Here is a 71,727-nt window from a genome sequence, read left to right on the forward strand (position 1 = left end):
TTCAAGACCTCTCAACAAGATTTGAATCATGTCGCTGGAAACAAAAACCGTCAAACATCGTAGCGCAAGTTAAAAATTCATATCCACTGTAAGGGGTAGCAATTAAAGGATGGGGAGACCCTAGAACTTCAACTCAGTTACTTGAGCTTCTGAAATAACTTCGGCGCAACCTGCATTGCAGAAAACAATGCTCATCATCTGAGCGAGAACAAAATTTTCATTTAGCATAACAAAATAAAATGAGACTTACGCATTTGTCAACACAAGATATGTAGTCAAAGTACTGCCCTGTGCAATGCTTGTCTCCACCGTTGTCACCTTCAACCCTCTTAACACATGCCTACAATAAATAAAAAAGTTCATATATTTCAGTACGATTACGAAATTATGTCTGTTCAAAGCCATATGTGAAAAGCCCCTCTTTTTGTACCCGCTGAAGAACACATGAATATCAAAACGAAGACCTCCAATGGTCAGCAGTCCATTTCCTTTTCAAATTTTGAAGAAGGAAACACAAATGGAAGAAAAAGTTCAAAAACTTAACTTGTAACTCAAAATTACTACAGGCACCCCGAGAGTCGAAAGCTCTTCAATTATGGGAGGAGGGAAAAGGGTGCAAAAAGGGTAGAAATCAAGACCCTAGTAAGACATTTTTTGACAACATAGTTTCTAAGGTTGAACAATAACGGGTGCGCAATAGAAATAACTGCCTAGTCATCTACACTTTGTAAGCAAAGATTACAAAAGTTTATTAAATCTAGTATGATCGTTAAAGTCGCTCGAGATTTTCCAACGTTGGCAATCATTTTGCTGATTATAAATCCACATATTCAATGCATAACTGTGGTAATGGAAACGGCATTACAATGTTCACAGAGCTTCATACAGCGCAATAAGTTCCCAAATAATTCAATTTCAATAGCAAGTCCTAATGTCAACAGGTTCAAGTGATACAAATTTTGATTGGGACTTCATTATCTATGTAAGACTTGATCCCTTGAGTAAAGTTCGAAACAAAAAAACACCCATAACCCACACCCCTTCAGAAATAACAAAAATCCTTCAGTAGTATATGTTCTATAACTTTTGCCTTTTCTTACTTGAACTAATTTCATATGCATAATCAGAATGAAACAGTTTTGCAGTCCCTTCCCGAACACGCTTACTCATTAGTGGACGAAAAGATATAGCAGCTTATGAAGATCCTCATAGTACGAATGATGTAAACTCATCGCTCTGTCTTTTATTTTTAGTTTTAATATCCTTCCATTGAATATAAATTTCAATCTCTATTGCGTACGATATATATATCTTATTGTCTCACTCTTTTTGCAATTCACACATCGTCTTTAAATGAACCCCATATACCCTTTTGAATCTGCTCGTTTATATAACGCATAAATTTCTTCTTAATAGATTGGCTTCTTAAGATTAAAAAAGATAACCTAACAAACTCATTAAATATGTCAAAAGAGTTTGTTTAATCACTTTATGACGATTCGGATCTTTGATCATCTGATAGCCTACTTTCATGCTATAACCTTTGCGCTGTCACTCTTTGTAATGTTAGACTGATACATATAACAACTTACTATTACTAACTTTAAATTTGGTATTTATATATCATTTCCAAATTGCTTCCACAAATGGAAAAACATAGAACACTTACACATTCTAACTTGTCAGACCACATGCAAACATATGTTTGAAGCCTTTCTAGTTTGTAATCCCCATCGTTAAAGAGAAGAAAGCATGGATACGGATAAAACCCAATGGTACAAGTACAACATAATACAAACAAGTAGATACGACTATCTTGGGAAGCAAAATATGAACAGCTAAAAGTAAGCTAGTAATTTAACAAATAATATCGTATCCAACTAGTTCATACGAACGCCAATTCCTGGTACTAGAAGTTGCAAGACAGATTTTTTTTAATAGCAGCAGTACATTACCTGATATTCAATCAGAGGCTTTACACATTTAGGCTGGCAAGACTCCTCAAGATACTTTTTTTGATCAACAAGTTCCTCGTCCGCCCTTATAGAGTAAACAAAGAGATGGATAAATAAGTATAACTGTTTAAAGTTTATACTACGACATATAACCTTAACAAACGCATTCTTGATCTGACCAAAAAAATAACAAACACAATCTTGCGACGACAACAATGCCTGACCAAATATTGCTAATGAACATTACATTAAGAAAAATTTTGTACGAGTTTGCAATGAAATCACTTGTTCAACGAAACTCAATAGCTGCATTTTATGAAAATAGCATCATAATGTCTGAAAAGTGAAAAATAATGAAAGGATCATAAATTTCATGGATTTGAGTTATCCACATATTCAGGTAGATGCTAACCCAGCATGAAAAATGTTTCGAATCCCAAAAAAGCAAAGAAAAGGGACTAATCAACCCCTATTTTTGTAAATTCAGTGTTTTTGTGTGTTTTTTTTTCATTAATAATCAAACTAATATCATAGACAGAGGCACGAGGACAAAGAGGTAGAGGAAGACCTTGGAAAGAGACTTTAAAAAAAGACTTGGAGTACTTGGATCTATCGGAAGACTTGGCACAAAAACGAGCACAGTGGCGTGTTAGGATTCATACAACCGACCTCAATTAGTGGGATAAGGCTTTGTTGTTGTTGTTGTAATCAAACTAATATCATTCCCCAGGGGAACAAGAAACAATCACACTCATTTTTACTTCTCGCACAGCCCTCTCAATTCCGGTCATCAGAACAAATGAATTGGAGAACAAAAATTAACAAGGATGTGTGGGTGGTAAAAAGAGCTATGTGAATAGCACTACCCTACGCAGTCTGACCATTGAATACCTCATCAAAAGAAAGCATTCATTATCCATTATCATTAATTATTAATTATTGGAAATTTAGAAGACCAAGGAATCACTTTGGGTTTGTGATTTCTTAAAATCCAAATTCCACAGTACAATCTTCCAATTTTTCTCCAAATTATTAATAATTACCGAAATTATTAAAAACGCAGGAGTAAAATAAATCCAGAGAGATACTCACATTGAGAAGAACCGAAAAAAATCTCAGATTTCCTGCATAAAAACAATGAAAACAAATTAATTAAAAAAAACAATGAAACGAGTGGAACTTAGTTGTTTACAATTTCAGGTTAATTGGGAGGCCAAGAAGAAAAGAGTGTACCTTGTGATTGGAAGAGAAAGGTCGGCTTCGGAGCAATGGCTTTAACTCTAATCGCGCAACAGAAGAGAGAGAAACAACCGAGAGAGCTAAATGGAAGCTCGAACTTGGAACCTCGCTACCTGGGATTTTGGAGCGCTGTTGAATGGGTCTCTCAACACGTGCAAACTATTTAGTCGTGGCCCACTCGAGCCTTTTTCTTTTTGGGCCTGGGTCGAGTACGATATTTAATATAACGATGCATTTATATTAAGAAACATAAGCTAAGCCACACAACAGATCGGCTATAATAATCTGGTTACACTTATCATTTACGAGAATTGAACTTAAGAACTCTCCATTCACGTCTCACATACGAGTAAAAATGAATGCCACTAAATGACTTTTTACAAATTTTGGTTCTTTAAAATTTTTTACTTTTCAAGATTAAATTAAATTCTATGCGTCTGGCACAATTTAAGTGATTTCCCAAATAGGTAAAGCCGTTTTAATCTTTTCACATGAATAAAATTTTCAAATACCCATAATAACGTTAACCAATTAAACAGTTTACATATTTTACCAAAATGCTTTTATCATCTTCCATTACTTTTTGGTACGCTGCTTCGGAATTCGCCGGAGTTGAGGCAGTGGTATGGCGGGAAAGATTGCGACTGGTCTGCTAGGTGGTGGCTTAGTACTGATTTGGTACTGAGGTGCTTTTATAAAAAGTAGGTCTAAAAAAAGTTGAGCTCAAAAAAATATTTGGTAAACACTTAAAAATAGCTTATTTTCACAGTTTTAGGTGAAAAAAAGGCTGAAAACTTGAAACAGCAAAAATGAGCTTATTCTCATACCACAGCAAAAACAGTTTTTTTTAAAGTACAGCAGTACCAAACCAAGTCGAGGACATTGTTGTGCTTGAGGTTAAAATTAAGAGTTGAAATTTGTGGTGAGTGGTGGGATGTCTTGTCAAAAGGAGGCAGCTTATTTCAAGTGAGGGTTTACTCTAAAGCGATTGGTGACAGGATAACTTTACGAATGGTGCCTAGTTGTTGTGCTAAAATCTTTCATTTTTCATCCAAACTGTTTGATAAATTACACTAGAGCCTAAAAATACTTGGGCTGTTATATGTTTGTTTGAACTCAAAATTACACCATCGGCCCGAGTAATCGAGACCGTTGAGTAAGCGTACTTCCACACCGTCGATGAAAAAGTGAAGATAATTTTATTAATATTAACATATAACATTATGATTTTTATCATAATTATCTTTTAATAATGATTTATCTTGACATTTTCTTATGAAAATAATATATCTCCAAGCTAGGAAACAGGCAGCACAATTCAAGTTGATGTGGATGTTTGGCATATGGGTGTGTGGTTTGGATCAGTTTTGGTTAACGGATATGCACAGCATCAGATAATGAAGCATGCATAACATGATGATATTATAAGGTCACTTTGAAACTACTAATGGGATTGGATTCTGAACAGATTATTATCCATTTAAATATGATGATACTTAAAAATGAATTTAATATTCATGGGGTCGGGATGCATGTGACAATGGGGTAAGAAAATGGTATGATGATGAGACAAGCCTAGAAAAGCTAGGTTTTGGTGGTGATGAAAGTGATCAAATGGGTTTAAAGGTTTCTGGTGGAGTTTTTATTATGAGATCAGAAGTCTTGGTGGTCTAGGCTTATGATGTGATATGATTTGCCTAGATAGGTTTTTTTTATCTTGTTTGAAAAGTCACGAACTGCAGTCTGAAGGATATGTTTGGCCTATGCCACGGATCAAATTTTATTTAGTGAGTTAGAGTTGCAGTCGAACTCTACACAATTATCTAGCCGTGCCAAGCAAGTACATCGGTCCTATAAATACAGATGCAATGGCAACGGAAAGGGCTCCCTCCAATTCAACACACAAACTGCCATGCACAAACCCTTGCTCTACGCGAAACCTCTCAACAACCTTGAGATTTTTATTTTCTTTTTCGCCAACACATCTTCAGTTTGGATAAACAACACTGTGAAGGCAACCGGCGAACATCTTAGTTTGGATAAACAACATTGTCGTCGAAGAATCAGTCGATCGCAAATCACCTTTAGTTTGGATAAACAACACTGCATTAAGGTCGACTGGTTATCTATCTAAGTCTCGGTCTAGAAGGGTTTTCAAATCCCTATTGGCAGAGGTCATCTCACGAGTCTTCTTGGCGAAGTGAGGTGTTACGAATCACTAGACTCGACGCATTGAACGCCGAGTGGTTTTATGATTGGATACTCACAAGTTGGATTTAGAGTTCGGCATTCTGATGGCCGAACCACATTTACGATTAAGACGTACATTTTCTTTGAATACTTGTATGCATATAGTCTGGTATCGATCGGCATGCTTATACTCTTACAAATATAATCACTGTGACCGAATCCGACGCTGACGATTTGTGAACTTCATAGAACTAATAGCATTGTCTTAAGGCTCTAGAACCCGAAGGCTGAGAGTGTTCCTTCCTTAGCCGCAATCTCAAGATCGAGAAGTCAGCAATGCACCCAACGCAACATTAACATATTTTCCTCCTCGGCCGACGAGTTGGCACGTCCTGCATCAACCGAATAACGTAATTAGCTCACTAGTTACTCGGTCTGCGCGCCACGTAGGCTTGGTAGTTTTTAGGGTCAACATTTTGGCACACCTAGTGGGACCAAGTGCTAAAACTACAAAGTTCACATAATATATCAAGGTCACAATCGGGATGAAATTTGGCGCCTATTCAAGGAAATTGTTGAGCAACAAAAACTCCTTGGGCGGATCCTTGAAGCAAATGAAGAAAGGCAAAAATCTTTTTCTCAAATGATAAAGGTGAAGGTTCATCACAGCTTACAAAATCAGTGGTTAAATGAAGATAGAGCTCGATTTTATGAATGGCTTGATAAAAAACCGCCATTTGGGTTCAAATCAATTCCATTTGAAAAATGGTTGGATCAAAAGGCTGGGGGGCAATTTTTCGCTCCGGCCACTACCAAAATTCGGCCTAAGAAGATTGTCGAGACAGCCGAAGAAGAACCTAGGCCACTTGTTTTTTCGGTTGAGACTGAAATTGTGGTAGGCCTAGAAGCAAAAGTGCAAGTTTCTAAGTCACAAATCGACTTAAAAAATGATTCGTCAGAAAAGTGTTCCAATGATGAACAAGGCCGATACACAGCTTCAGACGAAAAAGCCACATTAATTGAAATGGTAATTGGAGACATGGTCTTGGACGCCGAAACTACGCCAATTCATATGATTATTGGTGATATGGAGAAACCCCATTCGGCTAAGTTGTTCGAGTTAAAAGTCGAAATTGGCGAAATTATTATGCCTGGGGGGCATAATAATTGTTCAAAACATTCGGCGGCCGAAAGTGGAAAATATTCACCAAGTCAAAAATATTTGGAGAAAATTCTTTATTCAGCCTAGAGCGAAATTAATTTGAAAATTTTGATATAAAAAAATCTCGGCTTGGAATAAATCATTGTTGGCCCCCTCTTGATTATGGTTTGGCCACTTTTATTTCCGTTTGCTAAAAAAATGATAAATAAATTATTTTCTTAACCATTCGGCTTTTTAGGCCGATGCATAGGAAAATAAAGGGGCAACATTTGTATGATTGTTGTTTGCATTATTTGATACATTTGCCGACTTTGATTGGTGATAAGCTGAGCTGCTAAGAATGGTTTATCTCGGCTCCCAAATCTCGACCTTGACCTCCAAATTTTTCTTGACCTCAGCATCCGAAGATGAGAGTTGCGGCAACTCTTTCCTTCTCTACTCTATGCTTTTCATTGCAGCTTTTCTACCATCTCACAGATGGGCTGTTAAAAACAAATTATGCACACTTTCTCTCATCTTCGGCTGCTTTCTTTTAAAAGAAAATGTCGAGAAGCACGAAAAATTCCTTGAGAAGTACTGTAGAGTTCTTAAAAAAAAAAAAACTTTCGGCTGTCTAGGCCAAGGCCGAGAGACAGGAAGATGCTATGGTGGCGATATAGGCATTGGCAGATTCAAGGTATTGTATTGCCAAGCTCGGCGAGATTGGTTTTGGCCCTGGTTGGCTAAAAAAAAAAAATCCCAAGGTTGTCATGCCTAGCTAAAAGATTATCTTGCCAATGCCATTCAATGCATTCTTGCAGCTAATGGGCGAGTGTGTATATAATTTATATATATATATATATAGCCAACTGTTGAGGTCATTCAAATGGTAAACCCAATTTGTCAATAGTCATGCTGGAGACAATGATGGAAATAAGAACGAGTGCAACATTAAGACTGTTGACCTTTTTAGCCACAAGAATTGTATTATTGATCATTGGGTCATTCGGCCTGCAGTAAATATATATGCAAGCTACGTTGCTGACATTGATTGATGACAGGCCGAGCTGCCAAGAGTGGTTTGTCTCGGCCCCAATTTGTCTCGACCCCATTGACAGGTGTTAGGTCTTTCAAACGTATTAGATGGATGGTTGAACATGGGTGTTACTGCAGATGAGCAAAATTCTTTTTCGACAATACGATGGGTTTTTGTTGGTTATGAATAATTAATTTACTTAACCATTCGACTTACGAGCTAAAGTTTAAGGAAATTGGGGGGCAATGTTTGGACCCAAAATTACACCATCGCCCTGAGTAATGGAGACCGTTGAGTAAGCGTACTTCCACACTGTTGGTGAAAAAGTGAAGATAATTTTATTAATATTAAAAGATAACATTATGATTTTTATCATAATTATCTTTTAATAATGAATTATCTTGACATTTTCTTATGAAAATAATATATCTCCAAGCTAGGAAACAGGCAGCACAGTTCAAGTTGATGTGGATGTTTGGCATATGGGTGTGTGGTTTGGATAAGTTTTGGTTAACGGATATGCATGACATTAGATAATGAAGCATGCAGAACATGATGATATTATGAGGTCACTTGGAAACTACTAATGAGATTGGATTCTGAACAGATTATTATCCATTTAAATATGGTGATACTTAAAAATGAATTTAATATTCATGGGGTCAGGATGGATGCGACAATGGGGTAAGAAAATGGTGACTTTGGGTGATGATGATGAGACAAAGCCTAGAAAAGCTATGTTTTTGGTGGTGATGAAAGTGATCAAATGGGTTTAAAGGTTTCTTATGGAGTTTTTATTATGAGATCAGAAGTCTAGGTGGTCTAGGCTTCTGATGTAATATGATTTGCCTAGATAGGTTTTTTTTTTCTATCTTGTTTGAAAAGTCACGAACTGCAGTCTGAAGGATATGTTTGGCCTATGCCATGGATCAGATTTTATTCAGCGAGTTAGAGTTGCAGTCTGACTCTACACAATTATCTAGCCATGCCAAGCAAGTACATCAGTCCTATAAATACAGATGCAATGGCAACGGAAAAGGTTCCCTCCAATTCAACACATAAACTGCCCTGCGCAAACCCTCGCTCTACGCGAAACCTCTCAACAACCTTGAGATTTTTATTTTCTTTTTCGCTAACACATCTTCAGTTTGGATAAACAACACTGTGAAGGCAACCGGCGAACATCTTCAGTTTGGATAAACAACACTATCGTAGTAGAATCAGCCGATCGCGAAGCACCTTCAGTTTGGATAAACAGCATTGCGTTAAGGCCGACTGGTTATCTATCTAAGTCTCGGTCGAGAAGGGTTTTCGAATCCTTATTAGCAGAGATCATCTCATGAGCCTTCTCGGCGAAGTGAGGTGTTACGAATCACTAGACTCGACGCATTGAACGCCGAGTGGTTTTATGATTGGATACTTACAAGTTGGGTTTAGAGTTCGGCATTCTGATGGCCGAACCACATTTACGATTAAAACGTACATTTGCTTTGTATACTTGTGTCCATATAGTCTGGTGTCGATTCGGTGTGCTTATACTTTTACAAATATAATCACCATGACCGAATCCGACGCCGATGATTTGTGAACTTCGTAGAACTAGCAACCTTGTCTTCAGGCTCTAGAACCCGAAGGCCGAGTGTTCATTCCTCGGCCACAATCGCAAGATCGAGAAGTCAGCAGCACACCCAACGCAACATCAACATATTTTACTCCTCGGCCGACGAGTTGGCACGCCCCGCATCAACCGAAGGACGTAGTTAGCTCACTAGTTACTCGGCCTACGCGCCACGTAATTTTGGTAGTTTTTAGGGTCAACAATGTTTCTTTCATCATATCCTTCCAAAACAAAGTGAGGTAGTGATTTTAATACATTTTTCTGATTTATTTTGCAGATAAAGCGAAACCATTATGTAAAATGTCAAGTAAGAGACACAATATATATGCTATATCCTGTTCATTAATCTCATTAGATACCATTTTTATCACATACACAGTCACGTTTAAGAACAAAATATACTTCGTCGCAAATGTAAAGAAAAAAAACCTTCCACGCGCGAAAGATGCATCCAACTGGAAACGGCTTCTGCTTTGCTCCCATGAAAGGAAAGGTATCACTGGCCACTTTACTGTTAACGTCTAATTTTACATGACACTCTAAATTGACAAAAGTACCCTCATATATAATAACCGTAAAACAAAGCTGAAGACCTTGATAGTAAAGTTACTAGATGGACCCACTGCTGTTGTTGCTGCCCTCTACGCACCGTTTCGCACGGTGGGCTGGAATTGTTGTCGCACAATTGCATTCCGTTGTTTCCATGTCTGGCTTTTGTAACATTTAACCCTCCCATCGAGGGTTTTGAATTCCAATTCCTCCTCCTCCTCCGCCTTCTTCAAATCTCAAACTTTGCTGTGCGATTTGGAATCGGAACCCTAACTATCGAGCCTTGGATCTTAAAGGGTTCCAATGGCGGATCACGAGGAGGAGGACCTCCGAATGGCACTGCGGATGAGTATGCAGAATTCACCTCCGGAGCCCAAGCGTAGCAAGCCCAGGGACGGACCCGCCGGAGCTCCGGCTGAGGAGCCGTCGGAAGTGAAGACCCGGAGACTTCAGCGGGAGCTCATGGCTGCTGCTGCTGAGAAGAGAATGCTGGACATCAGTAAGTGTCCGCCTTCGGCTTCGGCTTCACCTAGCAAGGTGTTGTCGGGGTCTGCGGGTTCCGGTTCGGGTTTGGCGCCAAACGTGGCGACGAAAGATAAGGAATTGAGCTTGGAGGAAGTGAATTTGGGAAAGGGGTTGAGCGAAGAGGATGCAAAGCAGTTGTTTTCGATGGTTTTCGGACCCGAGGTTACGAAGGGCATTCTTGTGCAGTGGAGTAATCAGGGAATAAGGTGTGTATAACATTCAATTTGTACTTGTGGCTTAATTTTCATGGCTGAAGTTTCAGGCTTTTACTGTAAAGTTTGTGCATTTTGATGCAATAGTGTAATAGTTCAGTTGGGATGGGATTGGGAATTAGAAAATGATTTGTCTTTGTAGTGTGTTGAGTTCACATACGACATCCAACTTTCGAGTTTTGTTATAATGTTGTAGAATGCACTAGGGTTCTTGTTTTCTGATGTTCAAAGCATTTCATTTGCACTTTACGTGCAAGTAAGCTGCAATATCTTCTCAAAAGTAAGCTGCTATATCAAAAAGTTGAAAACTTTAGCGGGTCTCTTAGTCAGTTTTATATTGCAGAAACATACTAAGAGAGATGGGTTATTGTTTCATTCAGGAAGGTAGTTTATGTTCTTAGTGATTGCACTAAGGGCTAGGCTTGCTTTCTCTGTTGGTTGAATTGGCCACTAGGTGGAATTAGGCTGGACAAGCCTTAAAAAAAAACACAACAGACCAGACACAAACAAAAGAAACAAGAAAAGGGTCATGATTAGAAAGAACCAAAACATCAAAGGCATGAGTTCCCTAAAGGAAAGGCCAGAAGGGACTAAACGTGGAATGTGATGTATCAGGCATAAGGGTGGGAGCTGCATTATCACAAAAGGGTCACCCCATAGTGGTTATTTATTTATTTATTTATTTATTATGAAACTGTATTAGTGAGAACAGCAAGAAGTACCGCCAGAGTATTTATTATAAAATCTGCATTTAACACAATTCTCAACACACTAATTGACTCTTAAGAAACAGCTACTTTGGAATCTTCCAAAATCGTAGAAAACAAAATATCCCAAAACTCTGTGGACATTGAATCACAAAGTGAAGACCAAACTCTGACTTTTATCACATAAAAGCTCTTCCCTCTGCCCACTGTGGATCTCCCATATCCGTCCATTAGTCTCAATGAAGCGCGTTGGAAATTATGGAAAGAATACACAAAAGAACCAAAATTTTCACCACCTCATTCTTGGCTGTGTGTTGCATCCAGAGTAAAAGCCTATAAGATTCTTATCTCCCAAAATGGGTATGTACTATCGGGTCGGGTGAATTGGATTGAATAATAAATGCCCATTGGCATTCCAACGTTCCTTCCTTAACCTTCCTGCACCGGGCAGGGTTCAACCCCCATACACGTTCTCACGACTTTGTACACACCTGTGTTTTTGGTAAAAGTTGCCTTGGCCTGCTCACTGCAACCCCTTTGTGAGTGGAAAGAAAAAGGAGGTGTTGGGGGGGGGGGGGACCCCTTCTCCTGAAGTTACGGGGCTATTTTTCCTGGTCACCTTCTACTAGGTGATTTAGATGGTGGAGATCATAATATTCTGATTTTTAGTCTGGATGCATATGATCCAGAGTCTTTGCCTTCTACTGACTGACCTACAATCTTCTCCAAAAGAAAGCAAAAAGTATATTTAGAAAAAGATAATCACACATTCCCTTAGGAAAAGATAGCAAAGAAGTGAAATCCCCAAATTCTGATGGATTTAGGTTGTCTTTGATTGCTTTTGGTGGCAGAATCCTTCGAGGGAACTTGTTTCTCTCATTTACTTCTTTTTGTAGACCATTCCACATATAACAAACAGGGTTGGGAATATATAGGTAGATAATAAGTGTAAGCTTACTCGTGACGACTGTTGTTAAAAACTTGGTCATCTTCACAGGTCTTTGTTACTTTTCCCCAAGGCACCCATCGCATACTTAGGCAATGATTGGATAAAAATATTCACATAGCATGAGAAAGCTGACATGGTTGTAGACTTTTAGTAAAGCTTTAAAACATATGATGTGGCACATTTTCTATAGAAAAGTATGCATGCTATCCAAGTAGCTGAAAAGCTAGATTCATATTTGAAATAGAGTATGGGTGTTGGGCCATGGCATTGGTTATGTATATGGTTGGACTCATGTTAAACAGACAGAGATATTAACTTAAGAATGAGGATACTGATACATCTTCTTCATGATATGTTTTATTATTTTGCTGATAATTTAATAGGGACATATAATGACTAAAACATGTCGATGCATTTCCAGAGTGTTTGTCTTTCATTTTTCTTTTAATATTTTTATCTTTACACTTCTTGGAAAGTTTAAAGGGCCCTCTAAGATAATACTGAATGGATGGAAATTTTAGTTCTTCTAGTTATTCTTTTCTAGCTAGCAGAAGCTCTATACTGGCTCCAAAACTCAATTCACTGAAACTATACTGGCTCCAAAACTCAATTCACTGAAACTATGGCCTACCTGTTTGTTTCTAGTATGTCATTGGATTATTTATTATTTTTTCAGGTTTTGGAGATAAAAACCTTCATATCTAGTCATGCTCCTACTAATATACATATGTCACGATTGGTTTACAATATAATTTATTCATCAGAAGACAATCAATTTAAATTTACTCTGAGTCAACTCTAGAGTTCTGTATTCTTGTAGCTTTATGCTTCTCTACTCAAATACTTATGTTTCTTTAATCTTTTTGCATCATCCCATTATGGCACCATAATTTATAAGTTATCGGAACCGCTTCTGTAAGACACAGGTTTTGGACATTTTTAAATTACATTTGGAAACTTTTGCTTGGTTAGAAATTTTGCCTCCATATTTAACAAGTTTACTGAAATCACTTCTCATTTTGAATTTCATCACATCTTTAATAGGTTTAGCTCTGATCCAGAAACATCTATGGGTCTAGTGCAGCATGAAGGTGGGCCCTGTGGCGTTTTAGCAGCCATTCAAGTAACTTCCTGATTTCTCGACATAATATGTTATGTGTTCCTTTTAATATGCAGTGTTGCTCAAAATTGTGTTATTTGAACTGCCTAGTGCTATCAATATCTGTCTTGCTTTTTCAAGGACACCTTTTGTGCTTTGAAGAATCTAACTCTCTTCTGGAACTCTTATTTGAGAATTATTTTCTGGTTGCAGAAGTTAAAATTTGTGGAGTCTGACCTGTGCATTTTATAAAATTCTGGCATTAGCATTTAGGCATTAATTTTATTTTAATAATTTGGGAATCAGATTTAGCTTTCATTAGATTCCGTCACACAACAGTGATTGCCTAATCGAAAAGAGAAGCTTTTTTAAGGTAATATCGCCAAATAATTAGTAGTAGGCTATTTGTCTGTCTCATAGTTACTGGTTATGATGGACAGAAAGTAGGAATTGTGGAATAAGGGAGGGAGAAGATGAGACTACAATAGGGGAAATGATTGGAAGTTATAAAGACGTGGAGTAGAAGATAAAGATTTTTCTTGATTACCATTTTAACACTGTTTCTTTTACGTAACACTCTGTTTTTTTAATGAAAGATTGAAGACCTTATGGTTTTGGCAAAAGTTTGACATGACTAACTCAGATGATAACTGTGTTTTTTTTTTCTGTGTATTAGTACAAAGATTTTGCACTTACTGCTAGTGCATTTATATTTTCATTTTACCATCACAGTTCAGCTAGCACCGTTGGCAGTTTACTGCCAAACTCTATTGGACCCAATCACAAAGAGTGGTTATAAATGGTAGACAGTTGGAGTGATAATACATTCTGGCTCATCTTTACTATCAGCAAATTGGTAGTAACTCATCTAATGATTGAAAGTGGTTGGGGTTGATAGATTCTTATGCAGCCCAGTGAAACAAGTCATAACATTAGATAATCTTTCTCTTTTGTTTCTTTTCCGAGTTAACAAACAATAGTCTGTCAGTTTGCCCACTAGAGGAAATTTGCTTACCAGGGGTGGGGATTTGGGCTGAACCAAACCATGGGCCAGCCATAATTAAGTATCAAACTCACCATTCACAAGAGTCGAACTTGAGACCTCCTCCTTATAATTGAAGGGGAAATACCACTAGAGCATAGTGCTAGTTTCCAATTTTAAACCTCAAATTAATGCAGATGGGCTAGTGGTCTGTGCTGTAGTAATGACGCCCTTTCATGTTTTATAAGAAGGTTGTTAAAAACTTAGGTGGTAGTTCACTTGTTGAATATTTTAATATTTTTTCATGCATTCTCATAAGAAGTTTTTACTACTCAATTTTATTGATGGAAAGAAATTACGATGGGAGGCACAAAAAGATTGTATTAAGCCGTTTATCCTTTTTTCTAGTTTCCATGTTTCATATGAAGACTTGGCTTTTTTTGTGTTGCTTTTGAGATATTTTTCTGTCATTGTAATTAGACATGCCCCCAACCCCTAGGTTGAATTGATATTTTCTTCAATTTATTAGTATTATTATTTAATATTTCTTGGTGCTTTTAAAAAATTATTGACTTGACGGGCATTTCATGATTCTCTTTTAGACTGGTAACAGTATTTTCTGTTTGGTTGTGCAGGCATTTGTTCTCAAATACCTCCTTTTCTACCCAGCTGAATTAGGTAAAGTTGCACCAAACATGCATCAAAATACGGGTTCAAGGACACCGTCTAATAGTCAGTGTGTTGCATCGAATAATTTTGCCTCTCTTACTGAAGATGCAAAAGCAAGGTGATTAATCATTGCATGATAATTTATATGTTGGTTGAAGATACTTATGCATTAAGTTATTCATATTGCAGTTAGCGCAAGTCACAGACACTTCCTGTAGTGTACATCCATTCTGGTTTACTCACTTCTGTGGCACATTATTTAGTTGTAAACACACACTACAAACTTTTCCTCCTTTGTAAGCTCACACTAATTTCACTGGAAAAATGTTATTTAACTTTTGGTTCTGCATAACTTAGAGTGTGCGTGCATAATACACTACAAACTTTTCCCTCCTTTGTAAGCATACACTAATTTCACTACAAACTAGTATGGAGACTAGCCTGGGTGGTTTTTTGGGCGAGGCTACCAAGAAAACGCCTCTGCCCAGCTGGAGTGGGCTATAGACTAGCCAGGGCTTTTGGGAGGAGCGCCTAGGCACCTGAGTCATTGTCGAGGCACCACCTGGGCATTTGAATTCTCTTTATTTGAAGAACATCCTAAACAAAAACGACGTCATTTTGGGCAGGGTTTTTATATAAAAAAATCAGTTTATCTGGTCAAATAAAAAGCACCCTAACTTACAACTAAAAGGGCAAGATAAGAAAACACATTCCACTCTCTCCCCCAAACTCTTACATAAATACACTAAAGTGAGCATAAAAAGGATCCCGGCCTACGTCTTTGGAGTAGATTGCCGGTGTTACCTTCCCATGTACCCATCAACGAAGCCAAAAACCATAACGTTGGATGGAATCTTATATTTCCAAATCAGGCTGAAAGTAAGAAAAATCTGACTGCCTGATATGTGTCTCAACCCTGTTTGAAATAGGATTTATAAGAAAATTTCCCTGAAGGTCCTAAGCACCATCTTCTTGCATCCTTGCCGTATGAAACTAAACTAACTATGTTGATTCATGTTGGTAATTTGAGAATCTTTTTCTTGATTGATGATTAAAGTTGTTTGACTCTTGGGAATTCACGTTGCTGAAACCAACACTTCGTCCTTTTGACAGTGTACTTATTAGAAGTATGGGTGAGATATTGTTCTTATGTGGAAGCAATAAAAGGGCGGTGATTGCAACTTTGAGTGTTATTGGAGATGAAACTGAGAGGGCTGATGACAACCTGAATGATGAAGTAAGTGAACTGGAGCTGGTGGATCATGCACTTCTTTTTTTCCTGTGTCATGATAGGAATAATGTATGATGAACTTGCACTATATTTATATATTTGGTTTGAATTAAACTTTCAACCTTTGTATTTTTGCTGTCATTTGACAGGTAATAACAAAGTCACTTGAAAGTCTTTCAATCGAATCAGCTGCTGATTTGCATAAAGTGCTAAGAGTTAGCACTTACACAACACAAGAAAGTGCGTTTATGGGGCTCCAAGCAGTGCTTCCTGTCTTCCAAAGTCGTATGGGGGCACTGCTGTTCCTTATTTCTGCTTTACTTTCTCGAGGACTGGTATGTTAGTAAGCTTGCAACCTCTTTTGAAAACTGTACACTTTACTTGAGTCTTCAGCAACGCTGCAACACTATTTTTCTTAACTAAACTAGTTTATTGAACTTTCTCGACTGCAGGACTTGGTACAATCTGACAGGGATGACCCCGGCCTACCTCTTGTCACTGCTCCATTTGGGCATGCTTCACAGGTACGGTTCCATGTGAACGAGTTTCCACTTTTTGGCCCAGTGCTTCAGTACGTGATCCAATTGCTGTTCTTTTTATGAACTTTGGATTATGGTTCATTGTTCTACCTTGTATGTTATGGTACAGGAAATTGTGAACTTATTGCTCTGTGGGCAGGCAGTCCCTAATGTTTTCGATGGAAAGATGGATTTAGGTGGTGGCATGTCTTTAAAAGGCATATCCAAAACTGTGGAAGTTGGATTCCTCACTCTGTTAGAATCCCTAAATTACTGTAAGGTTGGTCAGTATTTGAAAAGTCCAAAATGGCCAATCTGGGTGGTTGGGAGTGAGTCTCATTATACAGTCCTTTTTTCTCTTGATACCACTGTTCAAGATGAGAATGAACTGGAAGGAAGGGAATCACAGATTCGGAGAGCTTTTGATGCACAAGATCAGAGTGGTGGTGGTGGTTTTATTAGTGTGGAAGGCTTTCATCAAGTCCTTAGGGAAACTAACGTAAAACTTCCAACTGAGAAGGTTGACCTCCTCTGCAACACAGGATTTATCGTATGGAGTGAGTTGTGGCAGGTCATTTTGGATTTGGACAAGAGCTTGGGAGGCCTGAAGGATTCAACTGGATTGATGGGTAAGAAGGTGTTTGATCTTTACCATTTTAATGGAATTGCAAAATCTGACCTGAATGGAAGCCAGACAGCCTCTGGAGGCGAGATTCCAGTTCAAAGACCTAGGCTCACAAAATTGAGGGTGTCGGTACCTCCAAGGTGGACTCCTGAAGAATACATGACAGATGTGGTAGTGTCCTCTGCTTCTAGTGGTAATGAATCTGGAGGGAAAGTCACAGAAATTGCTAAGCCGGAGCCTGCTCAGCATGCACCTCTGGTGGACTGCATAAGAACACGCTGGCCCCGTGCTGTCTGCAATTGGGTAGGTGACCCGCCTAGCATAGTATGAATTGCTTGTGAAACTTATTTGGGGATCGTTTGTTGTACTTTCATTGCCGGAAGCAGGAGAGCTAATTATGCAAGCTAACAGGATGAGCTTGTGTGGTTGGGAGTGCCACCATTAAGGTACGAGGAGCGTTCATCTAATGTTTTCGTCAGTCTCAATACGCAGACAGTGTCGATGACGTCCTCTGCATGCTGAAGCTTCAGCAATCAATTCGGTCTTTGGGGAAAAAGATCGTGTAAGTTTATTGTCAATCCAAATTGTAAAATTCATTTATATAATCGCCTTTGTTGTTGAGTAGAGGAGTTATCAGTTCTTGGGAAGGACTTCAATAAACAAACATCGAGTCGTCTCGTCGTCGAAATTATTGTAATGATTTTTACAGCATTACTGCTGTTATACGGTAGAAAGTTTTCCTGGTCTTGATGTGTTGCATATGTATTCTCTTCTCCTGAACCTGGTTGCAAGGTTAAGGGCTTAAAGCTATAAGCTTCTTTTTTACTTAGTTCCTTCTAACTATGAGGTATTACTGTTCTTTCTAGTCCATTAGTTATTGGTAACAGCAATTGACTTAGAATGTGATATCAAATGTTTTATCGTCATCTAAAGATCATCTTTAGAAAAATTCATTTAATTTTGGTGACCAGTTAGTCATTAGTATGGATCAAACAAGTTAAACGGGTTATCATGAGGATATTACTTGTTATCATAACAGTCCATTTGTTTGACACATAGTTAAACGATTTCCAAATCGAATGAATTTTTTTCAAAGCAACCTAGAAATGACGATAAAGGGAATGAATGAGTCTAATTATGTCTTTATATATAGAAATTATCTAATGAATCTATTCCCTTTACCAAATATAGAAACGAAAATCTTTCTGATTTCGTAATTATCTAATCAACCCGTGGTTATTTTCTTTGACTTGAGCTTATGTTCTTTCGAGTTGCTGTTGCACGGCTTAGGCGCAAGGCAGCTGATGGTTGTGCGAGGGAAATTTTGGAAAAGGATCTGGCGAGGATCCTTTTCCTAGTGATGTTAAGGATCCCGTGATTATAACCGTTTATTGTACATCATGCGATCAGAAATCATTTCAAAATTTAAATTTTAAAATTAAATATAAATAATAACTAACGAAAACTGATCATAATGTACGATGAACGATCACGATCACGAGAAATTGGTAGAAGATTGGTAGGAGGATTTGTGGGGCAAAAACTCAAACACTATAGGTTTGATAAAGAATTATTTTTAATTTTTATTACAATGCTATATTTTACACTAAAAGGAAAAGAGAATTCAGCTAATTTATAAATGAACAACCTAATTTGATATCAAAATCATCATTTACGATATTCGAATATAAGACCTCTCATTTATAAATGAAGAGAAATATCACAAGATCACAGTACAAAGGACAAAAGTAGAAGTAAAATGTTAAAAGAATAATTCTCTCTCGCAAGTATTGCACCAGAAAAATAAGAAATAAAAGATTTAACTAGAATTGATTGGTAGGACTTAAGTGACAATTATAATATGATGGGCAGCATACACAGGAGAGAGAATGTGGACAGCAAAAATGCAATTTTGTTGTAAAATTGACGGTATGTGTAGTGAAATAAATAAGACACAAAATTTACGAGGTTCTTCTACAGTCAGTGTGACTGGAGTATATTATCGGGACAACAGTGATGCTTTCATTATAATAATAAGAGTACAAAAATAACTCTCTTTTCTCTCTTCCTCTTCTTTCCTCTCTTTTCTCTCTTTTCTCTCTGTTCTCTCTTCATCTTCTTTCCTCTCTCTCTCTCTCTCTCTCTCTCTACCGTGAATCTCTCACTACTCTTTCTTCCTTCACATCTCATTCATTTTATAAGCACAAAGAACATTATTTACTTTACAAATTTTCCACAAATGAATAGTGAAAATACTGTGTATAAATAGTAACAGATTATTCACAACAACTTTATATTAATAGGCACTAGTTTAATTTACTATGCCCCATTTGTTTTTTATGCTCCACATCTGCTAATAGTACAGTCCAAAATGTTGGTATAGTTTCCTAGGGGCTTCTGAACACGCAATGCTTGCGCGTTTTCTCTTTCCCCTCTTTGTTTGCTAATCTCGTTTTCACTTTTTATTGTTGCACGATAATATGAACCGTTTGTTTTTTAAATCACCCTTTATGGATTACTTAGCTAAAAAGTAACCAAATTTGAAATCTATTAGTCATCTAATGATATCTTACAGATTAACAAATCATATTGTAAAAATGGATGATTGATATGTGTAGAAGATCTCCAAATTTTCTCATATTACTTCTAATAAATCACACGTTATTGCCCGTTATAGCCTTGATATTTCAACAATGGTATTTTGCATACTTAATTTTTAGAAAGTAACATAAAAAATAGATTTAGATGCAACGTTACGGAACGAAAACAAAAAAAAGTAAGTGAAGGAGAAGGCCCAACTTAGCATAAGAGAACAGCATAAAAGAATATAACCTCTATGCAAAAAGGCAACTCGTTGAGGAAAGTGTGAAGAGTTTGCTTGAGATGAAGGCAACCTCGTCCATGTCATCCATGATCGAGACAGAAGAGACAAAAACCTGGTAACCGCCGGATCAGAAGAAAACGAGGACAGGCGTTATCTTTAGTGACAACCACATAGGACATAGCTCACTCTTCCATCCCAACCCCTCCACGTGTGCCCCGAAACTTCCGTTGGTACCAGATTAGCTCCACTCCCCAGTCGATCAACTCCTCGAATCCAGCACCACCACCACCACCTTCTCATCCAAATCCAAACCACCTTTTTTTTCTCCTTACATTTTTCCTCCTTTTTTTTTTAATATATTATTTTGGAGTGTGGATTTGTATATAATATAAATACTAGTTGGTCGGCTGTGGATTGTTTTTTGGAGGTTTTTAGTGACAGTGGTTTTGTGGGGAAAAAGGAAGGACGGCAGAGAAAAATGGATCATGCAGCCGATGCCCACCGGACGGACTTGATGACCATAACGAGGTTCGTGCTGAATGAGCAGTCCAAGCACCCTGAGTCCCGCGGTGACTTCACCATCTTGCTCAGTCATATTGTTCTTGGCTGCAAGTTTGTCTGCTCTGCGGTCAACAAGGTATCTCCCTCTCCCTCTCTCTCTCTCTCTCTCTCTCTCTTATTGTATCGTTTTTCTCAAAGATTATATTGATTGCCAAATTGGTTGTTGATTTTTATTTAATTTGGTATTGGAAATGAAGGTTTTCGAATCATTGGCATGACGTAGTCAATTTGATTAGAGCAGAGTGGTAGTGTTCTGCACCCAAGTTCGAATCTTGCTATTGTAGTATGGATTAGATTGGAATATCGCTCGAATATGATGGAAACTATTTCCCATTCTTATCAGTTTTGCGTTGGGGAATTAATTGTTGCTGTGGAAATGGGGTTTTTAATCTGAAAGTGTTTTACTTGGGCAGGCTGGTCTGGCCAAACTTATCGGGCTTGCTGGAGAGACCAATGTTCAGGTATGTGTTTGCTATCTGTTTATGTTGAATATAATCTATTGGGGTTACTCTATATGTGAAATTGTTCGATTTTTCGGTTGTAGGGTGAAGAGCAAAAGAAACTGGATGTTCTTTCAAATGAAGTTTTTGTTAAGGCTCTGGTTAGCAGTGGCAGAACTGTAAGTCATCAAAATTTTCCTTTTTAATGTTTGCATTAGCTGAATTTGAAGGACCGATATTGTGCAAACAATTTGTGTTTTGTGGCAGTCTATTCTTGTTTCAGAAGAAGATGAAGAGGCGATTTTCGTGGAGCCAAAATTGCGTGGAAAGTAATTGTCTATGCTTTACGCCAGTTTTTAGAGCTTGTTCCAATGAATGTTTGTTTTTGAGACATTTAACTGAAAGGCTGTCTGTCTGAATAATGCTTTCAACTCATACTGGAGCAGGTACTGTGTTGTGTTCGATCCACTGGACGGTTCGTCCAACATTGATTGTGGTGTTTCCATTGGAACGGTACAATCGCTCATTCTTATCATATGCAATCCCCTCTATGTAAAGCAATCATTTGTTCCAGAATAACTCAATATTGTGGTGGGAAACATTTGTCTTATCAGATTTTTGGGATTTATGTGGTTAAAGATGGTGAACCTTCTCTTAAAGATGTCTTGCAACCTGGAAAGAAAATGGTTGCAGCAGGCTACTGCATGTACGGAAGCTTTTGCACGGTATATAAAACAACACGTTTCTTGTGGTTTAGATGCATTTATCGGATGACTTTTGAGTTAGAGCCTCAGTGAATGCAAATCTTTATTCGAAACTTTCTATGATTGTAGAATCTACGATTTTCGTTGCCTGCAGTCTAGATTTGCAAGACACTGCTTTTAACTATTTGGGAATGTAATGATTTCACAGTTGGTGATAAGCACTGGAGCTGGAGTTCATGGGTTCACCCTCGATCCTTCTCTCGGGGAGTTCATACTAACTCACCCAGACATCAAGGTATTTCTCTTTTTATACTACTTCAGTAACATAATCCGTACTATATTCTGCAACGGTCTGCTGATTTCACCTCGAGGATTAACTTGTAGAACTCTTATAATTATTGCACTTAAAGTACATTTTCTTTTCCTTTTACATTTGCCCAACATTTTTTTCAGAAAAGAATCTCATGCTGAAATACACAGAAGGAATTCAACCTCTTTTATATCTGAATATTGCTCTGATATTCGTGTGCATTACTTGATAACTTACTACATTCGCGTCTATTGTCCCATAAATTTTTGTGTGCGTGTGCGCGCATATATATATTGAATGTATATATCGTTTTGATGAGAATGTACTAAATGATATACATTATCTTTGTTATTAGTAAATTTTTTTTCTTACTTTGGAGTTTCCAACATTCAGTTCATGCCTACTTCTTTCCCCAGATTCCAAAGAAAGGAAAGATCTATTCAGTGAATGAAGGGAATGCCAAAAATTGGGATGGCCCGACGGCCAAGTATGTCAAGCTCAATTAATGATTCTTATTTGGAGTCCATCATTGAAAATTTCTGACCTTTTTGACTTCAGGTATGTGCAAAAGTGCAAGTACCCGGAAGATGGTTCATCCCCGAAGTCTCTAAGATACATTGGAAGGTATCGCGATTCTCATCTTAGAAGTTTAATCTGGTTCTTCTATATGAACCATCTGCCTCTGTTGAATTTGAATGTCGATCTTTATCCCCCGACTGTATTTATCTCAACTCGTAGTTTTACCGGCTTCATCTTCATATTTTTCATTCTCAATCTGGAAGAGGTGGTGAAGTAAAAGATTCTTTCTAGCTCCATAATCCTCTTTCAGTTCTAGTGCTCTTCTGTTTCTTTCAATAAGTAGTGACATTTATGTTTTATCGTCATGGTTAACAGCATGGTTGCTGATGTTCATCGGACATTGCTTTATGGCGGTATCTTTTTGTACCCTGCTGATAAGAAGAGCCCAAACGGAAAACTGCGGTATGTCAAGCACGATTATAGCTTTCTCTTCATTTCAAACAGTCATGGAAGCTTTGTATCATTTTCTGTAGTTTCAGGTTTAAGTTTATGAACTTAAGTGAGACATTTGGTTTAACTTGTGTTAACTAGGGTTCTCTATGAAGTCTTCCCAATGTCGTTCTTGTTGGAACAAGCAGGCGGTCAGTCCTTCACTGGCAAGGAACGGGTATGGACTCGCGGACATTTCTTATTCGTTGATATGCTGAATGAAATTGGTTGAATAAGCTTTTTGCCAACAGAGTACACTTCATGCAATATAGTCATTTCTCACAACTTCAAAAACTTTGACGAAACTCCATTTATCATCAAACCGAATTGGAAATCACACGGAAGGATAACATTCTCGAGTCGGACAATCTATAGCGCTAAGTTTGTCAATTGAGTACGCTATATTGTTAGACTGTCAATCTAGATCACATCTACAAATAATGATTCACCTTGTTAGTTGTTAAGATTGAAGTTGACAAAAGTTAAAGAACATCGGACACTGCCTGCAAGCATAAAACAGGATTAGTTTCTTTTCATTTGTGAGTCGATTTTGAATTGATTGTTAATTGATTTTGACATGCATCTTGGCAGGCCCTTGACCTGGTTCCGACCAACATACACGAGCGCTCTCCGATCTTCCTCGGCAGCTACGACGACGTTGAGGAAATCAAGGCACTCTATGCAGCTGAAGGAAAGGAATGAAACCTATAATTCTTGTTCTCTCATCGTAAATTACATAATTGTTGAACTACTCTATTAGATGATATCTGAAACGAGAGCTTACAATAATTTGTTGATGCTTTACAACTCTACAAGGTTGCAATCTTAAATTCTGGAAAACCGCTTTATTTTCTTTCCTTATTTTCTCAGCTTCCAAACAACCATACTAGATTAAAGAAACTTATACAATTAAGGGGAAAGGAAAAGAAGAAGGGCGGAGGCCAGCCCCCCTTGCAGCATCGATGCCTCCAAGGCTTCCAGCCGCCAAGGGGAGACGAGAGAAAGGTGGCGAAGGCAAAAAAACGGATAACAAAACTTTGTTGTCCAATATAAAATCGGATAACAAAACTTTGAAGGCAAAAAAACAAATTCTTCAATCTCAAGAAAACATTTCATGAAGAAATACTTAGATAGCCATAGATACAAGAGTTCCATCCATGAAGATTACGTTGAATTGTATCCATCAATTTCCGAGGCACCTCAAACTGAGATTCATATGAAAACTGCTCTTTCGGTTTCCTCGAATAAAGTTAAAAATCTGATCCTAGGTAGCTGGGGATACAAGAAATCTAATTCATTCAGAAATCTAAAAGCAGAATAACATAGAGAGGGAGATTTGTTAAATGTCAAAACAGAAGATTTCCCAATACCAGTAACTGAATCAAGCTGTCCTTAGAGGAGGTGACACTAGGATGACACCGTCTCCTCTGACAAAGAGAAAAGGAACCATCCGCTTTGTAGTCTGCAATGGAAAAAGTTAAAAATGGTGGTCAACCAAAAATGTAATACACGACCAGAGGTAGTAACGACAGCCAAACGTACAAGACTAAACAAATACGGATCTATATTAAAACCAAATGTAGCGAAACATATGTGAAGAAAATCCAGACAAATATTCATCATCCTTTTTGTCTTCTTCTTTGTTAATTATGTTTTACGGGTTAGATTGTTACCATGTTTACTTAACCTCTATTAGCTTCAGTTTAGTCATCTTTTAAAGATGAGATAAATAAATGACAGAAGAAAAACTCAACACATTCATATCTAACGGAGCCTTCCCATAGGCAGTAAAGATTAATGCCTCTGGGCCTATCTGAGAATACGGTCACTACAGCAGATCCATTCCAAAGTTACAGATCATTTGGTTATTTATGCAATTTAGTCCTCTAGAAAAACAACACTCCGAGTTAAATTGATTTACAAATTTTTTTGTTATACATAGACATAGTGATAAAGACAACAGAATTTGAGCTACATACCCGAACAATCTCTTCATAAGTTTCATCGTCAATTTCTACAGAAGTAACAATTTCTTCAACATCACCAAGAATCATATTTAAGTGCTGATCATAAGCCTGCAAAAGCCAGATTTAAAAAACAACAATATCAGAATCGGACAGGAAGCTTTATAACCACAAATATTATGATAGCAAGTACCACTTAAAATAATCACTTGACATGATGTAATATACAAGAAACTCCCTCATCCACCCACCATTTTACCCCTCCATCCCTTGTGTCATTGCATCAAGTTCAAACGACTCGTTCTCACACAAAAAATTTCTTTACCAAACAATCAACTCATTTTTGTTCCTGTTTCTTTAGTACATACTCATTATTCGATAGAAGAATACTGTTCGTTTACACATTTTTCGCTACAAATTTCTTATAAAGACACACAATTTTCCTAGCTCGGCTAACCGGAGAAAACAGTCGAGTATAATTTCGTAATAAGAGCAAACTAAATCATCACTCCACAAGTTATAAACTGCAATAGTAACCACCAACACCATTGTCATTTCGATAATCATCGTAGTGTCAAAACAACACCTGAAGAGATATATAAAAGCAAAAAACTTACAATTTAAAATAAAATAAAAGACTGGAGCTCCTATCACAGATGCCAAATAAGACAATTATAGAGCATACATCACAATTTTGTTATTGGTGTTTGAGACTAGAAGATGAAAATCAAACCTTGACGCATATCCATTCCCCACTTAACACTAAAGTAGTAAACTTTAAACCCTAATTTTATTTTCCCATTATTTTTAGTTTTGCCCCATCTAAAACCCTAATTAGAAAAACCCAGAGAGCAGAGAAAACCTAATTTACAGCAGAGCGAGAGACATGATAGATAGGGTGTGGAATCGTACATGGAGTTTACCGCGGAGCTCACGGTCGGAGCGAAGCTTGACGTAGATGCGCTCGTCGAGGCTGAGCCTTATCAGATCCAACGGCTCCTTCACGGCGCTCTCTTCCTCGCTCGCCATTTTTGTATTTTGCTCTTTCTTCGAATCGAATGGGTTTATGTTACAATGTGGGGGGCAATTTGTAATTGGCTTATTTTTTTAGCTACTGCAACTTTACTTAGAATCCACTCCGTCGTGTATGGTCTTAGCATTTTTCCACCATTATGGTAAAATACCATTTGTCAAAGGGTTCATCTATTTGATATACTTTGCATTTTGAAAAAAAAAATTATATCTTAATTTAAACAATTTACTTCAAAATATTGAAGTAATACAAAACAAATAGTTAAGATTCATTAGCACAACAGTATTGAGGCACTTGAAATACCATTAACCAGGTTAGTGATACATACGTCAAATAAATAGAATAAATATCCACACGTTACATAAAAGTCGTCTAATTAAATTCATTCATCAAACTTGCGACTTATTAAAAAATCTAGAACATTAAATAAGTTTGGTAAAAAAAAAAGTGTTTTTTTTAAATAAATAAATAAAAACTGTTGTCAATGAAAGTAGAAATAGGTAATTTTTTTTTCAAAGCATAGTAATCAATGCTCATTTAATGAAATTTTCAAATAGCAAATATACTCTCACATGTTTTACAAAATTACACTCTTTACCCCTACATTATTGTATTTGACAATTATTATATCACATTAAATATCATCTCCTTTTTAGACATTTAACATATTCAAAGCAATTTATATAAACGTTTACCAAACACTCAACAACTTTATTTTACAGTTGTTTATTCTCACAGCACAACATAAATAGTTTTTTATTTTACAATACAGTAATACCAAACTAACCTTAAGGTATTTCTCTACATCATAATCGATATCGCTCTATCCACTAAAGTCATCAAGGTCATTAAAATGACAACACGTTCAGGTTATCTCCTTATGAAGTTATTAAGAGTCATTGTAACAATGACGTTCTTCACTCACTTATCCATTAGAATTGCCCTTCTTTTCTTTTATATCCCAAATTAGACCTGTAGATGAGTTGAGTTTTAAATTTGGGTTAGTTTTAATACAACTAATTAGATCAACGAATCATTCAAACTCAACCCATTAAACTTACAGGTCATCAAAGTATACTACAAGGTTGAAATGGTACCTACTCTAAATACGTTGCCTTTTTTATATTATTTTATCATTCAATAATTGATGCAGGATGACTCAATCTTTATTTAATGTAATAAATATATGTTAGTGGGGTAGATTAAGTGGGGTTAATCTGAATGAGTTCATTAACTCTAGTAATGATACATGTATTAGTAATTATTAAGAGGGGGTTAGAGTTTTTATAAATTACGAGTATTTTGTATTCTAGGGGGAAGATTATGATGAATTGAATTGAAAATTGAGTGCAGTTTGAGAGGGTTTTCTCATTTTTGTTCTTGTTCTGTCAACTTGTATATTCCAACGAAATTAACGAGGTATAGACACCCTAATGATCATTGACCTTTCTTGTGCAAAGAATCAACAACGTTCGTGTGATAAACTTCTTGGCATTCTTGGTGAATCAACAAGAGGTTTAAGACTTGTGAAATTCGGTATTGTCTTTGACAATCAACGAATCTGCAAGGAAAAGTTACGCATTTCGTGAGTTTTTGTTTTAACATCCATTCTCCATTCGAGGATCGGTATCCGGATTTATTAATCAACTGATTCATGTTTTGATCATTGCATCGGTTGGTATCAGAGCGTTAACTTGATCCAAATGTGACGTTGTATCAAGGGTAACAACACCAACATGTCGCAACTACCAATAAATGGAGGTCTCAATCTAGATCTTCCTCCAATATTTGATCGTTGTTGTGAGGGTTGTGAAATTTGTGATGCAATTCCAAGTTGATGGGACCTTGAAAATGTTGAAGGCTACAACTTCAAGTTTTCCTTTGAAGATATGGAAGTCGAGTCCCATGGCTTGTTTCACATGTTGGGTAGTTCTGAATTTGTCGATTTGATCGGGATTGAAAGTTTCAAATTTTATTATCTGGTTGATATTGTAAGCATGATAAAGACAAATAAGAAGAAATTGTGCATTGCAAGATTGACTATGGAGCGTGAGCTTTGCGGTTCAAGAATATTCATGATTTCTAAATATTTGTTTGATTGGAGTGGAAAACCTCATCATTATTCCTGGAAGATTTCAGAACAAGGAAGTCTGAATTCGAGGACGAATTCTTTCCAAACCAGTGAGAATGATGCAGGATGACTGAATCTTTATTTAATGTAATAAATATATGTTAGCGGGGTTAATCTTAATGAGTTCATTAACTCTAGTAATGATGCATGTATCAGTAATTATTAAGAGGGGGTTAGAATTTTTATAAATTAAGAGTATTTTGTATTATAGGGGAAAAATTATGATGAATTGAATTGAAAATTGAGTGCAGCTTGAGAGAGTTTTCTCGTTTTTGTTCTTGTTCTGTCAACTTGGATATTCCAATGGAATTAACGAGGTATAGACACCCCAACAATCATTGCCCATTCTCGTACAGAGAATCAGCAACGCTCGTGTGATAAACTTCTTGGCATTCTTGGTGAATCAACAAGAGGTTTAGGACTTGTGAAATTCGGTATTGTCCTTGACAATCAACAAATCTACAAGGAAAAGTTACGTTTGTTTTTGTTTTAACATCCGTTCTCCATTCGAGGATCTGAACTGTTTGTTTTTTAAGTCACCTTTTATGGATGATATAAAACTCAAAATTTGTTTTACTTAACCTCGTAAACTCAATTTTGAGTCCAATTTACCCCATAAAACTTGAAAGTCGTCAAAATGGAATGAATTTTGAGTCCAATCTGCCGAGACAAAGTGAAATGCATTTTGAAATTCATAAAGTATAGTGATCGGTTTTTTAGTTACAAGAGGAAAGTGAGATTAAAATAGAGTTTCACTAGCACAACTAAAAATAAGCCTTTGTTTTTTGCCCTTTCCTCTAATATTTTTATTTTATTTAAATTTATTTTATTAATATATTTTGCACTTTTCTCTCTTTGTTTTAGGGCTAGTTCGGTATAGTTGTTTTAACAAAAATTGATTATATTATGTTAAAATAATAAATAGCTGTAAAAAAATTAGTTAAGTGTTTGATAAATTATAATAGTAAAAATTATTTTTGTAAAAGAAAATGTTAGAGTGTTTGGTAAATTTTGTAATTGTGTAACATGATAAAAAAAGATATAATACTGGATGAGCTATTAATTTAATAATTTGATTAAAAAATGATCAATCTATTTTTATTTTTATTTTTCTGTCAAACAATAGATTGTGTTAGATTAGCTAACGACGGAGTTTGAATCCACACTGTCATACAAGGTCTTAACACTTTTTCCACCACTATGGTAAATGCCACTTGTCAAAGGGTCCATCTATTTGATATACTTTGTATTTTGAAAAAAAAAAATATCTTAATTTAAACAAATTATTTCAAAATATTGAAGTAATACAAAACAAATAGTTAAGATTCATTAGCACATCAGTATTGAGGCACTTGAAATACCATTAACCAAGGTTAGTGATACATACGTCAAATAAATAAAATAAATATCTAAACGTTACATAAAAGTAGGATTTTGAGGGATTTTAATTCTTTTAATGAATTTAAGGGTATTCAATCAGAATTTTAAGTGATTCTCTAAAATTCAAGGTGTATTCCATTAGAATTTTAAGATAATTTATTAAAATCCTTAAAAATCCGGGTGTATTCAATTAGGATTTTAAAGAAGTTTATAACATTTCAGATGTATTCAATTAGAAATTAATTTTAAAGAATTTGAAAAAGTTGAGGAATTAGAGGGAATTGAAGAGATTTCGTAGTGTATTTTAAGCATCCACAAATCTCACCTCTCCCCATGAGATTTTGAGGGAATTGAATCAAAATTTTAGATAGAATCTCTACAAATCAATTAAACTCCATAAAAATTCATGGATTTATAAATCCATTAAAGTCTCTCAAATTCTCAATTGAATACACCCCCTTAAATTCATTCATCAAACTTGCGGCTTTGTTGTTTTTTAATATATCTGTCTTTTGTAATCCTTGAGCATGACAATTAGGGTTAGTTCAAGATTGTGGTGCTTTAAAAAAAAAAATTAATGAAAAGGGTTTAAAAAATTTGCATTTAAAAAAAAACCACCATATAATTTTATTTAATGATAAGGACAAAAAAAATTAATAATAATAAAACAAAAAATAACCTCACAAAAGCGCGTGCATTGTAAATTCTGTAAACTTACCATATATATTGCAGCAGCCCCTCCTATTTTCTTTAGTAGCTTCAAACCCTAGCCTCATAGCCCCACGTGCCTCCTTCCTCTTTCTTTATTTCATGTTTAGGAGCTTTAATGATGATAGTTAGTACTTTCAATGCTCCCTTCATGTTCTCACTCTCGCAATTTTCAACGAAAATGTAATAAACTATCTCCCATAATAATCTTAACTAATGATTTCGTATTTGAACTTTTTGTGAGAATGGAATAGGCTCTCATCTTTCCTAAAATTAGAGAAAGACATGCTCTCTTTAGACTTAAATGACTAATTGCTTTGGATGACACTTCCCGAAGATATTCGACCATCATAATACTTTTGACGACATTCTCGTGTATAGAATAATTATTTGGGTTTGCTATTCATTGTTAGAATATTCATGACTCATCCATTAATTAGTGTAACAACTAATCATTTATATCTAGTTAATGTTGATGACATGCCTTTTCCAAGTTTATTTTTCAAACCATTGGCCACTAATTTCTTGGCCCCCAAAACCATAGGTGCTAGTGTGCATTTTCCAGTTGAGCTTTGTCTATTGTCAGTTGTTTTCTCTGCCATGGTTAATAAAATAGTGATAATACTAGTGTTCAGTTTAAGAAATAGTTAGTGTTTAATTTATGAAATATTGATAATATTAGTGTTTAGTTTAAGAAATAGTCAATGTTTAGTTTACGAAATAGTGATAGTATTAGTGTTCAGTTTAAGAAATAGCCAGTTTTCAGTTTAAGAAATAGTGATAATACTAATGTTTGGTTTAAGAAATAGTTATAGTATAAGTGTTTGGTTTAAGAAATAGTTAGTGTTTAATTTACGAAATAATGATAGCACTAGTTTACGAATTAGTGATAGTAATAGTGTTTCGTTTAAGAAATAGTCAATGTTTAGTTTACAAAATAGTCAGTGTTCAATTTAAGAAATAGTGGTAGTACTATTGTTCGGTTTAAGAGTTAGTCATTATTTGGTTTGAGAAATAGTCAATGTTAAGTTCTAAATATAATCAGTGTTCGATTCTATAAATAATCAATGTTCAGCTATAAAAATAACTAGTGTTAACATGACACGACACAAACTTAAAAAATTGTCCAAACTAAAGATAAAATCACTATTTTGAAATTAAAATAAGCATTGTTTATCAAACTAAAAATGAAAATTTTTATGTATTTTTTATCTTGTAATATTATTACTTAGTTTGTTCAAAAAAAAATTATGAAACAATGGTCAAATAAACATACAATAAAATAAAAAGTAAAAATTGTAATATTTATGGAGTGAGAGTAGAGTGATATAAGAGATGAGAGAAAATAAAAAAAAGTTGATGTAAATGGGTGAGGTGAGAGGAGAAAGAAATTTGATGGGAATATGTGAAAGAGAGAGAGAGAGAGATGAGCTAATAACGGTGGAGGGAGAAAGAAAGAGGGAAGAAAAGTACGTGTGACTGAGTGATGTGACGCGCGCGTAGATTTTGGTTTTGATTTTTTTTAATTATTATGTTAAACTTTTGTCATTTTTATTAAAATTAAAGTCTTTTTTTATTAAAATTTAAGCCATTTTTATTAAATAAAGTTAGTGGATGATTTTTGTTAATAAAAAGTTTAGAGAAACTCTTTTCTTTAAAGCTCCCTTAAAAAAATAACTTATTAAAAAATCTAGAACATTAAATCTGTTTGGTAAAACAAAAACAAAAATATTGTTGTCAATGAAAGTATAAAAGTAGAAATAGGGTCTACCATGCTTCTAAAAAAATGTTTTTTTTTCAAAGCATAATAATCAATGTTCATTTAATGAAATTTTCAAATAGCAAATATACTTTCACATGTTTTACAAAATTACACTCTTTACCCCTACATTATTGTCGTTGACAATTATTATATCACATTAAATATCATCTCCTTTTTTGACATTTAACATATTCAAAACAATTTATATAAAAGTTTATCAAACACTCAAACACTTTTACTTTTTTTATTTATTTTATCAAAAACACTTTGTTGATGCAAAAAATCGGTGAGGACTTTGGTACAACAAAAAGTGTCAAGTTTGTGACATTTACTAGATTGCTCCGGTCACTAGTGTGGATAAATATGTAAATGGATAGAGACAGGGAAGTAAATACAAGATGTACGTGGTTCACCCAGATTGGCTACGTCTACGGAGTAGAGGAGTTCTCATTAATTGTGAAGGGTTTACACAAGTACATAGGTTCAAGCTCTCATTTTGTGAGTACTAGTGAATGATTTAGTACAAATGACATTAGGGAATATTGTGGGAGAATGATCTCCTTTTATAGAAGAGAGTTTCTAGCTTTGTTTTGACATTGACACGTGTCGTGTTATGATTGGCTTCTGATGTTAACACATGTCGCGCTATGATTAGCTTCTGATGTCGACACGTGTCGCTCTGTGATTGGCCTCCTGGTTGGAGGGAAACTCTTCTGAGTCCTTGATGGTATAACATTGATCGGTGCTTAGTAGTTTCAGGATTGGTCAATATGGTACAAACAATGCTCCCCTAAGTTCCCAAGTGAGAGAAGCTCCTTGGTTGGGGACTTGCAAGATCCAAGCCGCTGAGTAATCACGAAACTTCTAAGTACCGAAGTGTGGTATCGTCTTCACTTGCCTTATCTGTCTCATAGGTAGATGTGGCATCTTCTTTGGAAGTATTTTTCCTCCATCTAGGGATGGTATCTTTAACCGGTGTAGATGCACAAGGTAATGTATCAATTTGACTTGAACCTTACTTGTAGTTTCAGGCTTGGTCAAGCGCGATCCAAACCATGTAGTAGGAGTCCCCCAAGTCGCCGAGCTAGGAGATTTGCCGAAAGAGGTGATAGACAAGGTAAACAATCAGAGCTCCCAACAATCAGTCCCAGATCAGAAGTTTGATTTCGAGTTCCGACTGATTGTTCTCATTCTCCCTATCTTACAGGTAGCATGAAGGATAAAAAGAAGAAAAAAGAGAATGGATGATATGAGATACTTTTGCTTTTGAAGAAGTAACTTTCCACATGCTTATTCTTGAACTGGCTGGAGGGTTTTTTGGTTTCCCCTGAGTATAAGGTCGACTCGAGAATTTGAGGGTAAAAACAAGTCCATCAAATTAAGAGTGCGCTCGACCTTAATGATATGAGATACTTTTGCTGTTGACAAAGTAATAGATGAATCGGCACATGTTCTGTTGCGCTTGTCTCCACATGCTTCCTTGTATCATTCTCACTTGCCCTATCTGTTCCTCAAGCAGATGTGGTATCTTTTCTGGAAGTATAAGATGTTGAAGATGAGTACTCGACATCAATGCCAGGTAAGTAATCAGGCAAGGAGTTCCAGGTAATCAGTTCCTGACTGGAAGCTTGATTCCAAGTGCTGACTGATTGCTCTCTTTCTCCTTGTCTTGCAGGTAAGAACAAGGCCAAAGGAAAAGACAGGGAAAAAGCATGATATGAGATACTCTTGCTTTTAACCCTAATGATATGAGATATTTTGGGTTTGGTGTGGCTTGTTTACAAAGGTATTATCGGGGGGAAAATAAGCTAAGTATTTCGAGAGACTCTGCTGAGAGTGCTCTTTCGGATGTGAAGAAAAGTTGAGCATTTTTTTTTATTTGCATGTTTGCCTGGCTGTGGAGGATAAAGGTCGACATATATAGGAATTGTCCCAACAACGAGTAGTAACGCTGTTCCTTTACCCTTCTCGGTCATAGCAATATGGGAGCTGCAAGATTCACGTGTTTTAACTTTGTCAGAGCACTTTGAAAAAGTGGTATGTGGTATCTGGAAAGCTGATGTTGCGTGTGAAGATTGCATATAAGATTATCCAAGGAAATCTGGCTTTTGAAGTTCGGAGAGCGGTGCCTCTTCGGTTTTCGAACAAGCAATCATGTCGGGGACCTGGCTCTTGAGATTCAGAGAACGATGCCTCTTCGATTTTTGAGAAAGCAATCCTGTTAGGAGCGGTGCCTCTTCGATTTTTTAGAAAGCAATCATGTTGTGAGTCTGGCTCTTGAGAGTCAAATAACGGTGCTTCTTTGATTTTTAAGAAAGTAATCCTGGTGGGAGTTTGGCTCTCGAGATTCGGGGAGTGATGCCTTTTCGATTTTTGAGCAAGTAATCCTGTTGGGAGTGTTTTCTCGATATGAGTAAAGGTTGGGCATTTTTGCCAGTCTGCCTTGCCACGGAGCACGGAGATTAACACACACAAGGACTTTCCAGTTATCAAGCAATGGTGTTATTCCTTTACCATTGTGGGTAATGGTAGGGTAGCTGGACCTTCAAAATTTATGTGTCTAAGCTTTGTCAGAGATCTTTGGCAAAGTTATCTGTGGTACCCGAGAAGCTGATGTTGCGTGTGGGGATTGTCGACATATTTTGCTTAGGAAAATCTACTTTTCGAAATCCAAAAAGTGGTCCCTCTTCGATTTTTAAACGGCCTTGTTGCCATTTCTTTTATAGGGGCACCAATTGTGTGCAAGAAGTACGTTCAGAGAGTTATTGCTTGCAAGAATTTTCCCCTTATTTTTGTTCTTTAGAAATTTATTGCACCTCATTTCTCCTTCATCTTTTCTGAGAATGTCTGGCCCATTCGACCATCGTTTTGACTTGAACTTTGGTGAAGAGGCAGTCATGCCTTCTCAAGACAACATATGGTGCCCATCCTTCTTATCCCTTACTGGTCCTCTTACCGTTTGGGACTCTGTGATGAAGAATGATATGACCGCTGCGGTGGTGTCTAGGAATCTTCTTACTCCCAAAGATAACAAACTACTTTCCAAATGGTCTGATGAGTTGGCTGTTAAGGATTATCTGGCTCTCAGTGTTCAGTATGCAGGTTCTGTGTCTAATGTGGCACAACGCCTATTTGCTCGAACCCGCCAAGTTGAATAATTGGTGGCTGAAGTGATAAGTCTCAAACAGGAGATCAGAGGGCTAAAGCATGAGAATAAACAATTGCACAGGCTCGCACATGACTATGCTACAAACATGAAGAGGAAGCTCGACCAGTTACAGGAATCTGATGGTCAGATTTTACTTGATCATCAGAGGTTTGTGGGTTTGTTCCAAAGACATTTATTGCCTTCGTCTTCTGGGGTTGTACCGCGTAATGAAGCTCCAAATGATCAACCTTCGGTGCCTCCTCCTTCTGGGGTTCTGCCCAGTACTGAGGCTTCGAATAATCACCCTTCGATGCCTCCTCTTTCTGGGGCTCTACCGACTGCTGAGACTTCTCCTGAGCAACATTTGTGAAGGCTCCATCTTACTTGTTTATTTTGATTCATGTATATGTACATATTTGTAACTTATCGGAGATATCAATAAACAAGCTTTGCTTCATTTCAACGTATTGTGTTAAATACACCAAGGCCTTCTTCACTAAGTTCTTTGAATTTTTTCTTTTGTTGAAGCTTGTATGTTGAAGTTTTGTGAGTGAAGCATGTATGTTGAGGTAGTGCTCCCTTAATTTTCTGAGTGAGGAAAACTTCTCGGTTGGAGACTTGAAAAATCCAAGTCACTGAGTGGTCGTGAAACTTCCGAGTATGAAGGTGTAGTAGCATATGGTAGGAGTCCCCTAAGTCTTCGGTCGAGGGAGTTGACGAATAAGGCATTTCCTTTCTAAGTGGTAGCCCAAAACTCTTCCTTCATATATATTTGTTATGAAAGTTGTTAGGCCCAAAGAAGAGGCCTAGGCAATTTTTTTTTTTTTTCGAATTTTCTAATTTCTGAATTTTTGAATTTTTGAAATTTTGAAAAAAAAAATTATATATATTTTTTGAAGCTTTGTGGGTAAAGCTTTGGTGTTGAAGTTTTGTAGGTGAAGTTTTGAGGTTGAAGCTTTGTTGGGTACCATGAATTGATTTTGCTTCACACTATCTTGATCAAGTAGTGTGAAGCTTTTGTAGGTGAAGCTTTTGTGTTGAAGCTTTGTAGGTGAAGCTTTTATGATGGGTGAAGCTTTAGTTGGTGAAGCTTTAGTTGGTGAAGCTTTTATGGGTGAAGCTTTTGTTGGTGAAGCTTTTATGTGTGAAGCTTTTGTGGGTGAAGCTTTTGTGTTGAAGCTTTGGAGTTGAAGCTTTGGAGTTGAAGCTTTGTAGGTGAAGTTTTTGTGTTGAAGCTTTTGTAGGTGAAGCTTTAGAGTTGAAGTTTTTGTTGGGTATCATGAATTGATTTTGCTTTACACTATCTTGATCAAGATAGTGTGAAGCTTTTGAGAATTTGTAGTTGTCCTCTATTGATGAAGCTTTGTTGAATTTCCCTTTTTTTTTTGGGGAAACTAGAAATTTGAAAATGTGGGAGAGACAACATATACAAATTTTGCTTCCACACTGTTGAGCAAGAGATTGGGCCTCGTCTTTGGGCCTCATCCTTAAGCCCATGACAAATGTAAAAGGGGAGAGAGCCCTTATTCTATAAAATGGACTCCCTTACCCTTATGAAAGGGACCTCAGATCTCAAAGCCTCACATCCACAGAGTCTTAGATACATCCCTCACAACAATATAGAGGGCAATACACTCTCAGCCAAACGGAGAGCAAAATGGCAAAGGCTGCATCCACAAAGAGCTCCCTTGCCGATCTATTGTAATCCATACATACATACATACATAATCAACATCAGTGTGGACGTAGCCCAAATATTGGGGTGAACCATGATATATCTTTATGTTCTTGGGCATTTGTGTGATTCACGGTCGGATTTACGTTGGTCCAAGATCCTTCGGATTTTGTGCATCAACATTTGGCGCTGTCTGTGAGAAATCAACACGAAAAGCTATGTCGGTTCTCTTTCATTTTTTCATCTCACCACACTCCACCGTGAATCTGCACAACCCAAGAACCCAAAACCCTTACACTCTTCCAAATTCCAAACCAAAACTTTTTCAACCAATTCAATAAACACCGTCTAAACATGTTCAGAGCCACCGTTGAGCTCGACTTCTTCGGCATGGACCAGCACCACCGGGAGGCCGCCTCATACTCTTGTAAATCCCAATTCCAGAAATTCCCCCACCGACCTAGAAGCTTCCGAGTCATTCGTACTGTCATGTCCAAGATCAACCCTGAGGTGTTCAAGTCCATCATCGCTTCTGGCAATGCCAGTCCCAACATTCCAAATCCGAGGAAATCGTTTTCGGTGCCGTCGAGCCCACCGCCATTTCCCTGTTTCCCTGTTTGCCACTCTACGTTCCCACCGCCATTTCTGATTCCTCTATTACGTCTGCAACTTTCGAGAGCCTCCAAATCTTTAAAGACAACCTCAGGTACATCGATGAACAGAACTCCAAGAACCTCAGCTACAAGCTCAGTCTGAATCGATTCGTCGATCTGTCAAACGAGGAGTACTGGAACACTTACCTTGGCATCAAGACCCACGCTCAGAAGAAGCGGTTGTCCAACAGGAACACCAAAAGCGACCAATATGCGCTGCGTGTCGGCGATTCGTTGCCTGACTCCATTGATTGAAGGGAGGAATAACGCTGAATTTAAGCGGATCCGATCTGGAAGATAAGGAGCTGGAGCGCCAAGTGCAGGAAATGGCGAAGAAGATTCTCGAGTACAGAGCAACTTTACCAAACCAGCTTAAGAATGCCTTCCCCAGCCATCTCGCAACTCCTGAGAATAATGGAGAAATGGCTTTCAAAGAAAGCCAAGAGAAAAGTAAAAGATAAGTTTTCTATTATTAATTATATAATTACTGTCTGCCATCTGCCAAAAGAAAGAAAAGTAAAGAGAAAGGAAAAAGTAAAACTAGACGCAGCACGCACCAACAACATGCAACTGTCGACCATCAACGTGGAAAAAGATAAACACTTTATCTTTGGGCTGATTTATTTAAAAGTATCATTTGTTTATTTAATAGTTTATTATTATACTATGTTGGTGGATGCTTTACAGTATGCATATTCTTTGAGGAGACCACATCATTTCTATCACACTTATATTTTAGTGTATAGTTAGCAATATATTATTTGCTTTCATGATATGTGTGCATATAATGCGGCACCCCACGATATATATATATATATATATATATATATATATATATATATGATCTGATAGTGCGGCACCTCACAATATCTGCTTTTCCATTACTGTTGTGTGCTTATTATGCCGGGTCACGACGCATACACGTCATTACTACTATCATTATTTTAATGTTATATAAATTGCATTACTGCCTAAACGAACGGGGTGACATGTTATAATAATATGTTTTACATTATTATTAATGATTTATCACATGACTATTTTCCATAACAAGTGGCAAGTCTGACCAAATTACACCTTTTATTATTTGAATGTTAGGGTGACATAACTTTGGTGGTTCATGGCACGAACATTGTTGATCAACATTGTTGCTGATTAAAGAAGCCTACCGACACTATTGATCAACCTATGGATCACTGAGCCACATGCTTATGGTGACAACTATTTAGTCCGAACAATGATCTCTTGTTTAACCCGACAAACAGACTCGAGTCATGTCAAGAATCAACTCATACTGAGTACATGTCGACATAAAGTAGATACTTGCAATGAGGAATACCACGAGCAGAGCCGCCTCGCAGCGAGTATAGCCTCTAGCCGAGCAGCCTTGCAACGAGCATCGCCTCCAGCTGAGCAGTCTCATAACGTGTGATACCTCTAACCGAGTATTGCTTTGTGATTGAGCATTGCTTTGTGTTGAGTACTGGTTCAAGACATCTAGCCACTTCGACCCGTACATGGATTGGATTTGAAGTCTCCAGCCAAAAGACTCTTTTGACTGAAGACTTGGGGGACTCATGTTAGTACCATATATTGGGCCTTGTCTTTGGGCCTCATCCCTAAGCCCATGACAAATGTAAAAGGGGAGAGAGCCCTTATTCTATAAAAGGGACTCCCTCACCCTCATGAAAGGGACCTTAGATCTCAGAGCCTCAGATCCAGAGAGTCTCAGATACATCCCTCACAACAATATAGAGGGCAATACCATCTCAGCCAAACGGAGAGCAAAATGGCAAGGGTTGCATCCACAGAGAGCTCACTTGCCGATCTATTGTAATCCATACATACATTCATAATCAACATCAGTGTAGACATAACACAAACATTGGGGTGGACCACGATACATCTTTGTGTTCTTGGGCGTTTGTGTGATTCACGGCCGGATTTACGTTGGTCCAAGATTCTCCGGATTTTGTGCATCAACACGCTTTTACATAAAAAAAAGTTTACTAAACACTCAACTTTATTTTACAATTGTTTATTCTCACATAACATCATAAACAATTTTTTTTTTTTAAACACAGTAATACCAAACTAACCTTAAGATATTCCTCTACATCATAATCGATATCGCTCTATCCACTAAAGTCATCAAGGTCATTCAAATGGCAACACGTTCATGATATCTCCTTATGAAGTTATTAAGAGTCATTGTAACAATGACGTTCTTCACTCACTTATCCATTAGAATTGCCCTTCTTTTCTTTTATATCCCAAATTAGACCTGTAGATGAGTTGGTTTTTAAATTTGGGTCATTTTTAATCCAACTCATTATATCAACAAATCATTCAAACTAAACCTGTTAAACTTACGGGTCATCAAAGTATACTACAAGGTTGAAATGGTACCTACACTAAATACGTTGCCTTTTTTATATTATTTTATCATTCAATAATTGATGCATGATGACTCAATCTTTATTTAATGTAATAACTATATATTAGTGGGGTAGATTAAGTGGGGTTAATCTTAATGAGTTCATTAACTCTAATAATGATGCATGTATCAGTAATTATTAAGAGGGGGTTAGAGTTTTTATAGATTAAGAGTATTTTGTATTCTAGGGGAAAGATTATGATGAATTGAATTGAAAATTGAGTGTAGTTTGAGAGAGTTTTCTCATTTTTGTTCTTGTTCTATCAACTTGGATATTCCAACAGAATTAACGAGGTATAGACACCCCAACGATCATTGACCATTCTCGTACAGAGAATCAACAACGCTCGTGTGATAAGCTTCTTGGCATTCTTGGTGAATCAACAAGAGGTTTAAGACTTGTGAAATTCGGTTTTGTCTTTGACAATCAACGAATTTGCAAGGAAAAGTTACGCATTTCGTGTGTTTTTGTTTTAACATTTGTTCTCTATTCGAGGTTCGGTATCTAGATTTATTAATCAACTGATTCGTGTTTTGATCGCCGCATCAATAATGGTCCCCGAATGATCCCTCATACATTGAACCTGCAACTTCGTTGTCGTCTTCCCAATACAAAATACAACAAGGAACTCAATAGAAGAGAAAATTATTCAAATAAGTGAGGTTAAAATAATTATTATTTTTTTTTAACCATCTATAAAAAAAATTTCTGTTATTAAAAATTGGTAAAAAAAATTATAAACAGCAATGTAATTTTATAGAATCGAATTTTATTGTTTTTTATTTATCTAACACTAAAAAAAGAAAAAAAAATTCTCTCTTCCCACTGCCACTCTAATGCTCTCTTTCCCTTTCTCCTTCCCATTTTAAAAACAAAATTAAGAATGTTCAGGCCACAAAGTAGGTAGTCATATGCTGTTTTTTTCTTTTTGGTTATGAAATGAGGTTAAAATAATTAATTTTAAAAGCTTACCAAGAAATAAAAATTCTATATCTATCTATTTTGACAAATTAGAATGGTACAGAGAAGATTAGTATTACAACTGGTAAAAGTGACACGCATAGATCAAGAAATGATCCAATTTTCTTTATAAAAAAAGACAAATTGCAAAAGAAAAAACAAAAACAATTGGTATATGTATTGGTGGTACTATTATTATATGGGGTTTAAGTTGTAACATTACATTGCGTCAATCCCTTTTATTTATTTATGTTCGTGTGAGCCAGATAGTAGGTGTTTCTCCTGTATTCTTCCGCCCAGGAATCTCGGCCCGATTACTGGGAGCTTCTCAGATTTGTGGGGGCATCTCTCTGCAGATAAGTTGCTTTGCTTCTGTATTCTTGATCTTTGAAGAACGATTTTGCGTTTTCTGGAATTTGTTGCCTTGTTCTTCTGCTGACTTGCGTAGTTTTGTTGGTGGGTTTTGGACAAATTTTGTATTCAGTTTGTAAAAATTTGTGCTTGGTGTTGAGTTTTAGGCAATGGGTTTCTGTTTGGTTATGGTGTTTGTGGGAATTGGACTTGCATAAACTTTGATGGTGTAAGACTGTAAGTAGGTTCAGGAAGCTGAATTGAGGGTTGAAAAAGCTCGAAAATCGATAAGAAAGATGATTGATTTTTACCTATGAGTGCATGAGGCATGTGGTTTTAGGATAAGAAGTTGTTGATCTGATTGTTGTTAATAGTAAGGATTAAGGAATGGAAGAGCATTTATCACAAGGAGCAGGAGGAGGTATGGTTCAGGCCGGGGCCTCGTATGGGGGGCTTGATTTGCAGGGGTCAATGAGAGGCCATCAGCAACCCCAACATCCACATACCATACACCATCACCATCCTCAACCTCGTCAAGGGTCGTTGGTCCACTCGCCGATTCCTGAAGGGTTTCCTCTCAAAATGGGAACCATGCATCACTGCGATCAAACCATTTCCATGGTGGATTACAGTAAGGGAGAGAGGTGCAAGAACTCGGCAAGCGATGAGGATGAGCCGAGTTATGCGGAAGAGGGAGATGGTCATGCTGAAGGTAGTAGAGGGAAGAAGGGGTCGCCATGGCAGCGTGTGAAGTGGACAGATCAAATGGTGAAGCTTCTGATCACTGCTGTGTCTTATATAGGTGAGGATACAAGTTCAGATTGTGGCGGTGGGGGAAGAAGGAAATATTCTGTCCTACAGAAGAAGGGAAAGTGGAAATCTGTTTCCAAGGTCATGGCAGAAAGAAGTTATCGTGTTTCTCCACAGCAGTGTGAGGATAAATTCAATGACCTTAACAAAAGGTATAAGAAACTTAATGATATGCTTGGGAGGGGCACTTCTTGCCAGGTTGTTGAGAACCCTGCGCTTTTGGATGTGATAGACTACCTAACGGAGAAAGAAAAAGATGATGTCAGGAAAATATTAAGCTCGAAGCACCTGTTTTATGAGGAGATGTGTTCTTATCATAATGGAAATCGTTTGCATCTGCCTCACGATCCAGCCTTGCAGAAATCTTTACATCGGGCTCTTAAAAGAGATGATCTTGACAATGATGATCTGAGAAGGCACCACCAAGATGATCTTGATGAAGATGATCAAGATATGGAAAATGAAGAGCATGATGACTTTGAGGAAAATAATGCTTTACGTGGAGATAACAGGGGAATATACATTTCAGAGGACTCTGTCAAGAGGTTGAGACAAGGCCAGGGCCGTGAAGATTTTAACTTTGGTAGTTCTTTGAACTCCCAAGACTGTAACAAAAGTTCTTATTTTCATCCCCAAATTCCTCAACCAGATATGAATCAAGTTTTACCTGATGGCACAAAAGCTGCTTGGTTACAGAAGCAGTGGGTTGAATCGCGTTCATTTCAGTTAGAAGAACAGAAGCTACAAATTCAAGTTGAGATGTTGGAATTGGAGAAGCAACGTTTGAAGTGGCAAAGATTTAGTAAGAAAAGGGACCGTGAACTGGAAAAGATGAGAATGGAAAATGACAGGATGAAACTTGAGAATGAGCGTATGGCATTAGAATTGAAACAGAAGGAAATGGGTGCCGGTTTTAGTTAAGTGGTTCTTCTAGTCAGTGTTTATTGCAATAGTGGGACTTCCAGGCAATGTGGCTTCTCTCGAATTCTGTAAGCTGCAGTGGGTTGAAGTATCACATTTGTGGGGGAGCTTTCTTGGAATCATGACTGTACCTGGATGTGCCCGTTGAAACTTATGATTTTGGCAATATCAATGTCTAGTTTTCATTATTCTGCGTATGGTAAAATGACAATTTCCTATTGGTTGAAACTTTTCAAGGAAAGTTGTATGATCAAGATCTTAATAGCTTACTGTATGCTGGTGCTTTGCGTAATTTCATCAGTTTTTTATTTCCTGTACGATTGTTTTGGTTTTCTCAGGTGACCATTGGCATTCATTTTCTTTTCTTGTACTTTTGATCTTCCATGTTTGACTGGCAGCTTTTAAGTATTGTGATTCATTGTCATAGTCCTTCTTCTTGTTATTTTTATTGTTATTGTCTTCTCAAAACAACTTGTACTAGCGATTTACATGATTTTCGGTCTGTGTCCCAACATCCCAAGTAATATTTGCTTTTTTTGAGTAACTAAAAGGAGTGGATTGGTGATTAGGAGCTGATTCTGCAGTCCATCCGGTAAACCCTCCATAAATATGTATGCATGTCATGATCGGTGCTAGAAATAACTGGTACCGCGAGCTTTTTTTTCTTCACGTCATTTGACTACACACTTGTAGCTACTCTGGTGCACACCCTGATTTAAGGTCCAGGGTTATGAATTTCTAGCTTATTAGCTGTTGTATATTTCATGTCCTTAAGTACTAGTTTTGGATGCTTATGCTAATATAGAACTATGTTAGATATTCTGAATCTCGGACGGGAAAGCTTCAATTAGACATTATAATTCGTATAGGTCTCTTTTATTCTCTTGGTGGAGTCTACACTACACGTTTTAAGTGGTTTGTCCACTCCCTCTCCATACCATTTTATCAGCCTGCAGAACATTCCTACAGTTAGTTTTCTTCCCACTAATTTGGCCAGGATTTTTTTTTTATGCTTCAGCATCTCAGTTTTTTCCGTCATTTAATTTAAGAATTTTGTAACTTTGACGAGAGTTTTGAGTTAAGGTATTAATGAGCCAGTTTACTTTACCATCATAGTGAATGCAATAAAATTCCTAAAATCCAAGGGATATATATAGTTTCTCTATGTAGGAATTAGAAATACCAGAATGCTTCACATATATGGTGTATGTTTTGCAGGCTCTGGCCTTGCAAAAGTAATCTTGTTTTTCTTCTGTAGAAATTGAAACTTTCCTATATCCCATTAGCGATCCAAGAGTTGTTATGTTCAAAAATGATCTTATCGTAATATTGTCTAAATGGTATTCTCGATATTTCATCTTCAAGTTCAAGAGTTTATTTTTAGGATCAGTTTATTTTTTAGACTGATAGCACATATTACTTGTACAATAATAATCACAAGTAATTTGCCGGTATAAACAACTGTATTCTGATACTAGGATCTGGCAGTGTATAAACAATTTGGCTAGAATGTAATGTTTGGTCTCCGTAAGTACCTTTAGAAAATTATTACTAGAGGCTAAAGCATTTCTTGTCAATAATATGCTGTTACTTCTGTTTTTTCTTGATCTTTCTGTATTGGTCATTGTGTTAACATGGAGATACTCAAGACAATCTGCTGAACTGAGAACTAGAACTGTGCTGATTTCAGAGCAGGCTGTAGCTGTGCTTTTTACCCCAATATTGTGAGGAAGGATCTCATTCCCGTCAAGATCTCCCAGTTGTTGCAATCAAATGACCCATTGCACATGTCAGGTGCGCTCCTCCTAACTTTGTGGCTCTTTTGGCTGGGCAGTGGTCAGTGCATAATTAGACTTGATGAGAAATGAAGAGATCCTTCACACCATGATATTTTAGCTCAAAATTCTTTAAACTGTGAAGGAAGAATACGAGAACCCGAAACTAACTAGTTGAATGTAAATTTCGGGTCTTGTTTTGTAATTTCTATAGCACCTGAGTCGGCATATAAGTTTCCATAAATGATATGAGGATTCAATGTATATCCTAATTTCTGTTCCTATATTCTATTTTATTTTGGTGGCAAGCTCATGTCTTTTGGTGGCAAGCTCATGTCTCTAGAAATGTTGGAGATACCTTCCCTTCTGATGTTAGCCTACGGGTAATCGGGTATATTTGGTTGGAGTTGCTTTCTGTAATTGCCATTGCAATTACCTCCGTAGCCAGTAACAGATAAGTGATATCTCTCTGTATCTGGCTGAAGAGAAATATTGTAGCTGGTTTGTATATGATCTTTACAGAAATTTTAATCGAAGAAAGAGACGCCAATTTTCCAAGAAGGATTATACTGTTCTTAAATGATTGAATTTCAAGCGTTCCTTGATTGGTGGCTTTAGATATTCTTTAATTCGACACTTTTCTTGTCGTACATTCCCTGTGCATAAGTGAAAAGGATAGAAATGAAAAAGTCTTTGACTGTTTATAGGACTACACAAGTTCTTCAAAGTTGATTGTGTTACTCAACATAAACTTTTTTAAGTTAGGTCAATTGTAAGTTTACTCGTGTTGGTGCCTTGGAGTTTATATGTCAAAATTTATTGGTTTTGAGTTTTTATGTCAGTCAGTGCTGAATGTTTTTCACACCAGTGTAGGCTCATTGACCAACCTGACCTATACTTTTATCCTGCTCCTTAGCTCTCTTACTTAATGTCTCTCTTTTTTGTAAAGAGTGCTAGAATCAATGACCGTATGTAACTACTGTGTCATATTTTGACGATTGAAAGCTCAAGGGAGATGGTTTACTGGGTCCCTAGGGTTATACTCAGTTCGTGAAACTACAGGGAATAGTGCGAAAGCAAGAACGTCTAACTTCTAAGTGCTTTCTATTATGAAAAAGAGGAAACTAATCTTTGTAGGATTACAGCGGTTGATCGACATCAAGTATTGGTTTTCAGTTTGTATATGGGTTGAGTTCCTTGGTTTTTGGGATTTTGGTTTGTCTGGCTCAGAGAACAGTAGCTGTGGTTAAGAAACTCCGTCATAGCAGTAAATGTGAATTGCAGAAACATTTCGGATGAAGTTTCAAGCTAGGCTTCTGTTGTGTAGTACTGAATACGTTGCTGTCAAGGCAGAATCTAGTTATGTTTTTGTAACTGCAATGGATGCTGGATGGATTGCTGCTGAGTGTGTGTGAAATGTGCTTAGACTACAAAACATCTGAACCGAACATCAATGAGTGTTAGTCTTCACAACTACTTCTGTTGACGGTGTTGGTGCAACAACTATTCCGCCTTATCAATCGCCCTGTCGCTGTAATAAACAGGTATCCCAGCTCAATCGGTGTTAAATCATTTAGAATTTATATGCTGAGATATTAGCATGCAAATGCAGTTCTTGGTACGCCCCGAATATTTATTCACAGACGTTGTTGCAAATGAGAGACGATTAGGTTCTGTATACCATCCAATTTTACTTTCTTACTGTGACTGTCATTAACTGGGACCTGCTTAGTATTCTTGCTCTCTCTCAGAAGTTGAAGGTTTTTTTTTCTTACAGTTATGAAATTTTAATTTACTGTAATTTACCCCAGGTAACCGAAACTATATCTTTGTGGTAAAAATGCAGTAGTGAAAGCCGAAACAAAGCTTGTGTACCGACACCCTAATATATGATACAATCCCCTCTACATTGGCAATTTTATGGTAAGAGGAGGATTTGACTTACACCCCTCCCATTTTTCTAGCTTCATTAAGTTTGTTGTTTATTAAATTACTGTATAGAAATCATTGATTTTCAGGAGGGAAGGGTCCACAATCCCTTGTAGTAGATTTATTTATTTATTTATTATTTTTTTAAGAAGAGACGGTGGTTTCGTCATAGTTGTTTACCTTTTCACGGGCCAGAATGACTCAAATAGGCATTTCAGTCTTCTTCTGGACACCATCGTGTGATATACCAACGTCAGGGGTCGAATCAGGACTTATAATTTGTTTTGCCCCCTACCCCTTTGTTTGTGTATTCTTCTTCAAATAGGTGGATTTTCAATTTATGGATGATGCATATTTAGAAATATATAAAATTCTCTATGTAGTTCAATGCTTTGGATGGTTTGAAAATAAAAATAAGAAAAACTAATGAAAAAGGTTTGAAAACTTTGAGTTTTAACGATAAGGACAAAATAAAGGGTAAAGTGAATCGTACCATGATTGACTTTTTAGTGTAAAAATGTGGTTTTTTGTTAAAGTGAACAGTACTGCGGGCTTTCCGTTAAAACTCCCATGAAAATAACCAGATAACATGGTCAACGCAATTCTAATTTATATATTCAATGGATTAATTTTTTTTTTTTTTTTTGACAAGGTAATAACTGACATAACTCATACGAAATATTTTTGCTCACCCCCAAAGTGCCAAAAGTGAGGATAATGCTCACTACTCATTTGATTGTCATTAGATTGGTTTAAATTTCGAGATTCATATCTTAGATCGATTAAACCAAATTATTCTAACAGGAACCAATGAGGCGGTGAGCATCATCCTCACTGCAGAGGGGTGAAAAAAATGCACTCTAACTCGTACCTTTAGATGATCTATAATATTGAATCTCTCATATGGTTGCTATCATGCGACTATAATAAGTGTTCTCATTCTACTCCCTTATGTGCTAAATTTAAGACCTCTTTAGGTTGTTGCTGTTGGGTAATTAAGAGTAGGGCTGGAAAAAAATCCCAAAAATCCCAAACCAAACCGAAAAAATCCCGATCCCAAACCAAAAATCCCGAAATTTTCGGTATGTAATCCCGAACCAAACCGATATTTTCGGTACGGGATTCGGTTTTGAATCTCAAATTTTCGGTATTCCCATACCGAACCGAAAATAAATATTATATAATATATATATATTTTTTTCTTTTAATTATAAGAGAATTATTTCAACCGTTCATTGTTTTAGATTTAATCTTTGCCGTTCATATGTTTTTAGGTCAGAAACCATTTCACAACCATTTCACAAACTTCACTTTCGTTCTAGCCGACCCTAATCTCTTCTCTCGTCTCTGATCTCTCCCTCATCTAGCCGACGAGCCCTCATCTCATCTCTCTCTCTCTGTGACGAATTCCGGCCAGCCACCGGCCCACCACCACACTTGACGAATTGCAGAGTTCACTACTTCACTTCTTCCTCGTCCTTTCCTTCCACAACCCACGGTCCACCTCAGGCATCCTCTTCCTTCTTCTTCTTCCTCCACCTCAGGTAAAAAAGTTCGTAACTTCCGTGTTTCTTACTTGTAAATTTAAGACTGTTTGGATGTATATGTTGTTCTGTTTGAATTAATGTTTGGGATTTAAGACTGCTTGGTTGAACTTTGAACTCGCTGCTTGCATGCCCTTCGTTTCACGGCGGTCGCGGCGCCCTACCCTCGGCCGGTGGGCATCCCTCCGATCTCACCTTCCTTGCCGGCGGTGGTTGCTGCTGAAAACGACGACCGCCTGTGTTTCCCCTTCTGGGTTTTTCGTCATTTTTCAGAACACTTCGTTTTTTATTAAGCTGTAGGAAATGGTTACGGTTAAGCAGTTTCAAGATGGTAACTTTTTATCACAATGCTCTCCATTTTCTGTGCAAGGTTTATGATTTTTCTTGCTTTTGATTTGATGGGTTTGAATATTTGTGGTTGAATTTTATTGAGTAGTATCTGTTTTTTAGTTATTTTCTTGTTATATTTGTATTGATCGTGTTGTTTTCGATCGATTTATACTATCAGAAGGACTTCAAATTTTGTTGCTTTTATCGTTCCCATGGATTTTTTTCGAGTATTAATGAAGGAATGTTTACAGGTATAAAAATCCCCTTGTACCGCTTCGGTAGCAATTCGATATTGGATGATGGTTGTGCTGGACGCATTTCGTGCGTGCTAGAAGGAGAAGAAGAAGAGAGTGTATTAGATTCTATTGTTCTTGCTCAGGTATGGAGCATTGTGAATTATAATGTTGCTACTTGTAGATTTCTGTCATTGATTTATATGAATTTTCTCGATTTGCAGTGGGAAGATCGAATGTGGAAATATGGGTTTTTAATCATACTGCAAATACAATTCCATCTTGCTTCTCTTTTGTAATGCTATCTCTGTATTGCACATTCTTTTTGTGCAGGAAGTGATGCAATTCTTTTAGGTACAGAGACCCTGCGCGGTTTGTACCCTAATTATTAAAACTTTGGATTGTAACTTAATTATTAAAACTTTGGATTGTAACTAATTTTTTTGCTTTTGGTTTGTAACTTAATTATTAAAACTTTAGATTGTAACTAATTTTTTTGCTTTTGGGTTTGTTACTTTATTTATTTTAAAACCTTGGCTACCATACAAGTGGAAAATGCAGCTGAACTGCTCTTATAAACATTGCAGGTTTGCCCAATATTTTTTTTATTTGGTTGAATAAAAGTTAAGCTCATATGTGGGGGCTGTTAAATTCAGTGGGCAGGCCCAATATTAGGTTTTTGTCCAATTGGACCAATATTAGCTTTTTTTTGTCCAAAAGCCCAAAAGCCCAAAAGCCCAAAAGCCCAAAAGCCCAAAAGCCCAAAATTATTTTTGGGATTCCCGATTTGTCCCGAAATCCGAAACTATTTTGGGATTCCCGAAAATTTGGTTTGGGATCGGTATTGAAATTGGGATTCTCGAAAATTTCGGTATGGGAATCGGGACAAGGGTTTCGGTATGGGATCCCATACCGAACCACCCCTAATTAAGAGTATGATGGGAATGGGAAAAAAGACATTTCCCTAAAAAGCTTTGGCTACAAATTCGGTGCTTTTGTTGTTGCTAAGTTAGATTCATGTCATCATTTGAACCCAAAGGAAGATAAGGCCTATGACTGCATAGGACACAGCAAATGCAAATAAAAGTCATGGAAAGTTTAAGTTTGATGCATCAGAGGGAGAAGAGCAACCCGAGATGTAGTGGATTCAAGAGGGATACCCTAATCATTATAGCAATTACCACATGTAGTTTATAAAATATTTTTTATGAGCAGTTGGAGAACAATTAGTTGAAAGGATTGTTGCGACTCTCGGGGTGCGTACAACCAAGATACTTGAGTTTTTCCACTAGCAATTCACAACCCACTTTTGAATACCTTTTTCGCTGTGAGAACGGTGCTACCAATAAACTCATATTATAACCGAAAATTTTATGAAATATCAACTATGTCGTCTTCGCATATTGTATAATCGGGATGTTTATGCTTTTGTTGGTCATGGGCTAGGGTTAGAAATATCAACTATGTTTTTGTTGGTCACAGCGTATCGGGAAAGGCTTATCCTGTTATCCAATTGGGTCAAAACTCTACATCAAAGAAGTGGACGTGAGAACGTGATTTTTCCCTTGGTACTCTCCCTTTCTTTCCCACTGTTAACTTGTTCTTTGTGGCCAAATGGGGCCCTTCCACTCTTCCTTGCCCAAAATGGGCTTTTTGGGTGCTTTACTTTGGCCACATGGGGACCATCCTCAATGAACCCCTCTATTGGAGTAGGGTAATACAACCAATTCTATATTATGCTACTTCAGATTAATTACTTTAGTTACAAGTCTCTTATTCACTTAAAATATAACCCTTTAGTTAGGACCTTTCATTGCTAGAATAAATACTTTTAACCATTTGAGTTACAAGCTTGCTAGAAATACTTGATCCGTTAGAATCGTTTAACATGGATGTTAATTGCATGCACATGCTTTCATGTTCCAATGATATAAATGTTTTGCACCATTTGGGTTTGTTTTGGCTAATTACTTGAGCTACAAGCCTTTTGCTTGCCCAAAACATGAAATATTTGAAGTCCTTTGATTAGGATCTTCAGTGGCTGGGATGAATGCTTTTAACCATTTTAGCTGCGAGTTACTTTCTAAGAACATAAATTTTTTGGAATCCCTTCATAAGGAATTAGTTATTTGCATGCACATGACTCATGTTCCAAATTAATATAAACTTTTGCAGCATTTGGGTTGGCTTTGCATAAAACATGATTAAGTATGCTAGTCTTTGGCACATGTTTGCAGTGGCTTTCAATTCACTCCACTAGCTACCATCTTTCAAGTCATGATCTACACTTAATTACTTCTAAACTCAAAAGGTCTAATTATTATATGGTTATTAGGGAAAGGATTATCAAGGAATATTATGAAGATGGGTTGGACAAGAAGGAAAATTCTAATGGGAAGTTCTATATATAGTAAATTATTAATTAAACATTGTTGGTAAAGAACGACGGCGGTCACTAATACAACTAATTAATCATTGTAACACCAATTTGCTTATTGCTTTGTTTCTTTCACCTTTAATTTCATACATTCTTTTTCTTTTGAAGGAAAAAGAAGCAAAATATATATTCAATGAGAGCATATACATGACACTATTTTTTATATACGTTTTTGTGGGTTTACTCTGTAATGTATCTTAACGATTCAAATCTTCTATTTTTTAGAACATGATTCATAGGTTATCTTTGCAAAAATTTAGACAAATCCAAAACTATTAAGACATTCATTTATAGTGAAGAAAATTAACGAATGTGGTTCTACAAAAAAAAATAAAAATCTAAACACTTAATTCAACTGCCACATCGTTTCAAATTTGGGTGATTTTGTTAAACATAATCTTTAAGGGAAGACCTAAAAAATAGATTATTCAGATCTTTGAAATACATTATGGAGTAGAACTCATAAAAGTAAAAAATTGTATAAAAAAAATAATACCACATATTCGTCCATGTTTAATTAGTGTTAGCAAAAGATGAAGCGGCACAACTTGACGGAAAAAAGTGGCAAATAATATCCATAAATGATCAGGTGTGATAAAAGTAGGAACCATTAAAAAAAAACACTATTCTAGCTAGCTAGCCTTGTTGATGGGTCACATTCAAGTAAATTACCTCTAGATCCCACATGAAAAATCAATAATTTGAAAAGGAGAAAAAGAGAAAAAATAATCATTAATTCCATGAGGTTGATTGACATGAGTCTTAAATTGTTCTTGGTGGGCTCCTTGAAAATTAATGTGATGCATAATTTTTTTTCGGATTTGGATCCTCTCCTGAGCTAATGGAGAGATCCTCCTGACCAGTTATTATGAGTCGTTGGATAAAAATTCAACGGCTATAATTATTATAATTTTAAAGGGACCTCCTTATTTGTAGCCGTTGGATAAAAATTCAACGGCCCATGATAACTGGTCAGGAGGATCCTCTCCATTAGATCAGGAGAGGATCCAAATCCTTTTTTTTCTGTTATTAATTCAATAAAAAGGTTAAAAATAAAAATAAAAATAAAAGAAAAAGAAAAGAGAGAGAGAGAGAGAGAGAGAGAAAGGGGACATAGAAAATAATAAAAAAATAAAATAAAATGAAAGGAGGTTGGAAAAAAAAAAGGAATCAATTGCGTGTGTATATGCTTAGCTGGTGACAGATAAAATCCAAGGGGTTAAACCACATGGTAGACAGAGGTATGTGTGTACATTCACATCACATGCCCCCCCATGTGAAGTAAACCCTTTTGTCTACTTATAAACTTTATTTTTTCTTATGGGCTGTATTAGATCGAATAAATCATACTGAAGCAACGAAGTTAAACACGGATGTGAAATAAATGTAAAAGATTATGTGTTTACCATTTCTCATAATATATTTGTATACACATATTGGTTCAAATATCATCCTAGCAAAAGAATTAGTTAAATCGAAAAATCGTCTTTTGATATTGTTTAAAATTTTCATTGTTAACATGCAATATTGTGTTCAACTATTTACTTCATTATAGTTAAATGACTAAATTTAACTAGATGACAATATGGAGTGGACTCAAAAATGTAATAAACGCCATATTAACTTATCAACCGCTTAGGCCTCGTTTTGATGTACTTTTAAAATGACTGAAAACGCTTTTAGAGAAAATATTTTTGGGTTTCAAAAGCACTTTAAGCGCTTTCTACAAAAATGTGCTTCTTCTAGGAAGCATTTTAAGGGCACGTTTACGTACCTGTAATGGGAATCAATTTATGGAATTGGATTCCGATTACGGGATACACCTTTGTTTACTTAATCTTGGGGAATCAAAAAACATGTGGGGTCCACACCAATTGGGGAATCCCACTCCTGATTTTGGAGGAATTGGACTCCCTACAAGAGGGAGGTATTTCAATTCCTGGATTGGAGGGGAATCGGGAATGGACTTTTTTACCAATTATGCCCTCACTTGGTTGTGATTATTCCAACACTGCCCTTCATATTACTATGTATAATCTAATTTATACACAATAAATCAATAGTGCATATTTTAACTCTTTACTTTAATTAAATAAATAAAAATATCTAATTAAAATGTTTATAAACATAAATATAGAATAAAATAAAATAAAATAAACGAAGGCAATTTTGTAATCATATTGATATTTATTTCAATTCATCTAAATTAGTAAACAACTTATATGAACTCAATTTCGATTTGGGACAAATGACATTTTAGTAATCATACTGGTTTATATTCCGATTCTGCTGAATTAGTAAACAGCTTTATGGAATTGTATTCCGATTCCAGACAGTTTTAGTAAACAATTTCAACAGGAATCTGATTCTGATTCCACCTCATTTCAATTCCTCCTCAATCCAATTCCTCCTCAATCCAATTCCTCTCAATTTGATTACGGATTAGTAAACGCGCCCTAAGTGTTTTTCCAGGATTTATTAACATTTTTACTAAGGATTGTTTTCAAAAATATTTTCACCAAAAACGCTTTCAGTTACTTTAAAAGCACATCCAAACGAGTCCTTAGTGTTTGAAGGTTTTCTTATATATTGAAATAATGTTTTTAGAATTTTGCTAATTTTCGCAAGGGTTATCTTTGAGTGATTACCGATATACAGTTAGAGCATGAGATGACATTTCGGAGTGCACTAAAACATATAATTAAAACCGTATTAACTTATCAACTGGTTAGTCTTTGAAGGTTTCCCAATATTTATTTAATTAATTTCCAAAACTTTCCTATTTCTAGGCCTTTGTTTGTCTTGTAAGTGAGGTAACCGGTACGATAACACAAATATTTTATATTATTACAGTTACGTACGAAGTATACGTTGTAGTTAAACCCGGTCACAAAAAACGGTTCTGTTCCTATTCATTTATATTATTGATTTTTTTTCTTTCAGTTTCTTACATGTTAAAGGCTAAAGTTGTGCAGCAGAATATCTGGCTTTCACAAGTCACCAAGATTGGTTTTTCCTACAAGTTGTTGCAGTAGAAGACAACTACGAACATAGTAATTCATTTTATCAGTATTAGCGTATACGCTTGCATATATATACGTAAATATTCTCTTATCACCTAAAAATATCGTACAAATTTTTATTTTTATTTTTGTAAAACTGTGAATCTAAATCACTTTATTAAGTAAATATCAAAATAATTGATGATTGGATTAGATTTAGAGTCTGTCTCACAGGAGACGTATCATATATATGTTATTATTTATTATTGGTCTATGTATATTCTTGATAGTCTCAACCCGACCATAAGTACGACGTCATTATCTTTCTGTTATTAACTTATCACCTTGATAACATTGTTACAACTATGATTAGTTAATTACTTTGCCATGTGATTTCGTTGTGATTTATTTATACAATGGCTGCAGCCTGCTATACACTACCTGCATGATGCATGCCTTGATTAAAATAATAACGCAAACAGTCTAACGTCTCGGTGTGAATGACTTACACAATACGAATGCATTATCACTGTTTATATTATTGTTTATTGATACGAGATTTTACGATTTCGACGTGTGTGCCATGTGAGTTCCTCCTCTGAGAGAGAGAGAGAGAGAGAGAGAGAGAGAGAGAAAAGAGTTTTTACGTTGTAGTAAGCTGTAAATACAGAATGGTAGAGATATGTACAAAATGGTGGGCATATGAAGGAAGGCATCTCACTCGACGCCCAGCTCGCTAGCGAGCTTACAGAAGCAGGAAAAGGCATATCTATATATTATCTATGTATCCTATCCAACTACAGATTTTACAGATATATATGTTCTGCCAGCTAAGCACACGCCCCTTATATATTACATATATAATATATACAACCTAGTAAATCTATTGCTTTATAATACAAGCAACGTATATACATATTAATTTGTTGATGAGGCCAGATAATGACACTAAACAATTACTATTTGGTGCACAAGTTGTGCACAATCGGTTGTGATTCTGTCACGTCGTTGTTTTCTAATGAAATATACTTATATTAACTTGATTTGACATTATCATTAGTCGATTATGGCGTACAATCAACAACTGCCGACTGTGCTACTATCAATATTATTCTATGCGCTCGATCCAACGTTTATAGAAACCTTTGTCGCCCAAGCAAACAAGCAAACCAATCCACCCAACCCATAGTAAGTTTTATATCCCCAGGTTAAACATGATAAGTAATGTACTGTACAAGTTAAGTAGTTTTTTATATATGGTAGTTGTTTTCATTTAGTTGAAAGATGTACCAAATTTAATTCACATAGCTACGATGACGTTATACACACACACACACACATTTTATATGTGTTTAATACTTAATTAACTGGAGGTTACTGCTATTATGGTGTTGTATGTTTATTATAAAATTATTGATTTGGAGTAAAATTATATTTGTAGATGGACAATACTTTGTCACCAGTCCCATTATTCACTCACTTGTGATTAATATATTTTTATCGTATAAATTTCATATTGAAATTGTTGATTCCTACATATTTTCACTCGTTTGCGAAAATATGTACATGAGACATAACCCTAACCATATTTTCACTCGTTTGCAAAAATATGTACATGACACATAACCAGTGGTGGATCCAGGAAATAATGTTTGGGGGGTCATTAAGGATAGCGCGCGCAGCGCGAAATTTTTTTTAACAGAAACGGCATGCATATCGTCATTTCATCGGGTCTTGGTAGGATAGCGCGACCAGCTACTCCAAAATCCTTGTTCAAAATCCTACATTCCAGCTCTACATCTGCAAAGAACAATGAAAAAATAAAATAAAAAGCAGAGCCTTTCGGTTCCACTAGCAAAGGCACAAAAATAAGGCTCTGTGCAAAATAAGGTCGAAAGGACACGCTTGGTATTTTTGTTTTTGTTCAGACCTGCCTAGGACACGCTGGGCATTTTTTTTTTGTTTAAACCTGGCCCAAAATGACGTCGTTTTGTCCAGGTCATTTAAAAAAATTTCCTGGGCCAAAACGACGTCGTTTTGCCCAGTTTTTTTTTAAAAACAAACTGGCGCCACAGCGCCTTCGTCTTCTTCATCTAACCTGCCCAGACCGACGACCTTTCGTCGAACAGTTGGTGTGCAGCGAACGGGGTCGCACCAGGGGTCGCACCACCAGTCCAAGGGGTCTCTAAGGTTGCTTCCATGGCTTCCAAGGGGTCGCGCGACCCCAATGACCCCACTGTGGATCCGCCACTGCACATAACCCTAACCAACATCAGTACATGAGACCTACCCCATGCAATGAAGTGCGGCCAAAGATCATTAGAATCAACAGCTAGTTGGTGTGCGCATGACCAATTGGTTTAGAGCATCTCCACACATCACCCAATTGCCCTTACAATTGAGTTGAATTGCTCTCCACCCCCAAAAAAACTCCTCCACCGATTTACAAAAGGGGAAGGCAATTGGACTAAAGGCAGTAGCCCTTGCAGCTGCCCTGCATCCTGAAGCCAGGGCTTGCGCCCGCGTGAAGCCTAGCAAAACAAGAGGCGCGCCCCCGTGAAGCCCAGTAGAGCCAAAGGCTCAAATTTGGTGATGTTACAGTTGTTGGATTTCCAACGGTATGTTGATCAAGACCGTTGGATTCCTAACGATTAAAAAATCGAAAATTCTGCGGGGTCACCACATGGGACTTTGTGAGTCTTTGATTTCAAAAAATTGAAAAATTCAAAGGCTAGGATTACGCTAACTCTAAAAAAAATCATTAGAATTACCAAAAAAAAATTAAAAAACTTACAAAGTTCACACTTAAAAAATATTACCAAGTTCAACACGCTTACAAATTAAACATATAAAATTAAACAAAATCTACGACAATAATGACACGTGAGGATAAGACAAAAGAAAACATTACAAAAATAAAAAAATAAATTTGTGAATAGCAGATATCCAACAGACTAGGTTGATGATTGAATATTCTGCTTGCGTCTCTACCTAATGACGAGGTGAACCCTTTGAGGGAGAGGCCTAAATTAGGATAGCCTTCAGGAATGAAAGTAAGTGCCCCTTTTATAAGAGTTGCTTCCAAACCGCTTTCCATCCAAGTCAGTGTCATAAAAGAGTGGACATATAAGCAAAGAGGAAAGAGTTGCCTAACTGCAAGAAAGGCCCTAGACAAGTGATTGACTGACCGTCGGGCTCCTTAAACCTTGAATCATCCTGCCCTTGCTCTTGCTTCTTCCAAACAAGTGACTTGCACAAAGGCATTACTTTTTAAAGTGAATAGTAAGGGCAATTTCATTGTCTTTGCTCCCTAATTGCATTTGCCCTCCACTATCAGGTGGAGATGCTCTTAGCTGCACCCAATCTTAACTTGGTTTGCGAATGTTCAAAGTTTGATTCACACGAACGTGAGAAATGTATTTGTAGTGATTTTCAATACTAAGTTATCGTTGAATGTGATATGGTAAAGATGATTTTTGCGTCTCATTAACAAGGATTTTGGTTAACGTCCTATCCATTTTATTCAATGATATTGAACATTGAAAACTGGGCTAAGCTACAAAGTCTGTCATAATTTGATTTCAAATTCGTATTTATAAGTTATGAGAATCGAATCTAATACGTCTAAAATAGAAGAAGTGCTTTTAGCTAGTTTGTGGTGCTATGGTGATTATATGCATATCTTATTCCTACATCATTCGTAAAGAAAAAGGAAGGCTAGGTGGTGCCAGTAAAAGTATATTTTAAGGTTAATTTTCTTTTAACAAATGATAAGATACGGAGAATGTAACTAATTTTATCATTATCCGATACATAAGATTCACCCTTGTCCCAAAAAAAGATTAAAAATAGACGGTGCTCATCCTTTCACGTTTACCTCACGTTCTACTCCACCTCTGCGTACTCAATTTACCAATATGCCCCTTCCCTTATCCTTGCTATTGCTTGTACTGATCGCTTACGCTATTCGGTTGGCGGCTGGCCCAAAAATGTTACCCTCATCAGACAATCTGCACGTTCTTGGGGCTTAATTAGGGATGACAACGGGATGGATTGGGTTTAGATATGTCATCTTCAACTGAAAACTCGTTTATTTTCCCCAAATTCGAACCCTTCAAATTCCCGAACGGATTTTCTCTATAATTGAATCCGTCGGGTGACGGATTTTTGATCGGAGAATGGTTTTCCTCATTATGATATTTATATATATTATTAACTAAATGAAGAATATTAAAAAAAAACGATATTAAATAAATTGCTATTATTATACAATGCATCTAATAAGTAATATTAAAAATTTATGTTACTAAGAAAACATTTACACTTTTAAAAATTATAAGCATATAATTCCTATTATTAATGATATAAAAGTAAATAAATAATTTCATATTTAATAATGCATGATTATTAACAACCCCTTTTCATATAATAAATATTTATATTTTTTTTATTCATAGATGAAATGGTTCGATTTCGGGTATGGATTTGGGTCGGATACCCCAATAACCATAACCAAACCCAAAATCGAAAAATTTACTCGACGGTTACCCATAACCGTAAAATACTCAAATTTTATACCCGAAATCGAACCATTCAAATGGGTTACTTGCGGGGATTAGATTTGATGGGTTATATTGTCATCCCTAGGTTTAACTTCCATTTTTCTTACTACCGAAGCCACTAATCCGGGTATAATTACTTTGAACAACTAGTTGATCTTCGATGATTTGTACATTATGGCTTATTGCTTTTTAGTTAAAAAGGAGTTCTGATATTGGTGTAATTCTTTATTTTAGTATCTGGCAATAGAAATCAATATAAGTGGTTTATGTGTATTTTCGTTGTAAATTATTTTAGTTTTTTTTATGAAAATTTATCAATATTTCGTTAAATTGTCACTGAACAATCACGTGACCACATTTTTAAGAATATTTTTGTCAAACCAACCACTCTACTTAACGAGGATATTAATAAAAAATTTCACTAAATAACCAAAATAATTTACAGTAAAAAAACTTGAGATTCTCTCTATTATCTTTCATTGTTAGAAATTAAAATGAGAAGTCATGATAGTTCCAGATATCATCTTAACTAGAACACCAATGACTAATTGATTAAGGGGGTCCACTCCCTTGCATTATATGGGTTGGGCAGTCCACTTGTTTTTTTTTTTTTTAACTCAATAATTGAGTTACAGAATTGATTGCAAATTGTAAAGTTTTCAAAAAATTTATTTCCCATTTTCTATCTTTCCTTTCCCTATAAGTTGATTTTGTTTCCTTTGATTTCTTGTCCGAATCCAATTTCTCAAATCCGCCACTTAATATTGTGATTTAGTGGTATTTCTTTTCACTTGTAAGTAAGAAGTCTTATGTTTGATTCTTGTCAAATGCGAATTTGAATTACATTATTGTTAGTCCATTTTGATATTTTAGCCCACTTAGAATACTGTTTGATAAAAATAACACATCATTGACCAAAAAGTCCACCATGTACGTTAAGAGTGTTATGAATTTTCAAGAATTTTGATGAGCTCCGAAATTGAATCCTCTCCTGAGCTAATGGAGAGGATCCTCCTGACCAAATGTTATGGGTCATTGGATTTTCATCCAAGGGTTATAATTATTATAACTTTAAAAGGACACACCTGTTTGTAGCCGTTGGATAAAAATCCAACGGCCCACAACACTTGGTCAGGAAGATCCTCTCCATTAGCTCAAGAGAGGATCCAAATCCCCGATATTGAATACTACCCAAAGACCTATCTGCCATAACTACAACCCACTAGGTCAACTCGTTTATTGACCTTATGGCTTAGTCTAGAGTGAATGGTGTTACATACTAATTGCACAATGATGAAGTTTTATTTGTTTGGCACGGAATTCCTAACCATGGTAATAAATTACATTAATAAATAACCTTTTTAATAAACTCAATAAAAGACACTTCGTTTAACATCTCACGCATCTAACATACTTTTCAAGTTCGTGAGCTATCCTTTACGGAGTTTTTGAGGGTTATCTACCAATTTGACATGTGATGTCATATTTGTAACTAGAACATATAACTCTAAGTTATTATTTGAAAGTTTAGAAAGAATACATAAGTCTTATTCAACGTAAATGCGTGACTGCATAACATGTAGCGGTGGAGTTAGGATTTTATGTGAGGAAAAACCTTTCATATATGTATGAAACAAAAACTAAACTCATAACTTGAGCAATTAAAGCAATCTTCACAAAAGTGAAAGGCCTATTAAATCTAAATAGAGAAAATCAAAAGAATTGTGCAACACAACTTAGTAAAACAACTAAAAAAATAAAAATATATATATATGGTAAGAACATAAAAAAAAAATTATGGTTTGCATCGTTTGGTAGAATGAGGGCATTAATGAGGCATGCAAATAATAGATGATTAAGTTGCCTTAGAAATAATATTAAAATATAAAATATAAAATCCCATGTATAAACTCACCGTTTCATTAAACTACAAACACAAAAACAATATAATTGTTAGAGGACAAAACTGTTAGATTCTAAAAACAACGACGTGGTTCAACTCAACTTCTTCACGACGAACAATCTATCTTCTTTCTCATGTCTCACAACAATTGCAAGTTTGGGCCCAAAGAGAAATTTCTTACATCATAGTTAAAATAGCCTCGAAACCACTCTGGTCCTTTATTGACGCCATCCCTGATAACGTGCAAGGTATTTTATTGAATAATAACTTTTTAATACATGAATGGTCCATATTATTAATACTACGTCCATTATTACACATTTGACACACCAAATGCAAAAAATAAGAAAACTAGCTTGCAAGTCCCAACAACCTCATCGCCAAAAAGCAAAAGTCACATTCCATTTCTAAGTGGAATTTAAAATACGAAGGTGAAACGTAACGTTAGTAATAGTATACACAGTCGTGGCACAAATTGTGTATGTACGGCTACAATTCTTTGATCATGACACAATTAGAAAAACATGGAAATAAATTACAAGCTAATGGTCCCAAAAATTTCATCATCGGTGATGATTAGATCAGGGCCGTCGAAATTTCCACACAATTTATTGTGGTAGGTACCCAACTGAAAAATTGGCCACCATTTACTTCTTTTCATAAATGGCTTTGGCCTAATAACATGACCTACATCTAACCAAAGAAAGATTAATTCAACTAATTCCAACAGTGGATCCCACTCCAAAATGTCTCTTTTAAGATAGAAAAATACTAAGGGGACTCTCTTAAAACGTGATTTCCTGTTACCTCACAATTTGACGTCAATTTTCGTGTCTATATTATAAAAATTGTGCAAAAAATATAAGTTTACAAAGAGTATGAAAAGTCTCACTTTTGAGAGAATCTCCTTAACATTTCTGTTTAAGATAACAAATTATTATTGAAAAATATTTTTTTGCTCAATTGGGAGAATAAAATTTTGTCAAACTTTGATTGTCACAATCACAAGAGGTCCCTTGGGCAACATATTCTACAGTTATACTTCCACCCAACAAGTTGAAAAATATTTGAGGCCATTTTTCTTATATGTTATTACTTTTTGAATTGGAGTATATGCATAAATTTAACAGTGCTCCAGAATATAAATAATTTGAACTTTGAACTTTGAACTATTAAATTTTAATTTTTTAATTTCTAACTTTTACTAGTCTTAGCTTATATATTTGTTCTTTAATAACATGATTTTAATTATGGTTATAAAATAATAAAATAGAGTTTAGAAAAAATTTCCAATTTTTTTTTTTTAAAAAGTCAAACAAATGAAAAGGTTAGTTCAGCTAAGGTTAGAACGGTATGCTCTTACTTCTACAACCAAGTTCAAATCCGTCTCCATAATTTTTATTAATTTAGTATAAACCAGATCTCGAGTTACAAAAAATGTATATAAGTACTCTTAAAAAAATGTATATAAGGATATCTAACACAGAGGAAATTCACTTGCATGAGTTGATTTCACATTAATCTCGCTCGTTTTATATCTGGTCAACAATATCATACTAATAACTTTTTCTAATCTTTGTAAATTTTCCAAACCAAGGGTGTTTTGGTATATCCAAGATTTACATAATTAAGTACAAAAACTCTGAATTACATTTAAACAAACCTAGATCTGCAATTGTACTGATCCAATAAAAACATACGTCATCAGATTAGCTTTCAATGATTAAAGCTCAATGGGACTCACGTCGGGAGTAAAATAATAATTTCAACCAAATTGTAGCCAACGGCCACTGAACTCCAAAAACAGCCCCCAAAAAAGCAAAGCTGCTGAGCCTGATCTGATGAGCCTCAAAAATATTATATAAATAAATAGAAAATTAAAAAATATCCTTAAAAGAAAGAAAAGATAAAGATAACAATAAAAATAAAAAGGAAAGAGAAAAAAAGCTGACCTAGATGGGCCGGCTTTTAACTAAATTTAGCTGGACAGACGAAAACCAACTTATTGATCATCGTCTCTTTGCGCTGCTGTTAAAAAATGTCTGTTGTAACGCTACCACCGAAGAAAGAATAATCTCTGTCTACATATATATACATTATGATTGATAATTTTTTTTTGCATGATTTGTTAACCTGACAAGAACTGAAACAAACATAATAAATTTCAAGTGAATTCGTTAACAAGTCGAGTTGTTATCGGATTATTCATTAAGAGCTTATTAACGAGTCAGATCATTATTGGGTGACCTGTTAAGAATGCAATAAGATATTGTTTGTTAGACCTAGATATTAGGCATGTCAATTACTTACATGACTCGTTATACCCGACACGAAATGAATTGACCCATTAACGAACCCCGCTGTTAGTGGATCCCCTATTAAAAACTCTTTAAGATAACGAATTTGACACAACACAATCTGTTTGGTAGGCCATATACAGTGGCGGAGCCATAATTTTCAAATAATTGGTCATGATTTTGACAAAAAACTTTATTGGACCATTTCGTGGAGCAACTAATAGGAACTTGTCGATTATTGCCACCATATGCCAAAGGCTTATAACAACATATGTCAACAACTACTATGATTTGGAGAGGCTTGTCAAGAGTGGCTATAGGAAACTGTTGAGTAATGTTGAAGATTATCAAAACTTGTCAACTGAAATATTTCATCGAGCATTTGGTGCGCCCAATAGAGTTACACACAAGAAGAGAGAAAGAGAAGACAAGGATGGTAGGAAAAAATAGAAGAAGAAGTAGGCAAAGAAGCTTGTAATTTAGTTTGCCCTAACTGTTTAAAAAGTCAAATACCATAAATACAAATATACACGGAGTTTTTAAAGTTGTTGGGATCTAATACAACTAATGATCCCATGCTGGTTCCACCACACGTTATATATGTAATAATGTATTTTTCAAATTTTGAAAAATAAGGAAAATGATCCAAAAATGTTTTGTTTCTTTTTACCAACTTACACAGAAAAAAATAAAACCAAAAGATTCCACAGCAAAAAAGAAAAGAAGAAGAAGAAGAAGAAGATATATATGTATATATATAAAAATAAAAAAAAATAAAAAAGGGAAAAGAAAAACATGTTCCTTGAGATCGAGAAGCAGATCCCACCGAAATAAATTAATAACTTCACCCTACACCCGTCTTCTTAAAACCCTTCTGTACAGAATTCACCATCTCTCTCTTTCGTGAGTGACATGTTTTGGTTATAAACTTCCATCTGCTGTAAGTCGTAATTGTTAGTTTTGTTGTAGCCAGAGGGGAATAAAAGAAGAAAAAGGCGAAGTAGACCAGCTGGTCCTATGCTGGGGGACTCAACTGGTGTGTTAGGGAGCTCCACCAGCCGCGATGCTGCGGCCGTGGCTGTGGCAGCTCCTGAAAGCGGTGGCGGCGATGGCTCGAATAATAATTCAGGTGAAGAAACGTTCAGAGGTGGTCATGAGGAACTTTCAGGAGGTGGTGAGAGGAGCTTCGGTGGCAACCGGTGGCCGCGCCAAGAGACTTTAGCTCTCTTGCAAATACGGTCTGACATGGACGTCGCCTTTCGTGATGCAAGTGTTAAAGGTCCTTTATGGGAAGAGGTTTCCAGGTTAATTTTAATTACGATATATTTTAATTGAGATCTGAGGAGCACTGATAGAAATTTTCATTTCTTTGTACTATATACCTTTTTAATTTTATTTTTTGTTTGCTTATGATCCATTTCAAGTCCTTCACTTTGTTTAATTACTCTTTTGGGTAATTATTTTATTTTTTCATTTTTTTGTGTCTTTTCATTTGGTTTTAATTTCTACCTCTCCATGGTCCATCTGAAGAAATTACAGTGTCAACAATGGGAATATTAATAAATTCCTCAAAAAATATAGAAAAATTTAAAACAAATGGAATAAATTCTTTCAACAATTGGGTCATACAATTTCCAGAAAAGGTTTCTGTCTTTCATCAATGAATCTCTTTCTAGTCTTTCTTACATGCATGTATATATATCTGATATATTCCTGCCAGCGTTAGCTGGATGCTAATTTCTTACATATTTATTTATCATAATTTTTCTCAGTGGAATAGTACTACTGTAATTTTATGTGGAAATACTTTGTTTTTGTTGCTGAATTCAAGATAGACAATTAACATATTTAATTATTAATTTGTGTGTGTTTTGATTTTTGTGCAACTGTTGTTTTCATATCGTTCAGGAAGCTTGCAGCGGTTGGCTATCATCGAAGCGCCAAGAAATGCAAGGAGAAGTTTGAGAATGTCTACAAGTACCACAGGAGAACCAAAGAAGGCCGCACCGGCAAGTCTGAAGGCAAGACTTATCGGTTTTTCGACCAGTTAAACGCCTTCGAAAATCAACCTCCGACCCCGGGCAGTACTAGTACTTCTCATCATCATCAACGGAAGCCTCATCAGCCTATGGCGGCGGCCGCGGCAACAATGACAACAACGGCAATGGCTAACCCTCCTCCAACAATTTTTCATCTTAATAGTAGTACTACTACAACTAGTACTACTGTTCCATCGTCAGCTGCACCGCACCCTACAATTAATAATGTGTACTCTCAAGGCATTGCAACACCAACACTTAATAAACTCACACTCCCCAGTTCATTCCCACCGACAAACCCTATAGTTCTTCCACCACCGCCACAACCTCCGCCGCATCAACCAACAACAGCAAACCCTACAACCAATGCCAACCAACATCAGCAGCAGCAGCACACTGGATTCCCAACGTCTTTCACAGCCATACCCACCGACATCATTTCCAATTCCACCTCTTCCTCCACCTCGTCCGACGAGGAGTTGGAAGGGCGGGCCAAGAAGAAGAGAAAATGGAAGGAATTCTTCGAGAGACTAATGAAGGATGTGATCCAGAAGCAAGAGGACCTCCAGAAGAGATTCTTGGAGACAATCGAGAAACGCGAACAAGAAAGAATGGTAAGGGAAGAAGCTTGGAGAATGCAAGAGATGGCAAGAATCAAAAGAGAGCGCGAGATTCTAGCCCAAGAAAGATCAATCACCGCAGCCAAAGATGCCGCTGTCATGTCATTCTTGCAAAGGGTATCTGAGCAGCAGCAAAATCAAAACCAAAACCAACACCAAAGCATGCCGAACCAATCACAGCTGCTGCTGTTACAACCAGCGCCACTGCCTCCACCGCGGAAGCCTGCACCACCACCACCACAAGCACAACCACAACAGACTGCGATGAACATTGACATTGTTCCGAAATCAAACAACAATGGGGAGAACGATAATTTGATGATGCCGCCAAGCTCATCAAGATGGCCGAAAGTGGAGGTACAAGCGTTGATCAAGCTGAGAACCAGCCTTGATTCTAAGTACCAAGAGAATGGACCGAAAGGGCCACTCTGGGAGGAAATCTCAGGAGCAATGAGGAAGCTCGGATACAACCGGAACGCAAAAAGGTGCAAAGAGAAGTGGGAGAACATTAACAAGTACTTCAAGAAAGTGAAGGAAAGCAACAAGAAAAGGCCCGAGGATTCGAAGACATGTCCCTACTTTCACCAGCTGGATAGTTTGTATAGAGAGAGGAACAAGTTCGATCAGAACAATGTCAATAGTACTAGTACTATTAATTCTTCGAGCCAATTCAAGCCCGAGAACTCGGTGCCTCTGATGGTGAGGCCGGAGCAGCAATGGCCACCTCAGCCGCCGCCACCGCAGCAGCAAGACCATCAGGGACTAATGATGGGTATTGACCATCATCAGAACCAAGGGGACGATCATCATGACCAGCAAGATAAAGAGAACAATATCGGCGATGACGATGACGAGGAGGAGGATGGAGAGGAGGAGGAGGATTATGATGAAGGTGATGGGAATTACGAGATAGTGGCAAACAAACCAGCTCCAGTGGGTGCAGCAACAGCTGAGTGAGTGAGTCACAACTTGAGAAAAAGGCCAATAGAACATGGATTCAAAGAAAGTAGGTCAGATTTTGCAGGGCTTTCGGACGGGTAAGTGGGTCAAATACAATGTGGCGGGTCCTGAATTTTGTGTTTGGAGAAGAGTAACATGCAAAGCAAAAATATACACAAATTGGGAAGAAATTTAAAAAAGAAAGGCAAATGGTGAAGGTGAGTGTTGAGTGTTGAGAGGAGGGGTATAGTCAGTCATCAAGTTATAAAATGTTTATTTATAATTTATTTATTTATTCTCTTTAAATAAATAAGGTCATGAGGAAGGAAGAGATAAAGAGGGATTATCAACTTCGAGTTCCAAAAAATAAATAATAGACAGTTTTCAACTAGGGTTGTATATTTTTTTTTTTTTTTTTTCTTGGGATTGATGGTGTAAATGTGAGAAGTAGTTATAAATTAGTATCTTTCTGGATGCATTTATATTTGTTTTTCGTTTGTTTACATCCACTCTTTTAATTCTTTGACAGAAATTAACAACAAGAGTAATAATTTGTTGACTACTTACTAGTCTTTGTTCTAGTCTATTTATATCAAAATTTACTTTCAGTTCAAACTTTTACTGAGAATTATTTGATTAAGAGAGATTGAGAAAGTTAGGGCAGGAAAGAGTACAGGTACAACACTACTGTGATGTTTTGTGCTAGTAATACGGTGTAGACAAAAAAATGTACACATATTTTTATATTATTAGACATAACTAAATACTTCTCCAAAGAAAACTAAAATGTTTCAATTTTCTTGTTAAGAAATTTATAGTCACTCACATTTAGGTTTGGTATGTGTTGGAAAATAGGATTCCACATCGGCATGTAACAAAAAAAATGTATAATTAAGATATGAAGGATTTCATTTCTAATATTATCGAGATATTTTGTGATAAAATCCAATACTTAGTAATAGGTGGTTAAGTTAAGACCCATATCAGTAATGTTGATAGTGGACCATTGAAATGCAATCATTAAAAGGTATCCTGCTCTACAGTTTATGGAGTGATATAAGATAGTAACCTTGTATCGATTACCTTGTATCGATTGTTTTGTGAACATGTATTAACCATGTAGCAAGAGTGCTATATAGTTAATTCATGATCACGAACCATTTATACTAGGACACTATCTATCCCTCTTCATAAACAGCGGAACGAAATCTATTTCAAGAAAGTTTAGCTCGTATATATGTATTATGTTAAGGGATTGAATTAATTAATGTTTGCAGACAAACAAGGTCACTGAAAGTTCTCTATTAATATGGCTCCGATTCGTATGGTGCACAACAGCTTAAAATGAGAGGACAATTTGCTAGCCCTTTACAACAGGATGGAGCTATCCACGATATGCCACAATATCACATGTATTCTTATTTATAGGGATCCCACCGAATCTTCATATTTCTTAAGCCTTTGTATATTCGATAATACTTAGATCCTCATTACTGGGGTGAAATAGATTAAGCTAAATAATGAGTAAGTCATAATTAAGTATGAAATTCAACATAAATATTATACGTCATTTCGATTATGCATGTTAGTCGAACTTGAAAATTTTCAATTATAAGTGAAAAAGAATCACAAATCTAATTTAATAAGTGAAACTTGTGTGGGGTATAAATTTCTAAGGAGTTTTGAGATCCTAAATTTTAGCCTAGACAACAACAAAGAGGAGTTGGGATTGGAGAGAATGAAAAAATTCTCGTAGTATAGTAAATTCATATACTTATGATAAAAGTTCATCTGTTCCCCCTTCCAAGGTATAACATCCAATATTTGTGTATATAACGCTTACTAATTGTCCAAAAAATAAAACGCTTACTAATTATTTAGAAAGTTAATATGGCTACCGCATGTTGGAGTTTTTGAGCTCCTTTAGTCCCACATCGGGGAACTCAAGGGAACTTGAGGTCCTTATATTAAGTTAGTCGCCTTTATTAGTGATTATGTGTTGGACTATTTGAAATGAGGATTGAGACTTGAGCCACTAATTGTGTGGATTAGGCTTGTTGATTATAAATTAATATTAATTAATCAAGACAAGGCCCTTGGCCCTTGGGGCTTAAGAATTAAAATTAATCAAATCATTAATTATAAATTCGAATTAAGTTTTTAATTAAAAACGTTTTGATTAATAGACACAACTCTTTATGTAGCTTTATATACATCCAAAAGGTATTTGAAGAGGTATGAAATAACCTATATAAATGGAGTCTCAGTTCCATTAGAAATCATCTTTTCTTCCTCCTTCTCTTCTGTACAAACTTTCCAGAGAGTAAACACACAAAGCAAATCGCTAGAATTCTATAATCCAGTGCGAGTTGTAGGATTTCGTAGTTATATCCTGGTCAAGCAGACGTTGTAGAATCACAAGCACAAGAATGAGACGGAAATACTGTTTGAAGGACATAGCTTTTGCGCTAGCCTCTACTTGTTGTAATCAAGTTAGTACCATTTTGATTCATGTACTTATTTCTGTATTTCATTTTGTATAGCAAATATTTTTGGTTAATAAAGTATTAGAATTTCGATTTCTGTTATTTCTGTTAATTTTATTATTTCTGAATTGTTCTCCAACACCGCGTGCGAGTATATAAAAAAATACAAAATTGATTTCTTTTACTAATGTGTGTTTGATTTATCAGAAAACTAACAAGAGCAACGATATAAAATAAAAGAAATACAATAATAGCATCAGTGCATCAGAATTATAGAATTGAGATTCTTTCTGGATCTCATTGTTTGAAGGTCAAGGACCGGCAAATTTAGAGCTCTCAAATTAAATTTGACGATTTTCATTAACTCAATCTGATAACCCACCTCACACAAACCAAAGACTTGAACCTCTTTCTATCTTGAACGGTCCAAATTTAATGGCAAGCTCCGTACAGTGAGTTCCATAAAGGATATCAACTCACCATTACGAAGGTACACTTCCTTTGATTGTGCAAACCATATCACTTTGTGCATCATATAACAATACCGTGAATTTCTTGAATATACATGCATGGTATTGGTGATCAAGTGCCCCGCAAATTGATTGGCCTGGCTGTGTGGATGTATACGAATAAATATTCTGAAACGTACTCAATGCTACAGTCTAAGATATAAAAGCAGATGTTACCATCAATATATATACATCCATAAAACTCCTTCCTCCTCGAATTTTAGTGACAGCATCTTGTCCAAAAAAATATAAAACAAAATGAGGAGAAAATTTTCACTTTAATGCAGATTATAGTCTTCAAATTAAACCTTAATTAGTAATTAAGCAAGTTAGTTTTGATATATACAAACATCAAGATTTTTTTTCAGTCTTGGAGATGTATGCCTAAATTCTTTAACACATATCTAACCGTTAAGAATATGTCATATATTGGTTACCCTAGAATTTTCGCATATTAAGTTTTTAGCATAAACTAACCACTAAATATATGTCATATAACGTAACATATAAGATATTTTGATAACGTCTTTTAAAACGTATCTTGAAAGTAACTAAAGGCGTATTTGTAGATTTTATCTTATGCCTTAGACCCAAAGCATTTGGTACTAACTTTGTTTCATGCCCATAGAATGGGATAGAGTAGTAGTTAACATCAATAATATAAGGAATTTTATAGGGTACCTGAGACTCCTGAAACTTGATCACTTGATGTTAAACAAATTCTTATTATTATTCATGGTTCTAAAAGACGCTAAGCGTTAATTAGGCGAAAAGATGGAGCCTAGTGTCTAGGCACTTAGGCGGGCTAGGCGAATTTGTATTTTTTAAATAAATTTGTTATATAATAGATAAATAAGTGCATATTTACACTTAAAAAACCTTGCTTGTATATAAAATTTGAAAAAAAAATTAAAATGCAAAACATAGAAAAATAAATATTTATCATAACATATGGACATTAAGTATTGTTAAGCCCATTGAATTTAAGTTATTACTTAGTGTTGGGCTTTATTCCTTAAAAAAGATGTTGGGCCTGATATAATTGTTAAAATAAATTGTCAAAAACTATTAATAATAAAAAAAAACCCCTAAGAACCCTAGCAAAACAATAGCTGTACCCCCATTTTTATTTCAAATCTCATCTGCAATCTCTCTCTTCTATCCCCTCTTTGTAGCAAATAATCCATTTCAACCTCCATCCCTTTTTGCACGATCTTTCTCCCTGTCTGCCCGATCTTTCTCCCTCTCTCCTTCTCCCCCTCTCCTTCTCCGTCTCTCTCCCTCGTCAGATTTCTCAACGAATCTGCAATTTTTTGGTGCGACCAGATGTGGAAGGCGACTGGGAGAACCGCCTAGCACCACCACCTAGACACCGACTAGGAACGCCTAGGAGGGCCCAGGCGAGTGCCTAACAATACCCCGATTTTGTCCACCGTTTGGCACCCAATCGGGTCGGCACTTCACTGCCCAATGCCTAGGCGCCACCTAGGCCCATTTTTAGAACACTGTTATTATTACCTTTCATTGTACCAAGTATTGTTGTTTGTGATCGCAACACAATGAAGCTAGTTTCAAGAATGGACTTTCCTAGCTAAATATCTCTCTTTAATTTGTTTGTATTATTAAATGGTCATTTAGATGTGTTTTTAAAATGGCTGTAAACGCTTTTGATGAAAATGCTTTTGAAATCATTCTTAAGAAAAAATGCAAGTGAATCTTAAAGGGTCACTTGAAGTGTTTTTTTTTTATTAGAATAACATATTATGGGTTTCTTGTAAGCACTTCACTTTAAAATCCTAAAATATTTTATCTAAAAACACTTTCGATCATTTCAAAAATATTTCTAAACGAGCCGCACACTATAACTTCTGTTTGGGCAGGAAATCTCGCGAGGAAGGGTCGTTAGCTCGAGCACACAGCTCCCCAAGGAGTTGGCACTTTGGTTGATTGGCGGGCTCCTGCTTGCCGAGATGCTGCAAGAGGAAGACAAAGTTAGTTCTGAAAAGTGCCTTTGTGGGGCCTTAGGTGTAGGTCTTGAGGCTCTCAATCAAAACTAAGTGCTAAGGTATGCCACTGCCATCTCTGTATGGCAGATG

General features: G+C 36.2%; 6 protein-coding genes and 1 non-coding gene across 7 annotated transcripts in view; 5 read left to right on the forward strand and 2 right to left on the reverse strand.

Annotated features, from left to right (window-relative positions):
- The window catches only part of LOC103444640 (cytochrome b-c1 complex subunit 6-1, mitochondrial-like), a 3,426-nt gene extending 25 nt beyond the window's left edge, over positions 1-3,401 (reverse strand). The window contains exons 1-5 of the mRNA XM_008383594.4: positions 3,189-3,401; positions 3,048-3,079; positions 1,956-2,040; positions 251-340; positions 1-170 (exon numbers count right to left, since the gene is read on the reverse strand). The exon at positions 1-170 is cut by the window's left edge and continues 25 nt beyond it. Coding sequence (XP_008381816.1) covers positions 138-170; positions 251-340; positions 1,956-2,040; positions 3,048-3,049 — 210 coding nt within the window. The 5' untranslated portion in view covers positions 3,050-3,079; positions 3,189-3,401 and the 3' untranslated portion in view covers positions 1-137. The remainder of the gene's footprint in view (positions 171-250; positions 341-1,955; positions 2,041-3,047; positions 3,080-3,188) is intronic.
- Positions 3,402-9,831: 6,430 nt separating this feature from the next.
- On the forward strand, positions 9,832-18,074 carry LOC103444639 (uncharacterized). Its single transcript, XM_008383593.4, has 7 exons — positions 9,832-10,459; positions 13,166-13,244; positions 14,838-14,989; positions 15,985-16,108; positions 16,252-16,437; positions 16,555-16,626; positions 16,751-18,074. Exons 1-7 carry the CDS (start codon positions 10,032-10,034, stop codon positions 17,573-17,575), a joined length of 1,866 nt encoding a protein of 621 aa, XP_008381815.2. The 5' UTR covers positions 9,832-10,031; the 3' UTR covers positions 17,576-18,074.
- A 2,007-nt stretch (positions 18,075-20,081) lies between these two features.
- On the forward strand, positions 20,082-23,932 carry LOC103444638 (fructose-1,6-bisphosphatase, cytosolic). Its single transcript, XM_008383592.4, has 12 exons — positions 20,082-20,706; positions 21,044-21,091; positions 21,175-21,249; positions 21,338-21,399; positions 21,517-21,583; positions 21,685-21,795; positions 21,983-22,069; positions 22,501-22,571; positions 22,643-22,708; positions 22,979-23,065; positions 23,195-23,270; positions 23,684-23,932. The coding sequence occupies exons 1-12, from the start codon at positions 20,548-20,550 to the stop codon at positions 23,792-23,794; spliced, it is 1,020 nt and encodes a 339-aa protein (XP_008381814.2). The 5' UTR covers positions 20,082-20,547; the 3' UTR covers positions 23,795-23,932.
- A 270-nt stretch (positions 23,933-24,202) lies between these two features.
- On the reverse strand, positions 24,203-26,277 carry LOC103411926 (sm-like protein LSM3B). Its single transcript, XM_029109357.2, has 3 exons — positions 25,969-26,277; positions 25,072-25,167; positions 24,203-24,554 (listed from the first exon to the last, which is right to left on the reverse strand). Exons 1-3 carry the CDS (start codon positions 26,083-26,085, stop codon positions 24,474-24,476), a joined length of 294 nt encoding a protein of 97 aa, XP_028965190.1. The 5' UTR covers positions 26,086-26,277; the 3' UTR covers positions 24,203-24,473.
- Positions 26,278-40,966: 14,689 nt separating this feature from the next.
- Positions 40,967-41,071, forward strand: LOC114819341 (U6 spliceosomal RNA). Its single transcript, XR_003766397.1, has one exon. It is a non-coding gene; the product is annotated as a U6 spliceosomal RNA (small nuclear RNA).
- A 38-nt stretch (positions 41,072-41,109) lies between these two features.
- LOC103444641 (uncharacterized) lies at positions 41,110-43,343 on the forward strand. Its single transcript, XM_008383595.4, has one exon. It carries the CDS (start codon positions 41,683-41,685, stop codon positions 43,024-43,026), a length of 1,344 nt encoding a protein of 447 aa, XP_008381817.2. The 5' UTR covers positions 41,110-41,682; the 3' UTR covers positions 43,027-43,343.
- Positions 43,344-63,664: 20,321 nt separating this feature from the next.
- On the forward strand, positions 63,665-67,114 carry LOC103422027 (trihelix transcription factor DF1-like). Its single transcript, XM_008360066.4, has 2 exons — positions 63,665-64,342; positions 64,947-67,114. The coding sequence occupies exons 1-2, from the start codon at positions 64,056-64,058 to the stop codon at positions 66,652-66,654; spliced, it is 1,995 nt and encodes a 664-aa protein (XP_008358288.2). The 5' UTR covers positions 63,665-64,055; the 3' UTR covers positions 66,655-67,114.
- The last annotated feature ends 4,613 nt before the right edge of the window (positions 67,115-71,727 follow it).

The sequence above is a fragment of the Malus domestica genome, chromosome 10 (genome assembly GCF_042453785.1).
Source record: "Malus domestica chromosome 10, GDT2T_hap1".
NCBI classification, from domain to species: domain Eukaryota; kingdom Viridiplantae; phylum Streptophyta; class Magnoliopsida; order Rosales; family Rosaceae; genus Malus; species Malus domestica.

Bases quoted from the DNA above. Each gene is read 5' to 3' on its own strand.
- LOC103444639 (XM_008383593.4), top strand. From the start codon at position 10,032: ATGGCGGATCACGAGGAGGAGGACCTCCGAATGGCACTGCGGATGAGT. The intron at 16,109-16,251 runs GTAAGTGAACTG...GTCATTTGACAG, and splicing joins ATGACAACCTGAATGATGAA to GTAATAACAAAGTCACTTGA. The intron at 16,438-16,554 runs GTATGTTAGTAA...TCTCGACTGCAG, and splicing joins CTTTACTTTCTCGAGGACTG to GACTTGGTACAATCTGACAG.
- LOC103444638 (XM_008383592.4), top strand. From the start codon at position 20,548: ATGGATCATGCAGCCGATGCCCACCGGACGGACTTGATGACCATAACG. The intron at 22,572-22,642 runs GTATGTCAAGCT...TTTTGACTTCAG, and splicing joins TGGGATGGCCCGACGGCCAA to GTATGTGCAAAAGTGCAAGT. The intron at 23,271-23,683 runs GTATGGACTCGC...GCATCTTGGCAG, and splicing joins CCTTCACTGGCAAGGAACGG to GCCCTTGACCTGGTTCCGAC.
- LOC103411926 (XM_029109357.2), bottom strand. From the start codon at position 26,085: ATGGCGAGCGAGGAAGAGAGCGCCGTGAAGGAGCCGTTGGATCTGATA. The intron at 25,168-25,968 runs GTACGATTCCAC...TGGCTTTTGCAG, and splicing joins AGCTCCGCGGTAAACTCCAT to GCTTATGATCAGCACTTAAA. The intron at 24,555-25,071 runs GTATGTAGCTCA...TTTCCATTGCAG, and splicing joins CTTATGAAGAGATTGTTCGG to ACTACAAAGCGGATGGTTCC.
- LOC103444641 (XM_008383595.4), top strand. From the start codon at position 41,683: ATGGAAGAGCATTTATCACAAGGAGCAGGAGGAGGTATGGTTCAGGCC.
- LOC103422027 (XM_008360066.4), top strand. From the start codon at position 64,056: ATGCTGGGGGACTCAACTGGTGTGTTAGGGAGCTCCACCAGCCGCGAT. The intron at 64,343-64,946 runs GTTAATTTTAAT...CATATCGTTCAG, and splicing joins TTATGGGAAGAGGTTTCCAG to GAAGCTTGCAGCGGTTGGCT.